Genomic DNA, 60948 nt, shown 5'->3' on the forward strand with positions numbered 1-60948 from the left:
TTACATCTCACAGCACACTTTTCTAAAAATGAAACTAAATGAAGCCACCCTTTTGCATCTAAGGGTAACTCACAAAAGTATTTCATAAATTTGCATTCCTGTTACTGTAAGAGCATTAAGCAACAAGGGACAGCATCAGTACCAGCATTTAATCAGCAAGGACAGCACTTTACAATATCACTCTGTTAAGCGAGAGCCCAGCATGCCAAGGGAATGACATCATCATAGTGCGACGTGACGGACCAGGCAGCTTCTTAGGCCGGCTGGCTGTCCCTTGAAGGACAGGATTGGGTCTTTAATCCTGAGAGAGAGCAGAGAGGAGCTCCAGCCATCGCATGGGGGCCGGTGTCAGTCACGGACATTATCCCACTTCCGCGTGACCTTCTGCCAAGAAAAAGCGTGACCTCAAAGGTATGAAGGATTGAAGGGGGCTGTGAGAGTCCAGTGGATGTTCCTATATAAAACCCTATCATAGCAATAGATTGTGGTGCACAAATGCATTTCACATTAAACTATTACATTTATTGTCAATGAGTGCTTTTTATGCATAAACCAGCTCCAACCCACCACAAACTGGGAGCTTTAAACATGCTGAATACTATGGATGCACCAAAGCAATTTCTTCTCATAAAACTCATGTCTGCCCAGAAGGCACATATACTAGTTCTTGAGGAGAACCCACTGACATAAGCCCCTCCCCCCACACTTTCTCCACTGGCCTCTCTGTGTCACTGTAGTGTCTGGATGGAGAGCCCACCTGCCGAAGGGCTGTGCTGCATTAGATACAGACAGATGGCCATCAGTGCCGCGCCGGGTACAGTCAGATGTGCGTCAGTGCTGCGCCGGGTACAGTCAGATGTGCGTCAGTGCTGCACCGGGTACAGTCAGATGTCCGTCAGTGCTGCGCCGGGTACAGTCAGATGGGCATCAGTGCCGCGCCGGGTACAGTCAGATGTGCGTCAGTGCTGCGCCGGGTACAGACTGGCGGGTGTCAGTGCTGAGCCGGGTACAGTCAGATGTGCGTCAGTGCCGCGCCGGGTACAGACTGGCGGGTGTCAGTGCTGAGCCGGGTACAGTCAGATGTGCGTCAGTGCTGCGCCGGGTACAGACTGGCGGGTGTCAGTGCTGAGCCGGGTACAGTCAGATGTGCGTCAGTGCCGCGCCGGGTACAGACTGGCGGGTGTCAGTGCTGAGCCGGGTACAGTCAGATGTGCGTCAGTGCCGCGCCGGGTACAGACTGGCGGGTGTCAGTGCTGAGCCGGGTACAGTCAGATGTGCGTCAGTGCTGCGCCGGGTACAGACTGGCGGGTGTCAGTGCTGAGCCGGGTACAGTCAGATGTGCGTCAGTGCTGCGCCGGGTACAGACTGGCGGGTGTCAGTGCTGAGCCGGGTACAGTCAGATGTGTGTCAGTGCTGCGCCGGGTACAGACTGGCGGGTGTCAGTGCTGAGCCGGGTACAGTCAGATGTGCGTCAGTGCCGCGCCGGGAACAGTCAGACGTGCGTCAGTGCCGCACCGGGTACAGACAGACGGGCGTCAGTGCCGCGCCGGGTACAGACTGGCGGGCGTCAGTGTCGCGCCGGGTACAGACTGACGGGCATCAGTGCCGCGGCGAGGAGCAAGTGTTTATGTTGTAACTGTGGAATGGAGGCAGCAGCTTGATGCCTGTTACACATTTCCTCTTTGATTTAGGTTAAATCCATTGGCATTTTGAAATAAGGGCTGTTTTTAGCAACTGATTTAAGAGTGGAATACAAGAATTCTTATCAATAATTTATTATGTCTGCAGGCCAACAAAACAAAAACAGAAGAGGAAACAATAGTGGGTCTTATTTACAATAGTTTGAGGCAAATCAATTTGTACCGACTCTCTGTGAGAGAGAGAGATAAATTTGATTCTAAATGGGTCATCATTGGAAAAAAAGTCATAAACTAAACAGGCCCCGCAGAATAGCCTCTCTCACATAAAACTGCACAGAGCATCAATTGAATAATCAATTCTGCTATTGTAGTGAAAATTACAGTTATTCAAAATTACTATTATATGGCTTTTATAGCACTTAGGCAGTGACAAAAATATGCTGCATGTATGCTGTAATTTACTGCAGTAAAAATCTGAATAACAGAACGATTGTAATGACCCCAGCAGTGCCGGACAACCCAGTCGGTTCCTGGACCGTTAATCACTTTTCCCCTCGGAGCAGGGGAACGTGGCTTACTGTTTCCACACCATCTTAACATATTTTATTTAATCAGCCTCTTCCTCTAAACACTGGACAGCCTTTTAAACAGCTTTGGTAAATAGTGTAACTGCCGCTAGCTGACTATATTTACTGTCCCGCTTATTCCAAACATACACTTACGTTATTTATTTCGCCGGCCAATGGCTTTAAGATAAACTTGTAAGTAAGTTAAATTTAGGGTAGTTTGTCCCTTGTGCCCATGTAAGCTGTCACACATGTTTACTGAAAGATCCCCATGTGCAATCACACGTTTACGGAGAGACGTCCATGTCGAACGTCATGTGCTAACAGTATGCCCTTCAGCCTCCCAAAGCGTGGCAAGCGGACAGGGCACCCGTCTCACTCGATAAACTGGTCAGATCCTTCCACTTTGCTATTGGGTCAATGGTGTGTTAAGATGGGCATCGGGGTCTGGGTGTGGTTGGAAAGGGCGAGAGAAACCAAAACTCAAACCACCTGGGGATGAGCTGCAGGGGATGTAAACTTGCATGCTAGTCACCTGACTTGCTACACGTTCAAATTACATATAATTTATTTAGCAAATAAATTTAGCAAACTCCAAACCTCCAAACGTTGAGAAAGCACTTTCTCAATTAGGGATTAAGGGCACAGGGGCCCAACAGTGAAATTACTCTACTGTACATGGGCTCTGAACCCACAACCATCTATTCACTAGCCCAAAGTCCTGTCACACACATTGCTCCCAATAAGTCAAGGACTTTGTTCAAGGGCCCAATGATAATATGGCTACTCTGCTTGTGACGAGATTTGAACCCACAACCTTCCAAACACAGAGCCTAATCCGCTGAGCTACAGACACGTCTGAGGGCATTTCAGGGCATAGCTGGCATGATAATAATCCACATTCACCTTTGCAAGCATTTTGTCTGCTGCATCAGTAGGAAGATGCCATGAACATATTGGTGCTGGCTGTTGTCCAGTCCCGGCTGATTAATAATCCATGGAGATTAGCATGTGAAGTGCCTGCTGAAAGCCCAGTAAATCCACATCCACAGTCCAGTCCGGCCATTATGACTCAAAAAGTGCTATGGGCAATAAGAGAGCGGCAAGAAGCCACCCGGATACCCCAATCACTAGATAAGCCTCATTCCACCCAATCAATGCCAAGCAAGGCATGGGAGGTCAGCCAATCACAGCTCCTATGGCCAACAACAATAATTATCGATACTGATGGTTTTGATAACGACTCAAGAATTTCAGCAGGTTGCTATGGCTTTGGTGGAAGCTTCTAAGCGGGAAGGTGCGTGATTGGGCAGCAGGTGGATGGAGGGGTGGCCTGGCGCGATGTCATAGTGTGACCTTGCAGCTCAGTACGTCTCCAGGTTAAATGATCGCCCAAATTCCTCAGAGAGTTTAATGAGGGCAGAGGGCAGCTGTGGCCTCCTCCTGATGCCCGTTTGTACGTGTCATGCACGCACCACGGCTCTATAATTCATCAAACAATATCCACACTGTGTCCCGAGTACCCTATGGGGCCTGACTGGGATATCTCACTTCCCGAGTCGCTATCAGTGTGTGTGTGTGTGTGTGTGTGTGACTGATCTGCCTCGGCCTGCCATCCCATCCTTCTGAATGTCCAGGGTCACAATAAAGGTTATTAAGCATTGATGTGCGTGTTTATTTACTGTAATTACTGATTAACCTCCCTCCCGCCCAATTTTAATTTTCTCCCCGGGGCTGCCTGCCCTTAGGGACAAATGTGCAATCAGGAGAATTGTGGGTAAAGGGTCCCAGTGTGATGAGAAATAACAGCTTCACCCTGTCACAACAAGTCTGCCGCCCTACTTGTTACCCCTTTCTTTTATATCACAGAAATTAAATGGTGGTGGGGAGGGGGATTGGAGGTGGGGTCTCCTTGGGTTAACCTGCCATCTGCCCCGGCACCACGCTCAGAGTAACTGAAGGTTGTATCACGGGTATAACAGCAGGGGGTGCCAGCCTCAGCCAGCCCTCTCCCAGCCCGACCTCCGCCTGTAACGTCATGACTCTGTCCTTTAGAGACAGGCTTTCAAAGAAAGAACCCTGGGATCAAAGGTGCCACACTGGGCCTGATATAAACACCTGAGACATACAGTGTTTCCCAGTCCGGTTCTTGGTCCACAGATGGTCCACGTTTTTGCTCCCTCCCAGGTCCCTGCCAGACAATCCACATTTTTGCTCCCTACTGGGAGCTGGGAGGGAGCAAAAATGTGGACTGTCTGTTCCCCAGTAACCAGCCATGCAGAATACAGACACCACGCTATGCCGCCCAAGCATTTTATGAAACAAATGACAGATGTCATCTTTTGAGAGTTTAAATCAACAATTCAATGTAATATAAACATATAAATGGCATATCACAGTTTTAATTCAAATCCTCCAAACACACTGGCCAGGCTCTGGTTTGAATAGATGCATGCTCTGTAAACCTTCTTCTCTGCCTTGATACAGATGCTGTGACCTTTTTATGAGTGTGAAAGTCTGCTTTGAGCTGGGATCACATGCCTGTCTTCCTGCAAAACACACTCACAGCTGCATATATTAAACATACCCTGGATAGTCTTCACGTCCTTCCCTGGAAGCCACTTTATTTGTGTTTTTGCATGCATTTCTGTTTTGAATGCCTTTAAAGAGGGAGATTTTTCTGAGAAGAGCAGGAATGCTTTGGCTAAATGTCATCTCTAACAGGAAGTCATCTACCACAGAAGGCCTTGGTGTGGAGCGCAAGTGTCTGTAGACCCTGTTTGGCCCCCCTGGGGAGTGGCATCCCAAAAGGGTCAAGACCGCCCCCTAAGGGTCAAATGCTACAATCTCGCCTGGTATAGAGACCAGGATACACAAATGGATCCTCAGTTTGCCTTTTAGCTTAAATGCATAGGAGAGACACTTATCGCCTACATGCCAGGACAGTACCGAGCACTAGTGATGGCCAAAACAACGCTTCAAGAACCATTTGCTATATATTCTGACCCTGCTAGATAGTGCGCAAGTTGTTTCCTTTTCGGCATACTTTGAGCCCTTTTTTGAACAGAGAGCACCATCTAGTGGGATCAGAAAATACAGCAAATGGTTCATGACGCATCGTTTTAACCATCATTTCTAAACATGCAGGGGACCTTCCTGTAAGATTGAGAGTCCAGCTTCACTGCTCTGGTTGGCCTTCAACTAATCGACTCTGCAAATATCAATGATGTCAGGAAGAAGCACCGGCATCTAGATTTGTCAGGACAGACCAGGCTGCAGCTGAATACCGCCTCAAAAAACCGAGAAGAGGCAAGGATGCCTGTGAAAGAGCAGAAGAGAGTGGCTCTGCCTCGTGCTCTGTGGGGTTCGGGGGTAAAAGCTGCAATTCCGAGAGCTTCTCTGCTTGGACTGTCAGTGTTTGGTCTTTTGGAACATTGGCTTTCCATGAATACATCCCGTCTCCGAGTGTCGGCCGGCTTAAAATAAATAAAACAATGTCTGGGGGCAGATATTAAAATAACATTCGCGCAGCGTGTTCAGAGTGACTCAGGAAGCAAAAATAGAACTGTCCTCAGTGATCTGGGCCTTAGCCATAGTCTGCACATTAGCATATTAGCATGTTAGCATGTTAGCTATCTTTGTGGGCACAAAACTACAGGCAGATTTGTAGATATATATTTGTAAAATACGAATAGAAGAGTATTCTTTTACTATATCATTGCTGTCCAATGAAAAACATGTATCACCAAAAATCCATTATATAAGGAACATGAAAAAAATCAAATGTTTCAGAAACTACTTTTCAGATAAAACTCTAAACATCATAATGAGACACCCTTAGCATCACAAACAGAAACACAACCAACTGTGAGAGGTTTAATATTTTAAATGGAGTTACATGGATTGTTCTATCAGTAACAAGATACAAACATATCTCGCTTTACATTCACAATTAACATTAATGTTAGCTAGCTATCTAAGCTAGTTAATTTGTTCCAATTAGCGACATAAAGTAATCCATATAAACAACCATCATGAATACAAATGTTAACTAGTACAAACATAAATACTAGTTAAATAGATGACTTCACACACATATCTTTTTATTAGTAAATTAGATGTCAAACACTATCAGTACACAGAGGAGAACAGGCGTATTCCATCTGTAGTATAAAGTCACAATTGTGTAAAAGTGGACAAATGCGTTTTTCATTGGATAGTGATGATATGTAAGGCTTTTAAGGAGGCAGGGTTGTCATCGACCACAGAACATCTGAATGGGGGGGGGGGGGGGGCACAAATTGGGGTTCATGGAGTCATATTCTCTTCTCTGTTTGCATTTTAAAAACTATAACTTTCTGTCTCCATTTTTGTACTGTCAAAGCCTGATCACTTCACGGTGCACTTTTTTTACCTCGTGATTCATAATGCACTTTGGCTAATGCTGCAGATGATGTACCATTAAATATAATGTCTAAAAATACAGTTGATTGGTAGATTTCTAATCACAACACTAATCATAACCCATATCTTTTGCCTTCCCCAAAAATCACATTATTGTTCAAATAAAAACAAGCATTACATTACATTAGGGCTTTATTAATAAAGTTTTATTGGTTTGCATTAAATTATATGCAGCTAATTTAAAAAAAAAAAAGACTACCAAAGTCCATCGGGGCTGTGAACTTGTTACCTTCAGCCAGTGTAAAAGACATGTTCTTAAAGTGTAAGCTCAAGCTAAAGAAGTCCTCTTTATGGGCGCTTACTTGATTCCATGCTGCATTAACACTGTCAGTAGATCAGTATCTTATCAGAAATTACTATGAGGCTGAGGGCAGGAATCAAATTCTCAGAATCTGTCAGTGAAATTTCAGTAATTTCTTTGACCCTATAAATAGGAGTCTGTTAAGATTTAATATATGGGATAAATTAGCAACTGCAGTAACATGTATGTGTATAATGACTGCTTGACATTAATTGACACACTTTTATTTATTTTTTTAAAATAAAGATTCGTCAGTGGGTCTTTAGGAAAACTGAAAACAGATCACCTTCCCATTCATTCAAGAGTAATATGCTGTATTTGCAGAAATGTTTCAGTGATTTATGAGTGCCTGGTTTTAATAAAGAAACCTGACTAATTATATTTTAAATGTTAGATCTTTGGAACATTTGTCTTCTTGTTCATTAAAAACATGCGAGCCTGCAGCATGTCCTAAAAAGGCCCTTTGAGCCGGGGCAGGTTTGTTCTTTCCGCAGCCCCACTCGAAAAGTCTTTAGGTCCCCCCACACCCTGTAGTGACTGTTTGTGGCCAACAGGGGACCTAAACCTTGGTGGTCCCACGCAGATTGAGTGGGGGCAAACACCAACGTTGCCCATGAGGAACATAGAGGAACCATGGGATGAAGCTGAAATAAGGTCTGCCATTACCCCCCCACCCCCCCATTGAAATGAAATGATGCTTTATTTACACAAGTACATTAGAATTCTTCTTTTCAAAAATGCCATCTTGCTCTCCTTTGAGGCATTCAGACACGTATATGCAGTGGAGAAAGAGGCTTGGGGTCTGAGCGCATGGTCAGCCATTTATCTGGAGTCCCTAGAGCTCATTGGGGGGCTGGGGGGAGCTTAAGGACCTTGCTCAAGGGCCCAACAGACATGTGACTATTTACAGAGTATGATATATTCAACCTGGCAACCTTGGGATCACAGGCCTAACAGAACACCCCCTCAGACAGCCACCCGTCCCACATTCCCGGCTGAGCTGTACACTCTAAGCTGAGCGACGTCACCCCAGGTTGCCAGCTCTGCTCCCAAGACCTCACTGATGCTTCAACGTTGCCCTATTCAGTGCCATAATGCCCTTTACCCGTGACATGGCACGCAGGGAGAGTGTGTAGAGAATGACTTAAACACACTACTCAGGGCCAATATTTTGTTATGAGAAATGTTAAACGCTCCCGTTAGCACATCTCTCACAGCACACACTTACACCTCGGGTCCAATTCTACTAATCCCAAGATAATATTCCTCCGTAATAATGACTGTGTCACACATATGGGATACATATAGTATGTGCTTCCGTTTCTCATCAATCAAGAGACAGACAGACAGACAGATAGATAGACAGATAGACAGATAGATAGATAGACAGATAGATAGACAGACAGATAGATAGATAGATAGATAGATAGATAGATAGATAGATAGATAGATAGATAGATAGATAGATAGATAGATAGATAGATAGATAGATAGATAGATAGAAAGGGTGGTGGTGTGCACCAACATAAGACGTCGCAGTCACATTTATCTTTTGGTCCTTTCAGGTAACACTACAAAACTGTAGAATCACTCATGGTCACTTTCCCCTTGACTAGTAATGAGAAACGATACTCAGAACATTCCCATATTTCTTCCAGGGCAAAATGGGATCGATTAGGCAATAAATGATTCAACACAGATCAGATGGAAGGTGTCTGGTCGATTGCACAATGGAGATAATGGTGATTAAACATGTGTACAGAAAGGGAGAATAAAAATGTGGTGTAAAAATGAGCTCTTTGCTTTCTGGGGGAGGCGTTTGAAAGCCCAGCCTTGAGGCTTCTCACCTGCTGCCGTGATGAGCTCCACACGCGATACGGAGCGAGAATTAGGGCCCTTAAGGGCTACTTTCTGCACATTTTAACAAAGTGTGGCCTTGTAACGAGCCAATCGGATAGACTGACTTCACGGTAGTCATTAATCACTGTTAATCTCAGTACGGTAGTGAGGGCTGATGGGACAAGGCTTTTACAAGTAGGGGAAGATGAGTACAGACTGAGATTGCCAGTCAGAGAAAAGAGAAATGAATCCTGAGGTGAATTTCAGAAGCAGCAGAGCAACAACATCCACCTCTGACTCTTCTCCAGAAGCAGAACTTGCTGGTAATGTGAGAGAGTTGCATCGTACATACATGTAAAGACCCGTTGGCCGCCTGCGGCTTGCTGGGAAAAGGGCTGCAGTGTTCCCTCTTTTTCTGTATGCCTGCCGGTCCTCAAAGACCCAGATAGCTTTAGGCAGCCTGTGAAAAATTCCAGGTTCATCCAGGGTCACAGGACAGCCTCTGCGGACGGGCGCTGTCAGAAGATCGCCCTGCTACAGATGCGAGGAATCGCTGGATTTGCCGGGAGGAAGTGATGCGCGCACATCAGTTTCCGCGGAAACAAAGTCAGGGGAAGGTGCTTTGTTATGGCTGTAGACTCTGCAAGATGGAGAGGAAGAGAAATGTACAGGGGGATCATTTCTACCTAAAGTCAAGTGGAATTAGCATATTTTCAATGAGTACAACTTAATACCATATCATGTTGAATTAAAAAAAAAAAAAGTAAAATATATATAATCATATCAAGGTATCTCAGTCAAGAAGTCATAAAGTTAACCCTTTGATGTCTTATAGGATAACATTGGGTAAATTTAGAATGAGACTCCTGCTCTTTCAACACAGACGATGCTGGTCTGACCTTCTTGCAGTGTCTGGTTTGTGTGCAGCTGCCGGCCTCAGCAGACTTCAGGGAGGGGGGATGCTGGGCTCTGAGACAGGGCAGCCTTAACAAGCAGCGTTGACAGAGGGGGTCTCGGCGCTGTCAGGGGCCCGGCAGCACATCAGAGGGCGCTGGCAGAGCCGGACGGTGAGCTGTCAGAGGTCGGCAGCTCCTGTCCTCCAGAACTGCGTCCCCGCAGCATCCAGGACGAACACTGTTGCTTGATTTGCTAGAAACATCAAGTGAAGTGTCCTACCACCCAAAGACTTACTTAATTAGCGCTGAGGTAGCCTGAATCACAGGACTCCCGAGGGGCTTGGGGGGGGGGGGGGGGGTGGATTTCCTGACCTGTGGTGGCAGACGGAGACCTCAAGATACAGGTCATTTAAACAAGCCCCCTTTCCTGCTGACCGGAGGTGTCACCATGCACATCTTCTGCAGAGATAAATCACATCATCCTGCGTTTGTAGTCCATGAACCTGACCTTCTGTAAGCGTCAGCAATGTTAGCGGTAAACTCTTGAGTGTACTCAAGGTGTAGCAGCTGAGGTAGCATAAGCTAGTCTTCCAGTGGCGACATCAGTAACCAAGCACTGTTAAAAACATTGCAAAGTGATGGATTGAAAGGCAGAATTCAGGTGGAACTGTTGCCCGGCTATCAAGCAGCTTTACCCTGCAAACCCTGTCAATCCACCCTGTCAATGTTAGGATTTATCGGCCTGCTCCCGAATTTGTTCCATCTTGTCACACCTGCTCCTAATTAATAATCAGGTAATTAACCCTGCTCTGTGATCTCAGCCTTACTAAACAGAGCGATGAGCATCTGCTCAGACATCATCAATGCTCCTACAGCAGTGTTTCTCAACCTGGTCTTCAGGGACCTCCAGATGATCCATGATGTTGCTCCCTCCCAGCTCCCTGCCAGACACATCGTCACACATCGAAACAAACCCGATGTCAAGAGCAAAAATAGAGACAAAAACGATACGAACAAACCTCTCACTCATGATGTTCCAGATTGAGTACTCCCAATTATTAAGTATAACACTCATTTTATAAATTTGAGGGATTTGCTGGGTCAGAAAGGTGTTAAATGTGTAAATGTACCATCAACTGGCTTTAAGTGTAAGTCGGTTGTGTGGGGTTTCATTGATTGTTTTCTAAAATTTTAGGATCTATCTGAGGAAGAACATTTAGGACCATGTGGGGAAGGTCTTTCAAGAGCCCAAGAATCATCAACTGACTGTAGGCCCACCATCCGGAAGAGGACGGAAGGGTGTGTTGATGGAGCTGTGAGATGGAATGTGATTGGAGGAGACCTGATAAGGAAGGGATGTATAGAGGAAGACAACAATGGTGTTTAAATAGGAGCACGAGGTCTTCTTAAATTTTGAACACAAAGAAAGGGAAGGATGTCCTTTAAAATATATAAAAATAAAAAAAGCAAATTAACTCCTTAAGCACAGCTAACTAAAAACCACACATGTTAAACCCACTGGGATTCCCCCCCTGCACAACTCCGCCCATCGGACCCTCCAAATAACCCTAACAGATACTTAAGCTGCGTTAGCAGCTGGCTTTCATTGACTCAGCTGGCCTAGGGCTGGCGATCGTTCGTCATGGCAACACGGGAGCGCATCCAAATCACAGCCTGAGCTATTACTGTCTCATGCACAAACGTGTGTATTACACTCTATGTGTGTGTGTGTGTGTGGATACGCACATATACACAAGTTTGGATAATATATGAGCAATTTCCAAATTTGGTTTACTGTTCACACTGCTAATTAGAAACTGCAATTTTATTTATCCACATATTGTTTGACTGTTCCTAGTCAAGGTCACGGGGCTCAAATTGAATGTTTTTTATTAATAGCATGAAATTAAATAAAATAAGAATGGACAGATGCTGATTACACATGTATTCGATGCTTAGTAACTCTGCACTTTTGAACAGGTGGGGAAAATGTTCCTAATCAGAATAAGATTGGCTTAAAATTAGCCTCTTCCTGGGCCCCGTTGAAGTGTGGGTACATTTAGGAAGCAAAAAGCCCAGGCTGAGGAGGGCTCATTGGTCAGGGAGTGTTGTGGGGGGGGTCTGAAAATGAAGATTAAAGGCCATTCTGAAGTTAAAAAAGGAAATTGCATGTATTATGTTTGTATATAAAATACATAGACTAGGTGATGGTGGCAGAAGTTATCAAGGGCTTTGGCTATTTGACCACTGTGCTTAGTGGGTTTAATGACCAAGGAGTTGAGGTTCTGTCTTTACAACCAGAATGTGGGCAGACGAGCCCCTCAGAAATGGGAGTTATGTGAAGGAGGCGCTGTGGAGACCAGGGGCTCGGCGCAGCATGAAGGGGAACCGGCTAACACTGGCTCTGATTGGCCATGAAGGGGAACCGGCTAACATCGGCTCTGATTGGCCATGAAGGGGAACCGGCTAACATCGGCCCCGATTGGCCATGAAGAGGAACCGGCTAACACTGGCTCTGATTGGCCATGAAGGGGAACCGGCTAACACTGGCTCTGATTGGCCATGAAGGGGAACCGGCTAACATCGGCTCTGATTGGCCATGAAGGGGAACTGGCTAAAACCGGCCCCGATTGGCCATGAAGAGGAACCGGCTAACACCGGCTCTGATTGGCCATGAAGGGGAACCGGCTAACATCGGCTCTGATTGGCCAGAGCAGGCCTGATGTAGCCTGGTGTGAGGGTTTGTTTCCGTTCTTGGAATGGATGTGATTAAACACAAGGATCCTCACAAGGCAGGCTTGAGATGCCGGTAGAAAAGAATAATTAAGATCGGTAAAATGAGACTTGAAATGGTGCACATTAGCTAGCATTTACAGGGCTGAGTGGCTTCAGGTGAATTAAACTCTCTCAGTGGGGAAAAAAGAAATCCATCCATCTCCATTGAGGATTGTCTAAAATGTGCTGGACTGACATCCAGCCCCCCCATCTTGTACCCTGATCACCTCCGGGACACACAGTGTAATGTTTCAATAGGGAATTCACCTCTAATGAGGACTAATCAGATTTTTTTTCCCATTAATTTTAAATGTTTGGTGACCTCAGAAAAACTTCAATCATTTTATGTGTATTGTTAAAGTTTTGGATTGATTGGAAAGGCCCTGTGCATTGGGCAAATGACAGAAGGCATTTTCCTAAGGAGGTATAGTATTTAAGCAGCACATTTTTAACCCCGCTGGGTTTCAGTCCTGAACACACACATTTAACCACATGAAAAGGTCCTGAGGTAAAGAACGCGGCGCCTTTGTGCGTAAGGCCGCCTGCGCGCGGTGACACGCTCCAGCGGCGGCAAACAGCCGGAGCCCAGAACCGGCCCGGAGAAGCCGAGTTTAAGTCAACTTCAAAGGGGAATTCCCCGCACCCCTGGGCCACCGCCAACCCCCCGCGCTGCTGCTCAGACGCGCCCCTCTTTAAGGAACCACACGTGCTCCCAGACCGCTCTCTGGTTTCGATCAAGGTGAGCAGTCACGAAGGCCCAGACTTACTTTCCACAAGCTGGGGGATCTTGGCGTGGGGGGGTGGTGTCGTCCCTCTGTCATACGCATGAGAGACTCAGCCTGCCTTATGCTTACAGTGCTCTTCCTGAGGCTTGGGCTCTCCCCCGTTCACTCTTTAACAGGATAAACACTGGGGGGGGGGGGGGGGGGGGGGGGGACATTTGCTTCTTTCCTGTGAGTCATTATCAGTATTTGAGTGGCTCTGCTGTGTTTTTCTCCTCCAGACCAGTTCTGAGTGCATTTGTTTTTGCTCTTTCCACAGTTAATCTGTAAATTAGACATTTAAGACTCTGGGATAGAGTGACGGGTGGTTCCCAGGTGGGGGGATGATCCACAATGTGGCTCATAAAGAGGGGCTTTTTCTACAGAAACAAAAGCAGCAACAAGGGGTCAAAAACATAGCAGGTAGCCAACAAAAACTAAGGCAGGAAACGACCATAGTAACAACACAGCAAACACAGGGCAACAACAGGCACAAAAACATGAACCAACTGAGGAACAAGCGCAAGGACAGACACATATATATATATATATATATATACAGACGAGGCACAGGTGTGGGCCAATTAAAATCAACCACACACTAAAGACTAGGGGCAATAAGAAGCAGGTGTGGGTCAATTCATAAAGACTCAAGCGCTAGGAAAGGGGTGACCAGTGACACCTGCTGGCCGGGCAGGGAAATGACAGGGCAGGATTCTGACAACCATTTGAGGTGACAGTATTCAATCCATTTATCAATTGCCCCCCCACCCACCCACACCCACCTACACCCACCTACACCCCAATAAGTCTGACCATGTCCCGGTGTCCCGGTGTCTGTGAATCTGCTGGTTGGCCCAGATGCCCAAAGCCAAGTCAACTTTTTTTTCACTCTCCCCTCGTTTTTCTGCTTTGTCGCTTTTCCGCTTCACCTCACTCCAGCCCAGTCCCAGTAACCCTGAAAAAGGGGGTCCCCCCTTTCCTGCACCGCGTCCCCACGCCACACGTTCCTGTCCTCCGCTCTGACCAAGCCGATCCTCACAGCGGCATCCAGCCGTGGTGCGAAGGCCGCGTCGAGCCCCCCCGCGTCCCCAAGACGGCAGAACCCCACAAATGGAAGCTCCATCTGCCACTCCCCTCATCCGCTCAGCCTCCGCTGTCGTTTTCTGACCGTTGCCATGGTAGCGGTGCCTCACAGTGCCTGTCACTCATGATGCAATTAGTCCCTTTTTTTCCCCCTGAAAATGATTTTCACCTAGTAACACCAATAGAGGAAATAACTGAAGTACATTTGTAGCGGGCATCTATGCAGCTCTTGGCTGTCTATCGGACCAATTTATCTCTGGGCTGCATGCAGGCTCACTGGGTCCTGTCAGATTTCTTCTCAGTGGGAAACATTCTTACATCAGGGTGGAAGCGGACGCGCTGACATAGCACTTCCACAAGAGCGGCGTCAGCGAGCCCAGGGCCTGTGGCTCTGTCAAGCAGGCGGCCGCTGGACGGCTTTCAGAGCGGGTCCCTGCCGCTGGGCCCTCGCTCCCCGCTGCTCTCGCTCGCCAGTGAAGCTGAGAGGCCCACAGGCAGGGTGCTTTTCCTGCAGAGAAGAACCTCGCTGTCCAGCTGAGGGGGGCGAGGGGTCGAGCCGGAGAGTGGAGGATGTAAAACTGTCACTGATTGGCCACCCTGCACGCTCCAAAGTTTATACGGTGCTGCTAATGTTGCTAACATAAGAGAACGGGAGGTTTATGGGCTACAAAGGTAATGGGAACCGAGGGGGCATGATTTACTCCCATACGGAGTCACATATGAATGATATTAGGCGGGGGCTGCATATTTATGACTCTACATGTCACGTTTGTGTAGAGTAAGTCAGCCCAATTTAGATGAGCTCCCCGACAAAGACCTTGTGTGAGAGGCTCCTTTTGATTGGTCGAGCTGATGCATGATGGCATTTTATGGGAATGGAGCGAAGAGGTCGTTGGTCATCTGAGAGTGGGAGTGGGACGGGAACATAAATTAAACTGATTTCAAAGACCCTCTTTATGCAAACGCAAAAGTGGTGGTTTTTTTTTTTCTTTATGTGAAACAGATAGGCATTATGGCAAATTAAAGGCAGATCTCTGAATAACATAATTATGCTTGCACAGTGGACGTCATTCCTTGGCGAAAACTGTTTTTTTTTATTATCAGAGGGACGTATGAATCAAAAATGGCCCCTTTGATGCGGTGTTCAAGGTCTTTATCATGGAGAAGCCCTCATTGCGACTGCCACCAATGTGACACTGTCACCAAGGACACGGCACGTGCTTAGGGTCTGTTTCAGGGGAATTAAACAGAATGCAGCCTTTGTGAGCACATTTACACCCCCACACCCCACCCCAGTCCGTCCCTCACAGCCCACTCCAGTCTAGCTCTCTGCCACTGGAATCCATCCCAAAGTCATGCCTGTAAAACCTAACTGTAAGGGAGACGACACTGCAAACCCCCCCCCCCCCCCCCCAATTTCTCTGCGCTTTCATACGGTAATGCTGCAGCTGCTGAGAGCAGCTTTGAAGGCTAAGCGAGGCAAAAGTGGAACCTTCTGGAAAGGCGGATAGCTGGGCAAGGCCGCCACACACGGGCGATATAAAACGTTTCGGGGGCGAGGGGGTCATGTTGGTTTGGCTGCTTTTAGCAGGCGTGCACTAATCTGGAGAATGTTCCAGAAGGAAAGCCACCACTACCTAGGATTCATTCACTGCAAATAAAAAATTCAGTATTAATATCTTTTTAAATATTAATACCGATATTAATCAGCCTCTTTTTTATCTTAATAGTAAAATATGTACTGTTATATATATATATGTATTTTATACTGCGGTCCCAACCACGGTGTCCAGTGCTTCCTGGGAGAGGGTGGATGTGATTTTTCTCTTTCTTTGTCTCATGTGAATCGCATGGTAATTGTAACAAAATTAGCAAAATCAAAACCTTCGAATCACGTAAACGTTCAAACAGGAGACGCCGATGTAACAATTAAAATAATTAAAGTGAGAAAGTGGGATTTTATGCATTTTGTAATTAAATATGGACTGAGGCGGTTTCGGCTGATTGGCGCGATTAGCGGCTCAGACGTGTGCTCTTCGCCGATTCCTCGACGACCACCCCCCCCCCCCCCCCCCCACTGACACAAGCCTTCTCCCAGCAGAATTACCCACCTCTCATCAACATGCTCCAAACAGTTAGATAGAGAGGCCCTCTGGGACCCCTTTTAATTAGAAACTCAGGACAGGAAGCCCCCTTCTCCTCCCTATTTACGTAGCAGATTAGTTATTTATAGACGGGGCCTCGGCACTGGAAAGCCCCACCCTCCATGCTTAGCTCACGGCCGTGTTCCTCGATGCCCTCGTGCCTCCCCAACGTGGCCAGTGACACGTGCTTGTTCAGCGAGACGCTGGCATTTCTGTGCAGAGTCCAGTGAGCAGCCTCTCCAGGTCTGGGACTCCGCTCCCCTCCCTTTCCGTCAGCATTGAGCACTGCGCTGTGAGAAGCTCTCCGAGGGGTGTGGCCGGGGGCTTGGAGCAGACCGCGAGAAGCATGCAGTGAAACGGGTTGGTCTGAGCATCATCAATGACTGAACGGAAGCTGACCATGCCACCCGCCTTCGGACTCCTCCATACCTCACTGGACCGCGCTGCATCCCACTGGACACCTTAATACCCCGTTGGACCCTGCCTGTACCTATATATCACCTGTAAGCCAGCCAGTGAAGCTGTAAGCCAGCCAGTGAGGCTGTAAGCCAGCCAGTGAGGAGTCAGTGCATCTGCTGTAGCGCCTTTCTGTTTGATGATTTGTGTTCCAGTGGTCGTTACCCTAGTTCTGAGGGTCTAAAGTATCTTGGCCATCTATCCAACAACTTCCAGCAACCGCTTGTCCCACTGAGGTCACGGGGGCACAGCGTCAGGTACACAAGTCTATTTTTGTTCACGTCAACAGCCTGCCTGGACTCATGCGAACGACCCTGGAACTAACAAGGAAGGATGCTCACCCTTGTCGTATTCAATGGCTCTAGCCAGACTAGGCTTATAGTACTCATATAGATCATTTTCTTTAAATGTCGATGTGTTTTCACCATATTGTTTCAGTTTGAAACATTCCTCCCTTCATTTAAACAGAAAAATCCCTGGCTCCCAAGCTTTCCTCTCCTGCACCAGTGAACAGGAAATGAAAGTCACATGTTGTCATTTGTCTTTCTGAAGTCCCCAGTCTACCGGTGAAGGAGATCTTCAATGAACAGACACAGGATCATTTCTCTTGTGACTTAGCAACGCAATTTATTTGAGGTTGGCTCACAGTGTCTTCGTGAACAGAGGATGTGTCTGTGACAATAAACTGTCCTTCAAAGGATCTTATCGCCACAGAGATGTTTACTTCATCTTCCTTGACAGACAGATGGTGCAGACCAAAGCAGGCTTGATTCATCACAGTAATTATTGACTAATTTTTCTTTCTTGTTATAGACAGATTCTCCTTTCTTTATATTAGTGTGATGCTGGAACTTTTCCTGACCCAACAAGCTCACCTGAGCAATAACATATTAATTCTCAGAATAGAAGCTGAAGAATGACAGATCAACGTAAACATTGATTCTTCAAGAACAAACTTATTAAATCTAGTCAAGTGAGCTTTATTATCATACCATCCATATACAGGTATACAGTGGCATGACATAATGCAGCATACAAGCAGTGAGTCACAACAGCAACAACAGCAATAATAATAATGGACACTTTATTGTTGTACTGTCCATATAAAGGCATACAGTGGCATGAAATAATGTTCCTCCATGATCCCAGTGCAACATATAAGCAACCAGTGACAAGGGCTTATAATGCAAAAACATGGGGGCTCGACACAAGGCTTTATATTCATACATACATAAGGATTTATAAACATACGAAAGGGTTTATGTACATAGTATAGAGAACAAAGTCAGCATAATGAGGCAATATAAATGTAGTGACTAACAGTAAATGGTTAAATAATAATAATAAAGTGACCCGTGTTGGGGGGGGGGGCTCTTTCTCTGTGAGCCACTCAACCCTCTGCATGAATGGTTTGGCGTGCACTTCACTATGTGAAACGTGCATGAAACAGCCCTGTTAGGAGCAAGAAAATGCATGATCTGCCATTTCAGAGTCAGTAGAGAGTGGAGGAAGAGGACGATCGTCAATGGACGTCACGTTAAGAGGCTTTTAGCATATAGGAGGCACAGGTCATGTTTGTAAACTGGCTACATTCATAATCATGCAATTAAGGAAATACAATCACTGCAATTACCAGGTTTACATGTTAGTGTTTTTGTAAAGTGCGTATATGGCGTGTGTGTGCGTGTGTGTGTGTGTGTGTGTGTGTGTGCGTGCGTGCGTGTGTGTGTGTGTGTGTGTGTGTATACACTGCTGCACAAAAAAAGTGGGTCATACCCAAAATTTCTAAATATTGCTCTTTTATTAGCCTCAATCAGCAAATAGCCGGAAGAGATTTTACGTTTTGTTTTGAATTGTTTTTTTTTATCAAACATTTGAATCTCTTCATGGTTTCATTATTGCGTGCAAGAAGACCATGTGAATTTCCCAGTTTCCTGCCTTTTCCACAGCAGTTCACTGCAGCGGCGAGCCTTAGCCACCAAACGGAGCCACAGGTCTCAGGAGTGCATTCTGTTTTTCTTGCGAATTATCTGACCAATGATCTGTTGTTAAGACCATTGAAAGTTTGATATTTTGCAGTTTTGGGTTTGACCCATCTTTTTGGTCCAGGAGTGTATATAAATAAATATATAACATGTTGCATGAAGTATGTGAAGAAGTATGTATTTGATGCATCAGTGTATTTTACTCTTACCGTGTCGTCTTACCTACCCTGAACAGCTGCAAGAAGCAGCTCACTGAAGGTGTGTTTGTCACACGTTTGCACCTGTTGCACTCGAAGGAATAAAAAAAAAATGCATTAAGATCCAGATCTTCCTTCAGTCTCTTATTAATATCCAAAGCAGCTCTGATCTCTACACTGCTATAGACACAGTACTTTGAAATATGCTTCACTGAAATGAGAGAAGATCCATATTCAGTAACAAGTGTGATGTCCTTAAAGCATGGTGAGATGTCACTGTGGACCCAATCTGGACCTGTGGCTCTCTCTCTGACTCCTCATGCTCTCCTGAGATTTCTTTCTAATATTCAAAAACATGCAACTGTGACTCCTATCTATGTTATTTGTGTAACTTTCAGATGAAATCACAATATCTTTTTAATGATATCCATCTATCCATTCTTCTGTCATCCATTTATCCATTACCATGTATACAGTTTTAATATCAGCTCTATAACGAATCATTTTCCATGACGATTGGCTATTCCTGTTTCACAGGCTGTTGGAAATGACTTAATGATCCAGCTGCTAACAGCTGTCTGTGCAGTATGGTGAGAGCAAACAGGAAAGGCAGCATAGTCAGAGATGAAGTAGAACGACGCTCTGAGGAAACACTGCGGTTCATGGGACACATTCAGCTTCGAGCTGACCTCCCCATCTCCGCCCACCCCCCCAGACTGGGAAGAACCCCCCCCAACTCCATTAATCAGGGCTACCGGCACTTGGGAGATAAACGTCTCAGCTGTGAACGAGCATCCTCCGTGCATCCTATTCCCAACACGCTCGAAGCTGCAGGTCTTCAGCTGAAGCCCGATTAGCGGTAATGACCTGGGCCCGCCGAGCCGTCCTCCCCACCACCGATAGCTTGGGCTGGCGTATGCCGGGGGGGCGCGGTTTATTACCTCTATCCCTCCGTCTCCCCCCCCCCCCATTCCCGGCGCGTAGAAGTTAAGCCCCGCTGTGTGAACTACGGAGACGGGACCGACGTTTCAGCCGGAGGATTTCCTTAAGCTAATATGGAAGCTAATTATGGAAGCCTTTGCTGAAGGATTTGAAGCATAATAGAAAAATAAATCAAGGGCAAAGTGGACCTTCCCAGTTAAAGCTACTGGTTTCCAGGGTCTGGCTGACTCACAATGTAAATCACAGGCTCACATTAATCCAGCGTCCAGGAAATATGGTGTTAAACTTAATAGTGTGGCGGGAATGAACACTCACGTGTGATCTTTTCTCAGCATGTCGTGTGGTTTTTCCACCACTAACTGTCCAGGAAGCTAAAACCCAACAGAGAGCAGGAGGCTCTGGAGGCCTGCAAACCTCACTCAGCAACACCGTGCAACAGCTGAAGGGGCACAAAGTGCTGAAGTACAAACGTGTGTCCAATTGGGGATTGACCTTTATCATCCTCATCATCACCATCATCAGCCTAACCTCATGCCGTACCTGCTCCTGGCAGCCAGTGGGTTTTATGATGATGATGATGATCATCATCATCATCATCATCATAATGGTTAATGCTCCTCCACACAGACATGTATCAGAGGTGAACAGCATTTCCACCCATACCTGAGACATCCATTTCTGTAAATAAATGTAAATATAAAGGTCAGCAGTGATGCCCCTCCCCCCACATGAAAATGTCCACTGGAATGTCCCCGAGACACACAGCAGAGGCTCACACACAGGCTGGGGGGGGGGGGGGGATGGGGGGCCTATAAGGACAATACATCCCCTTCCCTCCTCACTGAATAGTGGAACACAGGTGGGACCCCCCTGCCCCCCAGGCACCCCTGCTAGACTGGCATGCGGCCCCTCCAGATGGCACCATGGCTCGGGGTGGGGGCCACGTCTAGCCCTTGTCAGCTGGCCAATCATCTCGTCGACCCCCTCATTGGCAGGCAGGCCGGTGGGGTGACTGGGACAGTAATGTCAGAGTGACTCCACACTGACGCCTGGGACACATTCATAGGCAGGAACTCCAACGGGCACCGGAATCAGAACCAGAAGCACCACATCGCGCCCGCAGCATCAACAAGTCCGAGTCTCTTTAACACAGCGTAGGAGAGGCAACGCCAGACATGTGGTGTCTGCTTCTGCCCCAAAGGCAGAGATCAAGCTAAAGGAACTCAAAGAAACTCAGATGCAGCCCCTTCCCGGCCTAGGGCTTCACGCCACATGGGGGCGCTATAGAGGTGCCTTTCCCACATTCTGCTCCCGTCACTGATACACACCATTCACTTTCCCCAGATGTTTTTCCAGCCTCGTAAAATTCTAGATATCCATCCATTCATAAACACATTTCCGGTACTGGGGTTATTCTATACATTTATAGTAATCTCTTAAAATTAACAAGCCAAGTATATATATTATTTCTGCAAGTCTGCATAAGATTAAAAGTCCATTTTAATTAAATATGTTGCCACCCTGAATTCCATTGTTAGTGTTTTATTAATCCTTATTTCAAATTTGGAGCAGACAATATCAGAGTAAGTAAAAAATGGAATCATGTAATCAAATAAAATCTAAAGTGTGTCCAAAAGAGATAGATGGACAACAGGAGCGTCCATCTGGAAGAGGAGAGTGCCTGCTGCTTAAGTGGGACAGCTGCCAGACGGGTTCTGCCAAGGCAGAGAAAGGGGGAGGTAGAGACCCGGGAGGAAAGATGGATGGGGGGTAAGGGGGACAGACTGGTCGGTGGAGGGGTGGATGGACAGATGGGGAGATGGACAGATGGAAGGATAGATGGATAGGTGGATGGATGGACAGGTGAATGGACAGATGGTGGTTGGATGGAAGGGTGGATCAACTGATGGGAGGAAAGATGGACGGGTAGGTGGATGGATGGAAAGCTGGATGGAGAGATGAGAAGAATGAATGGATGGACAGGTGGATGGACAGATGAGAGGATAGATGGATGGGTGGATGGACATATGGGAGGATAGATGGAAGATGGATGAATGAATGGGTGGAAGAATGGATGGACAGACAAACAGTTGAATGGACCGGAGAACTGAAGATTGGACAAATGAGCAGAAGGGAGGGCAAGCGGATGGACAGACAGACATATGGGCAGATGGACGGATGGACAGATAGATAGTTAGTTGGCCTTTGGACTGTGGTGTACACTGGAATACCGCAAGGATACTGCACTCCATGCCCTGGAATTACATGGGGTAATGGAGTTCATGTTTCAGTCCGGAGTTCCAGAGATCTTTCCTGTCTTCCTACTCTCCAAACTTACAGATTTTCTGGCATCTTCATAAGAGACGTAAACCTTCATATCATATCTAAACAGACATTAACTATTTATTTACTGCATTTTTATGCAGTATTTGGCAATGCACTGGGGGGGCACTCAGTGCTTCTGAGTGTAGCTGTGACTGCGACTCCCTGATGAACGTATACTCTGCTTTTTGCGGCCATGGGAGAAGCCTACCCTCCATTTTATGTCACGTTCGATGTTTGGTGCATGTGTGGTTCGTATGCGTTCATTTCCAGCGTTCATTTCATTTTCATACGCAGGATAATGTTTACTCCAGACACACAGGCCTCAGGGCCACAGCCTTACTGAGCGCGCTCCAGCTCCCCACAGCGTATTTGGAAGGCTTTAAAAAAAACTTTGCATCTCATTGTTTGAAGCCCTTAGGAAGCCCAGAGATAAAGTAAATGTTGGAACTGGAGTTACCCACACCCCCACCCCCACTCCTCCCCGACCCTTAATTTAGATTCTGGAAACTTCCCTGTGCAATTAAGCTGTGGGAAGAAGCTCAAAGACAAGAGTGTCTAGAAGGCAGGTCTGCTGAGTTGAAACTGGGTACTGATCCAGAGAACGGAGAGTGTGAAGTCTTGCCTTATTTGTCATCGTTTAGTTAGCTACACTGTACGATTAACAATCAGAAAACTCACAGGGAACAAATCATGGCCCCCGTGAACTCATGTGACTTCTCTCTCTTGTGGTGACACAGGCTCTCCGCGTCCTTAACGTTTACGGTCCTCATGTGCTGAGCACATGGAACTCAACTGAGGTCACATCCTGCGAAATGTCCCCCACAATCGCGTGGACGAAGCCGTCGGCACATGCAGACCCTCGAGCCGCTGAAGGCCCCGTCACAGTGCTGGCTTCATCCTGCGTTTGTAGAGGTTGTGCTTTTCGTTGAGGGTTTACTGCCATCTTCTACAACTTCTAGGATTTGTCTGAGCTTCATCTGGTGGAGTCTGTGGTAACCTTTCAGGTGAATGTGGTTCCTCTGTTGGGTTGGTTTGGGATTGGGGATGCACTGAAACATGAGTCCCAAAAAGCACAAAAAGCTGTGTGTGTGTGTCTGGGGGGGGGGGGGGGGGGGATCCAGATATATACAATATATTGTGGAGACCAAAGGTCCCCACAATGTGATAAAAAAGACCTGTTATTTTGATGTTGTGCAGACATTTTTTTCAGTCTCCACAAGGGGAAATTCAATTTTACAAGAATTTGTGACTGCAACCAAAAAACTAAAAAAGCCAAAAGACTTATATTTCGTTAGGTTACTTATGGTTAAGGTTATGGCTGGGTTGGGGTTAAGGTTGTCATTATTGGGATTAGGGTTTTGCCCATAGAAATGAATGGAGAGTCCCCACAAAGTTATGAGTATAGGTCTGTGTATGTGTGTGTGTGTGTGTGTGTGTGTGTGTGCACGCACGTGTGTGTGCCCTTCTGTCCCATCCAGGATGTATCTCTGAGGATCACTGCAGTCCCAATTGGTTACTAAAAACAGGGAAATAATTTCAATGGCTCCAGACCCATGAAATATTAATAATAATCAGGGTGACCGTTTTTCGATTAGTTTCATATTTAAAAATAAAAAGAGGTCACTGCCTGAGGCATCTGTGTAACAGGCTGCTGTGTGAGTTACCGATACTCTTCCAGGAAACGGAAATTAACGGCACACGTGACTTTAAACCAGTGCCTTGTGTCATACGGTCATCAAATTAACAGTCATCTGTCAGGCATATGAGATTAACATATGTCCCATGGTGTGATATGCTATAGCCAAGCCAATAAAGATAATTAATGGAGCCACAAACATAAAAGTAAAATTTTTATCAAAGCCCACTGGGAAAAAATGGCAGGGGGGGTCTGGATGTTAGTGGGTCTCAGCCCACATCTGTAATCTGCAGTCAGGGGTGGGCTTGTTTTTTCAAGGGCCTGACCCAAAAAGTCATTTCAGTCCCCCACTGCCATTAGGTAGCAGAGCCAGAAGATCATAGCTAGCTGAACATGTCCCTTCAGCGTCCCCTATATAAGGAATGTGCCTTTTTCATATTTAGTGTAGGGACTGTTTGTATCCAACAGGGGGCCTCTCCGAGCGTATGTCTGAGAGATACCCAAACGGCAAGCAGCTTGTGGTTCAAGCTTTGCCCGTTGGTGCCACAGTACGTGAATAAGGCAAAAGGCATCACAGGATGTCTGTAAAAATGCATTACGTCACCTGGCTGAAAAGAGGGTTCCCAGGGGCCACCATTAAGGGACAGGACATGTAGAAATGTGACCCCGATCTCCAAGGGCAACCGTTGTGGGGAGTTTCCAAGTGGAACTATCATATCTGGAGGACTTTGATCTTCTAACAATGTCTATCGGTTATTATTAATATTAACACGACTTTATTTATGCAAGTCGGCACCTGCACACCCTAAGTGACCCAGATGGTTGACGCTTGCAATTGCTGCCACAAAGCGGGTCTTCACATATAAGCCTCTTCGCAGGGACGACACGGACCTCTTTCCCGGTGACAGCCACAGGTCACCTGTCGTACTGGGTGTGTGGTGACCTGTAAACACCAGAGAGGGGATTTTGAGCGAGGATAATTTTAGACAGCAACGTCACCCACAGCAATTCAAAACAACAGTGGCACGCAGACTTAGGTCATTATTTTTCTGGACAAGTCTGCTCACTGGAGCTGAGGTGCCGGGGCAGAGGAGGTCATATCCTACTCCGGACGCCGGTTCGAATCCCTTGAGATGCACAGTCACCAGCACATAATAGATAATAAAACATCACATGACACGCAATGGCTGAAATTTGCACAACCTGCATTAATGACTAATACGGACAGTTAAAACTAACTCAAAACAGAATATTTACCATAGACATTTCAATTGTAACCCTTCATTAACCGTTCCAGTGAAACCAATCCTCTTAATCATATTTTACCTCAGATCTAATTACGTTTGGGTCTTAAAGGATCAAGCAAGTTTGGTAATAACTTCCTACGGTAATAAAAAACCCTCCTTTTCTTTATTGGTTTTGAAATGATATTGACTCATTCTCATAACGGCCGTCCCAGGGGGTCGGAATCTGAGTATCTACCAGCTTCTCTGAAATAAATGTGTGTGTTTTTTTATCCGCCCAGTATAACCTGTTTCTGGCTCTGCAACAGGACTGGAAGGAGGATTTAGTCTGTGATGAAAGTGGACAGCTAGCGGACGAATCAGTTCATAAAAAAATAAAGAAACTGATCTGCTTCTCCATGGACCTGAACATACACGTTTACTGGCCCCAACATATGGAATCGGTCTCATTTCCACTGGCCAGGACTCATCAAATAATTCATAGTTCAGATGTTTATACACCTTTCCCATATTTGCCATGTGAGGGTGTAAAATGTACCATTGAGGGGGAAGCTGATCGCGAGCTACAGTGTTTTTTTTTTTCCTTTTTGCTGGCGTGAGAGACAGCCCAGACGGGACGGTCACCTGACCAGGCTGAGGACCTCAGGCGTCAGCCAAACGCCGCAAAGCAGATGTTCACGCCCATTGACCCTCCCTCCTGGCTTTTATGTGGTCATAGTGAGTTCCCCCAGCTAGATACCCCTGTTTCGCTGCTAGATACCCTAATTCTGCTGCTAGAATCCCCCATTTGGGCACCTGATACCCCCATTTGGGTACCTGATACCCCTATTTGGTTTCTAAATGCCTCCATTTGGCTGCTTGATACCCCTGTTTGGTTTCTAGATACCCCCCTTCGGCTTCTAGATGCCCCCATCTGGCTGCTTGTTATGGCCATTCATCTTCTAGATGCCCTCCCATTTGCTGCTAGATGCCCACATCCAGCTAATTGGTAAACTCAGGCAAACAATCGTACTCACAAGCAATCTGACTGGGACCCAATTTATGGCTGTATGCCCTTAAATGGCTTTCTGTACGAACATCAAACCACATCCATCCCGCTATAATCCGCCCTGGCTTCAGAGAATGGAAGCCCCGTCGCTAAGCAACAGGATGCCATGGCGAGGGCTTTTGGACCAGCAGAGGTGTGCATTATCCTCAGGGTCTCCCACAGCCAAGGTCACGATTCATTCCGAGAAGAGTCAGAGAGAGAGCTGACAGTGTTGGTCCAGCAGGGGAAAGTTCTACATAAAGAGCAGATTAATCACATCTGTGTCCATTCAGTCATCTCCTGCCACGTGATTCTGATTATACACAAGTGCCTGAGACCTTTGTCTGCTTGACGAACTCGGTAATGAAAGAAGTGACTTTAAACAAAAAACATCTGTCGAAGGATCAAAAATAAGCAGACAATGAACTTGCAGAATTAAATTAAATCTGACTGGATCAATGGCCTGTTAAGACACATTGTTTTTAACCTGTTTGCTTAGAACCATAGTTTTACATTACTGGAAGAAGTAGACACCATAGAGAACTGTCACATTAGTTCTCATTTCCTCACTGGATCTGTTTCCACTGGATCTCATTCCACTGGATCTGTATTTCCTGGACAGTTTAAATAACCTCTGTGACCTTGTATTGAATGATCAGCTGTATGATAGACAACTGGAAGAATTATTTGTCATTAACACACCTCTCATAGCTCACAGATCACCCACGTCCTACTCTGACTAAATTAAGCAACCATTTTAGCGTTGGATTCATAACCCCCTCTCCCTGAGAAAGCCCCCCCCTCCCCCTCAGCTGGCCGTCAAATGGCTCCCCAAGGCCCGTATATGCAGTCAGGGGCTCTTCCTCAAGATGGCTGCCAGTTCCCTCCTTGTTTGTTTCACAGCGGTTAGCATGGAGCCACTAGCTATAAACCGCACATATCTGGGGTTAAGTTAATCTGCAGCTAGCATTAGGCTTTCACATTCAGACCCAGGATTCACGATGCGTTGCGTTTGTCATCATTGGGGGTCATTATCACCCGGACACTGAAAATGCGTTACATGCTAAATGTGAACATTAGAACACATCTGTGATATGTTTTATTATAATGCTAAAAACAATCTTTACATTTCTTACACTACCTGCTATCAAACCTGGTGTGACCGTGTTTCAAGTTGTGGCTTTTTCTCCTTTGAATTCAGATTCAAAAGACGGCTTTGATGATACAATTAAAGCACAATGTACGATGTAATTCAGGGACAATCGCCTAAATTGTTCCAGTTCAGGGTGACGCTTCTGCAGTGAACACACACTGCCCCTCCAACATGGTCCAGTGTTGGTAACAGCAACAGGAAGAGAGGCTGAATTTGACCAGTGACGGCTCTGTGAAGCTCACCACACCACCCCCCCCCCCCCCCCCATCTTGCCACCTATCCGGTGGCTACTCAGTCCTGCACATTCTGCTGCCTGAGCCGGTCCAATTACTGGCTAATTATCTGTACTAAATATACACTCGGTATCACATCCACAAAACACAGCGCCAGAGCCCCGTCCTTCTGGATGGCACCGCGAAAACATCCCTTTTAGACATGAAACACAATCATGGAGGTATCACAGCAATGCCCCGATTTAATTGCCTCATTAGCCACAGCAGCACCAAAGTCGGCACATGGGGCCCCGTCGAACTGAGCTGGACACCCAGAAAAACAAAATAGCGGCCGGCGAGCTAACTCTTAGCATGCTAACGGCTCGTGCTGAACACACGTCACCCCTGGATACTGGATACCTTGGAGACATGATCTGGGAAGGTGTCAGAAGGTGTTGCAAACTACAGCGGACCCTTATTTTCCTGCTATTAGAAACCGAGCAGAAGAAACTCATAAAGAAAGCTAGCAGTAGAAGGTTATCTTTGGCCTTGAGCTCTGACCCCCAGTCCAGCACGCTGAGGAAGAACATTGGCAAATTGCTGGAAGACAATTTCAAGGGTGACCTACGGGAGAACTATGGGAGAACGGGCAGGCGGGGGGGGGGGGGGGGGGGAAACCGCTTCTCATTTCGCGTCTGGCTAGGCTGCTTCGCCACCTCCGCCAGACAGCCGTTTCCGAGTGACCCCAGGGTTCTGGGTCAAAGCGAAACTGAAGTCCAGGACGATGATCAGAGCCACAGCACGGCTCCAGGAAATGTCAGAGCGTTGGCTGTTTGGGACAGTCGGTGGAGCATCAAGTCAAGGTAGCAGAGATTGGCTAAGCCACATGAGCATGGGGTCAGCCAATGAGATCGCCTGCATAACTAAACACCAGGCCCTACAGCCAGTCGCTGCCATGTGGCAAGCAGACATGCAATCAGAGCAAAGTCCCACACTTCAGATATGCGGCTAAGTCCAAGGGCAGCATGGTCAGCCATTTGCAGTTGCATCACTTCCTGTGCATACTGCTCCATGGATCCCGATTCAGCACATCACATATGTGCCTCATGTTCAGTCTCGCATCCAATGCTTTAATTGCCAATGGCACCTGCAGTCCGTACCTGTCTCGGGTTCTGCTGCGCTCGCGCCACTGATGCAGAGTGCCGTTAGCAATTAGCTTCATCTTCATTTACGATAATAGATGACGAAAGAGGGAAAACAGCACACGCAGCATTCGTCCCCGAATTATCTCAAATGGCTTAGAACAATTAGCAAATTGGGTAATTAGGCCCTGGAAAGAGGCCGCCCCGTATAAAGGCGTGAGCATCGTGATTAACGGGCCAGGGCATGTCAGTGCCCGGTATGAATCATAGCAGCTGGTAGCCGTTGTGTCGCTCTGCCGGATGTTTCTGCTAATTAACGCTCGGGGCTCTGACGTCGTCTCCTTCCATCTTAATGAGCGGGGAAAGCTTGAAACACGGCAAGGCAGCTGGATGGCCGAATCACCACTGACTTCAGAAGGCCCTCGAAAAGGAGCACCACCCTACACCCCCCGCCTTCCTGAGCGTAGCGCCCCCACATGCAACACAAGGGACTGAATACCTCAGGGTTCATGTGAAACCGCTATCGATTTTAGGCTAATAGGCGCAGGACCGGCAGGTGGTGCCTGGGAAAGGGGAGGCAACTTGACCTACGGCCTGTATCACAAAGCTGAAGTTTTGGGTGAGCAAGAGTCAGATTTAAGGTAGTCTGAGCTAAATATAAGTGAACGAAGATAAAGTCAGGTTAAACTGGGCTACCTTAAATCTGACAAGTTATCTGGCTAAGCAAAAAATCCGGCTTCATAATACAGGCCCCTGGGCTCTTAACCCGAACTGCTGAAGTGGGAGAAAATACAGCTTGCTTTGGAATTAGCAAAACTCCCACAAGTCTTCCATTGTCTTCCTTACTTTTAACTTCATTTAGCAAGATACTTTTATCCAAATAGATAGTATAAGTGCGTCAAATAGCAAATAACACATACACTGATATGTGTGAGCACACTGTTAAAATTGAATAGGGCTACAATGTAATGAAACGCCTGTTATTATCTAATGAGTCACAGCCATGAGAGAATGACAGGGGTCAACAGGATTCGGCACCAAGCTCCCTATCAGCTTGATGCTGCTATGCCTCTTATCAAGAAACACAGTCAGACAGACAGTTTAATATATAAACAACTATAAGAGGCAACTTTAACCCCTACAAAAAGCCATTCTTCTATTTGCTGTTTCCTGTATTTAGATAAATGAGATTTGGACATATATTCATTAAATGAACCTCTTTTCAAAGAATCAGTGCAAATACATTTCATGGATATTATTTCATTAGAGTAAATATTTAAAATTATTTTAATCTTTTTAATAGAGCATTTGGGCAGCTGGGCAGCCGCTCGTTGTGGGCAGCAGGGCAGACACTGCCCCTTGTGGTAGGAGGTCCTTCTTGCACTAGTCAGAAGGTCAAAATGTCCTGCCCCAGAGTGAATGTACCACTATATTAAAAGCCACCACATTTTGAATTGGTGTAGATGTGACGTAACACACAGTGGGACCTGGTCACACTTTCATCTAATCATCCACTGAAGCTGAGCAGAGAGAAATCAGATGTAGAGAGAAATTATGGGCAAAGAGAAATTATGTCTAGAGTGAAATCATGGGCAGAGAGAAATAACGTTTAGAGAAAAATCATGGGCAGAGAGAAATTAAGTTTAGAGAGAAATCATGGGCAGAGAGAAATTAAGTTTAGAGAGAAATCATGGGCAAAGAGAAATTAATTTTAGAGAGAAATCATGGGCAGAGAGAAATTAAGTTTAGAGAGAAATCATGGGCAGAGAGAAATTAAGTTTAGAGAGAAATCGTGGGCAAAGAGAAATTAATTTTAGAGAGAAATCATGGGCAGAGAGAAATTAAGTTTAGAGAGAAATCATGGGCAGAGAGAAATTAAGTTTAGAGAGAAATCATGGGCAGAGAGAAGTTAGGTTTCATGCTGGTTACTCTTGCTTGGTGATTGGTTAAAAAAAGAACTCCACTGAGGCCCCTCCCCATCGAACATAGGATGCACCAACATGTGGAAGCAGGACACTGAGCGGTGATTAAACGACCCAGAGGAAGCGTGAGAAAGGTTTACGCCATAAACAGGCGCCTGTGACATTTCCTGTTTTGACGGCCCTGATTCTGCCCCGCCGGGGCTCCTCTATACACACGAACTCACGGCGAGATCCCTCACGGTCACTCACTGACGGCGGAATGCCGTCCCTCGTGACGGAGGCTCAGGAACACAGTGCCATCTTCAAGTCTGGGTACATGTGATGTATACTAGAGGTGCATGTCATAGGGATGTCTGACACCTTTAAGACATCTTATGGAACTGAAACACGATCTTATCTTGAGATTGCTGTGACGCACCCTCGTGTCAGTCATTACACACTTATCTTTACGCGCTTTTAAACGTGATGAATGCAACGCAGAGGTGGCCGTGGCACCAGCACTGTGACTCACACAGCGGAGAGCTCGTGATCTGATGTAACCCAGGAAAGGGCTGTACGGCAACATGACGGATGAGGGCCACAGTTTCAGGAAGGTAAACTCAGCAGGCAACATTCAAACCTGAAAACCTGCGCCAGGACCTTTTTAGGTAATAACACATAAATGTCTGGCGTCTGAAGTCATATCACCTTCATCCTTAATAGTGATTTTACAGCAACAACCATAACTAATGGTCTAATTTAACTAAATAATTTAAGACTCTAATGGTGTTCAATAAATAATAATAATAACATACACTGAACACTGCTGATGGTTGCGATCAAAGGCTGCACCCTCTCCTCCACATTTTTTTTGCCCACACCGTGTGTCCAGTGGGAAGCTCTGCCTCTCCACTGTCACTTCCTCTCATTTTTACAGGCACAGCAGAAGTCACACGATGGAAATGAACTCTCCGGATGCCGGAGGACTGTGTGCGGCAGCCTACCCCCCACCCCCACCCCCCCGCAGGCCTCCCAGCGACGTGCTCTCATGATAACGGGACTGCCGCGGATCACGTCTGCACACGCCGGGCCGCCTCCGAGGCTGCTGGTCGGCCGGACGCACTGACACGCCCTGCTGAGGACAACCAATACTTTACCCAGAGTTTGTGCTGGAGCCAGATGCCAGGAAGGCAAACCTAGCTTTCCCAAATGCTGAAAACGAAAGTGTTTTTGTCAGGGAATCAGAAGTCGATCTCACGGTGGTCCGATCGCCTTCACGCATTCCACCCTGACCACTATCCATGGTCGCTTTTATGGAGCATACAAGAGCTCGTGTTGGTAACTGAGCACAATGAAAAAACCCCATGCAGAATCAGACCCACCTGAACTACAGTGATCTGGATGTGAATTACAGAAGAAAACCCCTCATTCCTTAAATCAAACAAATTCACTCTATTTAGCATGCTTGAGTTGAGTGACCGTAACAGGGTAGATGCGCACCTCTCTTCTGAGAGACAGCTCGCATTATCCTTTAAATATGCACTTGTAGGTCATAATTAACTTTAACACCCTTATCAGGGTTCAAAATGTAAAAAAAAGTATCTAAGGGTAGAATGAGTCTCAGAGGGTGAGAATGACGGGTACCAGATGGACCAAATCCATGCCTGGGTCCTGCCGCCCCCCCTGGGGCAGGCCTCTGTGCCATTTATCAGTCCCCCCCCCCCATTCCTCCCTATTGGCGGCGTGCTTCCAAATCCAGCCACGCGGCTCGACAGAATCACGGCCACGTGAACCGCGGAAGCGTAAGGACTCGTAAGGAACACAGAGCCCGGTGTCGCGGACATGAGGGGGCGGCCTGCAAGCCGGAGATAAGCTGTTTATTTGGACTTCATGAAGTGCCGCAGAGACACAGATACTGCTGCCGTTCTCCTGACAGCCTCCGGACGAGCTTCAGGAGCCTGACTGTCTTAGGGAGGAATCTGGCCATCGCCGCCAAAACGATAAATTGTCTGCATGATTGTGAAAGGCTTCAAATGGCTATAAATTAAATTCTTTTTAACGAAGTCCCATTTCTCATTTACTATGCCTGATGTTTGTAAATAGTTAAACATGTACAAATAAGATAAGCATTGTTTTATTTAGTAACCTGAAATACTTGAATGCCTATTAAAATAAATTCCCTCTAAAACAATTTCAGGAACGTATGTTTGATCCCACACAGGCAAACGCAGATAAACCGAGCAGGGAATCGAGTGCAATGTCAGCCAGCTTCTACAGTATCACTCCAAAGTGGGTCCACAAGCCACCAAACTGATTATTTATTTAAAAACTCCGCAGGATATGTGGGCCTCCCCACCCCTATCTCAAGGTCGGTGCCGTAGCCCACTAGAGAGGCGTGTTAAACGCACCCGCGATAGCTGAGACAAAGAACGGCATCCTGGGAAGGCTGCTGAACACGCTGTGAGGATGTACCTGCAGAGAGGCCTGCTTTCACACTTCCTGTAGAAACACACTTCTCTCATTGGTCCTGGCTGTGTGTCCCTTCATCGCAGAAATAAAGTCTGTGGCTTGACACATCCAAGCCCCCCCCCAGCACATGGCTGCACTTCTATTAAACTTGAATGTTATTTTCCCCAGATCCGATCACACAAGAACATATATCTGCTGGAAAAATATAGTGACCAGATGGCCTGTTTTGGCTACCCTTCTCCATGGCTGGAACTGCAGGAATGTTGGTGATGTTCTTAATGCTATTAATAATGCATGCAAATAATATGAATATGTAATTCATTATTTTTGTTTTATTTCTACCACGTCGATCTGCCCTGCGACAGACAGTCGTGCGTAACACACGCCGAACTTGTCAGATTGCAGTGAAACTCAAATAGAGAAACTAAAGACTTGTAGCTGAGGCTGTATATGGACGAGAATACATCACGTAATTTTAAATCTCTGGGGAAATGAGAATGAAATTAGACTTTGGGAAAAGTAATAAATGAATTGTAGCTAAGCTGATTATATCTGCAGTTAATGTATCAAAGTAGATGCCTTTTTTTGTGTTGGACCAACCCCAAGCTGTCAGAATATGGTGGCAATCTCTAGATCACGTTCAGAAGCACAGGATCTGCCCATCAAAGCTGAAGTTGGATCTTCGTTTTTCGGAGTCGCTACTGATTTCAGTGAAGCAGTGTGTGACTACAATGGGGCAGACCCTCCGTCACGGTGGGACATCCTGTGGGAAAGGGCCGGTTTACATTCAACGCTCACAACGCTTATACTTACGTATGTTGTTGCTACACAAACAGTGTGGCTTCTCATACTCGATCACGTAATTAATGTCAACCTGAAGGATTAAAAGTGAAGTCCGCAAGAGGGTAGAGTGAGAATAGAATCGTCTTGGTCGGCTCCTTCTTTACGGCCTTTCTTGTTTGTATGAGGTTCTGGTATAAAATGTTCTGCACTCACTGTTTTCCTACTGAGTTGCTGATCCTGTGATCAGTGTGGCATTCTTTACACTCTAGCCACTGCTCCAAACCGTATTGGTACTTCGCTCTGCCACATATCACTATATTACCTCATGTTGAATGTCGTAACGTATGTTGTTAGATATCTTGTAGCGGTTAGTATTTTGTAATTTGTATTACGGCTGCATGATATTGGAAAAACTTCAAATCTTGTGATGTGATTTTAGCGATAATATTGTAATATTTCTACGAGTGATTTAAACAGCAAGGATGAAAATGATTTTGACTGACGCGGAGAACGCATGCAGAGCTCATGCAAAAGCAGCGGCGGTATACTTTCAACCAGTTTATAAACACATACTAGATAATCTTGAAAAATAACAATCTTTGAAATTGCAAGTTTTTTTCCTATAATATAAATGCTGTACCAAATTTATCGCACCAAATTTATTGAATTTTATCACGAAAATTTCTAAATACCGGAACTGTATTGAGAAATAATGTTATGAAAATACCTTATATGTACAGGGTGAAGGTATGCGAAAGCTTGATTTCAACCCAGCTGCAATGTGATAACTGCATGTTCGTAACATGCAATGTTGATATTAATATCGCACCAGCCCTACTTAGTAATTCTGTACTGTATTAATTGTCTGTAGTCTGAGAAGATAATCAAGTACACTTTATACATATAACTATTTCTTAGGTTATGGTGCTTCGCCACGTAAGCGTAGCGGTAATTCCAAGCTTAGGTGCACAAATGACGCATGGAATGAAGGCACAATGAGCGTAGCGGCCATGATGTGTGTGAATGTGTTGTGGGTGTGGAGTGTAAAGTGGCCCTAAGATGGACCTGGGAAATGAGTTAGTTGACAGAGACTTTGTCAAGCAGATAGCAGTGGGCGGGATTAGCACCCGTTAGCCAATGAGGCATGAGAACAAAGTGTAATTCGGTGTCAGGCTGGTGTGCATCACATGGTGACCCTGTGAAGCAACAACTGCCACGAAACCACCGAAAGACCAGCCAGCTGGACCATGACATCTGTGGCTAAGTGCTGGTTTCATGCTGCCTGACACACTGGTGCTCTCTGGAAGCCCGTCACGGACATATCAAAATCCCTGCTTGGCTTGCCCGGATTTTATTTTTAGAATATTTTCGTAACCATTTCGCTTGCATGGAGAATCATTCCACATTCCCAGATTGACTTTTCGCTAAAGACAATCAGCCGTAGCGTTCCATGAATTCTTCATGCGATCCGCGCTTAACTTTAAGATGGAGATTAACCACGTCCCGGTCCCTCGCGACCTCCAGCGCTCCATGCTGTTTGGAATTTTCTCCGTTCGCCCTTCTTTCGCTTTGATTAATAATTTAGGGCCGGCATTTCGGCAGCCGCCCGGCAGAGCGGATCGCCGGCCAATTTGTACATTTCCACTAATGAGAGAGGCCACCCCCTCTCCGAAGCACTCGCTGAATATATTCCTTTTGTTGTGTTAATCATCACTGTGCGAGAGAGACCAGGGCAGAGCCATCAGACACCAAGGAAGAGGGTAAACAAAAAGCCTATCCTGTCCAGCCTTCAATATTCAACAGGCCGTCTGGTCCAGGGCTGCACATCAGTGGGATGTTTGGCAGACACTGGACTGGGCTCACGTCACGCTTTCCCAAACAACCAGGGTTTTCACCTGAGGGAGGTCAGTCTGGGGGGTTCAGGTTTGTCCCAGAAGGGGAGCTTCATGTAGCTAACTGACAATCGCTACCCATAGTGATGTCTGTGGTTAAGTGGGTGAGAAACACTGGCAGTGATACCTGGTGTCTCTCAGGTCTCTCAGTCTACAGCGGTCTTAGACAGACAGTATAAATGCCAACTGTATATGTCTATAGTCATCTCTCAGAGACCTCCCCTGTACACATCTATAGTCACCTCTCAGAGACCTCCCCTGTACATGTAAGTCATCTCTCAGAGACCTCCCCTGTACACATCTATAGTCACCTCTCAGAGACCTCCCCTGTACATGTAAGTCATCTCTCAGAGACCTCCCCTGTACACATCTATAGTCATCTCTCAGAGACCTACATCCCTTGTACACGTCTATGGTCACCTCTCAGAGACCTCCCCTGTACATGTAAGTCATCTCTCAGAGACCTCCCCTGTGCACATCTATAGTCATCTCTCAGAGACCTCCCCTGTACACATCTATAGTCATCTCTCAGAGACCTACATCCCTTGTACACGTCTATGGTCACCTCTCAGAGACCTCCCCTGTACATGTAAGTCATCTCTCAGAGACATCCCCTGTACACATCTATAGTCATCTCTCAGAGACCTATATCCCTTGTACACGTCTATGGTCACCTCTCAGAGACCTCCCCTGTACATATAAGTCATCTCTCAGAGACCTCCCCTGTGCACGTCTATAGTCATCTTGTGTCCAGTTCAGAATATGGCCACAAGACCCACCCCCATGATAATCCTGGAATGCATGAAATCAAAACAACAACAGTGAAACAAAATTTCTTAAACATGAATTCACTTTAGAATTTCATTATTTTTCATTATTTCACCCCAATCTAATTAACAATAATGATAATCAATGAAACATAATTTGTAGGAAGCATTTTACATGCAAATGATCACTAAATGCTTTATAGTTAATTTGCCTCAAGTTAGAATGGATGATATAATTTAAAAAGAGAGAGAGAGAAAGAGAGAGAGAAAGAGAAAAAAAAACAAAATTAATGAGAAAATACCCAGAAGGTGGTAGAGTAACTCCTTTGTAAACAAACGTTTAAGTAAGTTGTGAAAAATCTCAGTCTTCTGCAGAGTAAACAGATCTGCAAGACACAGGAATTGGAGGATAGAACAGAGAGATTCTATTGGCTGCCTGGGGGTAATAGTTGCTGAAAAACCGAAGGACACACAAAGCAGACTTTTTTGCTATCCAACTTAAACGAGCTGAACTTGTAGCTATAAGAAGCAGACCTTCCTGTGACAGCAAACCTGCTTCACACCCTTAATAAAATGAGCAGCAGGGTTTGCCCCCCCCCCCCAAATCAGACTTTCAGAGAGATGTCTCATTCAGCACTAGATGACCACGGTGCTCACATGGTCTGGCCCCTTCCTGTCACCATTTCCTATAGTCACCATTTCAAGGTGACCCAAACTGATCCACAGGGCCCCGTCACTTTGTTTTAAAATAATGACCGGCCGTGTCCCTATGACTGTAACCTGCAGTCATCCTGGGGGACCCCGGGCTGCAGACAGCGTCTCAGCCTGACGGACACGGTTCCGGTGGAGCAGGATCCTCAGTCCCAGACCAATAAGGCTGAAGCGTGTCACACAATTATTTCCAACCAGAAAGCCATTTCTGTGGCGGGCCGTGTTGATGCGATCAAGGTCTGTCAAATTTCAGGACAACGGCTCAGTTCGATGGTGATGAATCGCAGCTGCCCGCAGCCTGAGTGACGTACATGCAGAGACCTCTGAAGGTCAGCGGGAGCCATAATTCAGCTCGGAAATAAGATTCTCCCAGAAACTATAAAGGATAAGGTCAGAGCTTTACCCACAAAACAATTATCTGAGTTATATATATACCGGTATATATCTATATACAGACACACACTATAAATATATGAGAAATTCTCATAGAAATATGAGAAATCAACACACACACCATATATATATATATATATATATATATATATATATATATATATATATAGTGTGTGTGTGTGTTGATTTCCCAGCCTGACTCTTGGCTGGTCTGAGGTTCTGAGGGTCAAAGGTCAAAATGAAGGAATCTGACTGGTCCATTTCACACCATATTCACTTCTAAAGCGCAAATGGCCACGCAGCACAGAAATACATAATACCCACAGCTGGCAAATGTCTGGGAGTCCAGCCTGTGCACTTAAAGATGTTGTGAATTAGCGGGGAGTTTATAAAGATATGACAGACATAATACATCCATTCTGCTCCTCTGTAAATATTTATCAACAGAGTGTCCCGGACCGGCATCACATCTTAAATCTTTGACTAAAAATAAATACAGACAGAGATTTTTGTAAAGTCTGCCCCTGAGCTGTTGTTGTTACTCTCATAAGCGCAGGATTAAGACCTTCATTTCATTTCCCCAACATGCCCCCCAACCCTGTCCCTGTCTTGGAATTCCACTGCTTTCTGCAGTGGCTCTCAGATGGCCGACGGACATTTTTGGTGCATGGAGGGCGGGGGGGGGGGGACCAGAGAGGCCCCCTGACATTCGGCTGCAGTGTAGGACTCTAATCCACAGTCAGTCACAAACTTCCCCCCCCCAGTCATTTCATAAGGAATCCACCACTGGAGAACGATCATATATATTTATATAATTGCTGCATTGTACTCAGATCCATCAGCACACAATTGAGACCACTTATTGTATAGCACTTAAATATTAAACACAAATTAGTGTTTAGGTTTCATGGACTCTTCAAAGGTCCCCCCACACACACACACCCCCACCGCCATAACCCAGAGATAAATAAATTCCAAAAGGCTGCTTCGTGGTTAAATAAAGCCTGCAGTTTGAAGAGCCTTTAATAAACAGTTACGCTAAAGACACGTCTTTCAACCAACCGGTTATATACTCTGTGACTGTGACTATAACCAACTAGTTGATTGAAACAAAATCTTGGTCTGGATTTGACCTTCTCAACCTGAACTTTCCACCAGTGACTGGCTGGATATAAAGTTTTAAAACTGTACTATTAACATTTTTGAAACACGTTTTTTACGCAGTAGTGTTGTTCTCTTTCAGTTCTTGGGTTGGGGGGTTTGAATCTGGACCTAAAAAACAACAATAATCTTCATTGCTGTCATCATCTTCAGCATCAAACTCTGTTGCTTATGCCTCAAAAATGGCTCATGTAGGATAAAAGAACGGAGAAAGAGCCGGAACAGAGTGGACGCCTGGGCGACCCAACACCGCCACACGGCAGAATGACAACCAGCAGCCCCTTGGCAGTGACCTCAACACTGTCATTGCTGCTCGCCGAGTGAAGCTCGTCTCCCCGTGACCCTCACCAGGTTAAGCAGCGAGAAGATGGATAGATGGATGAAGTTCATTCCACCACAGCTCTTTGTGCCTCCATCCAATACATACATTGAGTTACATCACTGACTTTATACTAATGCCATTGGTATAAATAGCACATGTGACTGAGTGCTCATTGGACCAGGAAAATGGGCTGGAATGAAACATGCACACTTGGACCTCACAGAAGTGGGACCTTATATTCATTCTCTGTGGGTTTACACACTGCAGCAATTATCTAGCGAAGGGTCACTTCCTACTACAAATAGATAAACCGTCTAAAGAACTGAGTAATATTGAGACACGGCAGAGGAGATGAAGAACAGTTCATGTTCTTGCACTTCTTCTCCAGCTAGACGACTTTTATTTGCCCCGACTTCTTCCCTATTTCAGCTGATCTGGCTTTAACGCCACATGCCATGTGACTCACTCCCGCACATCAAAGCGCCTTCTCTGACTTTCATGTTTCCGTGTATGAAGCGAGTTCCCTCGGACGGCGTGGAAGGGGTTCACGTTTCTGTGACTGCAGGCAGATTCCCGCTCTCCCCGGAATCACTTCGACTGAGTTTCATTAAAACCTGTAAACACAGACTGACTTAATAAATATGAATATCCAATGTCAAAGCCAGCCGGGGTGGTTTAAGTTTTACGATCCTTTTCAGGTGTCCTTAGAATATTAGTGAAAACACAAGTGGGGGTTGTTTTTTAAAAAAAATACTTCCACCCATTGGAATGTGCTGTCTGACCTCAGTTAAACTCAGCCAGACTTCCGGATGTATTTAACCCCTGCCGCTCATTCTGCTCATTTTCAGTATGTATAACAGGGGTTTCCGACTCCGGTCCACTTTACCTCTGCGCAATGAAATTTGGGATATGTTGGATTGCGAAGGATCCATCGGGTGCATCCTTCGCAGACCGGGAAAAGGACATATTTCTAGGAGCCATCGGATTGGATAGCCTTGCGGCGCCACTGTGATGCATCAGGCCTTTGTACGCAGCCTTCGAAGGATGCAGCCCCTGAATTCGGACACAGCCCATGTCACATGACCTCCCTCACGCCTTCCATCTGAGACCATCTCTCTCCTGACCAGGCATCCAATCGAACTTTCTTCTTCTTCCCAGAGCGTGTGCCAACTCAGAGGGGCTGGTTACGCCCCCTCCCTCAGGCTGGATGGTAAGATAAAGAGAGAGGCAGGTGTGTGGCCTCTTCAGTGCACGCACAGGAAACATGCACAGCTCACAGCCCGAATATAATCCCTAAAACTATACCAACTTTGCATTGCCTGCGTGATGCATGCATTTTCATTGCCATAAAACCGCAGATTTCATCCTTGACTGTTAATAGGATGATGTTGCATATTTTTAAACTTATTCAGCAACTACCTGGCAATTCCCCCCTGTCTGGGGAAAAGAAAAAATATATTTATATATATATATATATATATATATATATATATATATATATATATATATATATATATATATTTAATGCAGGACACAGTGCTGTTAAGAATATAAGATTTTGGCTTTTGGAAACACCACCATAGCCTTTGGTTATGTTTAGATTAAAGGGTTTATGTCAAACAAGACAGATTTATGCACATTTAATTTGATTAGCTATCGGTTACACTCCTATGATTTTTTTTAAAGCTCACTGATGTGGAAACTCTTTGCTCATTAACGTCTAACTCAGTGATTAAGTCTAATTCCCATGCTGTGGCAGTGTCATTTGGTCTGAGTGCCTCATGCCTGAACTGTACACTCAGGTCTCAGTTACTTCCGAATGGATCAATCTATTTAAATTACATTTGGTTATATGGTTCACGAATCCAAGTCTGAGATAAAACGGAGCAGATTTAACTAAGTGCTGGTGATATTAATTAAAATAATGAGCGCCAGATTTTTTAAAGGTCGATTCAGTTATTCTGAGTAACGTGTGATGTTCTCAGAGCTGCAACAAAATCCTTATAAAAGTCTAAAAATGTGTTTGGGCCAGTTATGTGTGCATTTATTTATTTGTTTTGTCGTTGGTCATTTGCTGTGTCAAAATGCACTTATTATTGCGTGGGTGTGTATATATTATATGTGTAATACACGTGATTTCAGTTCAGATATTCAGCCTTTCGCTTAATATTCAGCCCTTTAGTTCGCTTGTTCGAGGTTCACCTAGGGAGCGTCACTAAAGTACTAACAGCCGGTAAGCAGATCAAAGCAGACTGGAACCTGCGCCGGAGAAATAAATCACACACGATCCCCGGTCGCTTTCGGACGTCTGATGACTGCGAGTCACAGCAGCTGTGGTTATGGTTTATAGCTATGATGGGGGGGCAGCAATTGCTGGCTGCTTAGCTGCGGTAATGCTTGGGGATATACCACTCAAACTGACTGTAAAGCTTTCATCTCTGTATAAATCACAAAAGGAAACGAAGCCTCAAATTCTTCATCACATAAAGATTATAACCACGTAGAAACCGTCTCTTTAATAAAGTCTGTTTAGGTAACGTGAGATGCAGACTGACATCAGTCTCCTTGTGTAAGAGACTGTGCACAAATAGTCTGTCCCTGGTCTGAATTGCCCTGAATTACATTCACTCAAGAGCATTAAGACAATAAGTGGCATCACAGTTTCCTTTAGTATCACGTTTGTAAGTCTTTTACACATAATCTGCCAAGGAATTTCTTCTCAGTTCACTTAATGCCACTTCACAGCATTGATTCTGTATATGAGAATTTGTATAGTGATTATGCTTTAATTTGCTTAGACAAAGCAGTAGGCAGACTTTTGTCTTGGTCTTAACATTGAACTGGAATCTTGATGAATCACAAACAGCCCTGTACAGCAGAACACATCCATGTGGAACAAAGTATCTGTGCAGAAAAATTTCTCCAGGGCCTGGGCTAATGTTTCCACCTGTGGTAAATGCCTGCTGAGTGCAGGACAAAGTTTCAGCCCAATGTTATCTTACATAAAAGGCCGCTTGAAATTCCCCAGACTGACCTTTTTAAATGGTTCCCAGACTCAAAAACAGCTTACAGGATTGGGATACTAGATGACTTACAAAAAAGGCAGAATACAGATGTGTGTGTGTGTGTGTGTGTGTGTGTGTTTGTGTGGCTGCACATGCATCTATAATCTTTACACCAACTGGAAGGCTGCATCATCTCAGAGTTAACAAGCCGGTTTTCACGTTACTGTGGATAAACACCGTTAAACCGCAGGCGGTACCGGTGGGTGACCTCTGTACTGTAAACGGAGAAGACAGAGTGGGAAGATAACAGAACAGCAGAGTCAGGTCATGCAGGAGCCGGGAGCTGAGATGTTAAGCGAGCCTTTGAAAGTCTGAAGTGACGCCGACATCTGGAGAGCAACCAGACACCAGAGTTTGGTGAAAATGAGACTCCCAACCTAAAGCAGAATGCAGAAGGAGTGAGACCTGCTCAGTTCTCTCATTTGTGTTGGAGATGGGTGGGGTGGGGTGGGGGGGGGGGTGTAATACAAGCTTCACCCTGGGCGGTTCCATGGCCCCCAAACTGCTGAGGTGGCACATTCCAGCCAAGACGCAGTGCATTGTGGGAATCCGTGCCACCCTGCTTCAGGTGCACACTGCCTTCAGGGGTTAAAGCACATAGCCGATAAACATTTTTTGTAAAACCTAAAAGAGGGACACCGTTATTGATCCGACATTCAAAAAATGTTTTATAAAACACTTTATAAGAAATGTTCTTCTGGATACTGAATGTAATGTAAGTGAGTGTATTACTTAAAGGATTCTTGAGAAATTACAGTACAGAAACAGCGAGCACACATCTGCTTCAGCTCACTCTTCGGTTCTCTGCTGCTCTAACCCCGGCTTCTAAGGTGAGAGAACCGTCCAGAAAGACAGGAAGAAACTGCCAGAAAGGCATGAAAGGGCAGAATGTCTTCAGTAAACAGCCCCGTTAGCTGAGGGCTGCTGGACGGTCTGGTGCTGAGAGCCTCTTTCCGCCCTGGGCCCCCCCCGGACAGGCTTTTATCCTGAGGCCCTGGGGAATGAGCCTCCCCTCAATCCCGCCTCTCTCCCCCAAGCTGTCAGCCCACCGCCCCCCCAGGAAGCTGCACTGTAATCTTCCAGTGAGACGGGGGGAACACAATGACCAGGGATTTCTATGTTTTGTTTTTTATTATTTCGTTTTAATATTTTCCCTCCTTAATGTAAACACGCACTCTCACACACAATAGCCCAGTTTGATGACAGCACCAGGTGATCACCACTGTTATGGCGCCTTTCCAGTTGGGGGTCGCCCATACTGGCCCCTGAAAGGCTGTCCCTGTTTGCTCTGCCAAAAATGCACTTCCCAGACCGGCCCGCGTCTCTCCCTGCAGCACCGAGAGCCGGAATGTAAATCTCTCACACGGTCCTGAAAGGAACTTTCTGCGCTGGAGATTGTATATCAACCCCAAGCGCAGCTTTTTCCACCTGGCGTCTGAGTGCGATTGTGCGGGCGAATACCGTGCTCCCTCCTCATTAAATAAGTCACCGCGCCTGGGGATTATTAAACATTACTTTTGGCGTGTGAAACTGTTTGATGGAACAGAGCACGATCTGTTGTGCCATCTCTGATTAAATTATGTCCGTTTCAGTTTGACTGCGATTCCTGTTTTATGAGTTAAACAGTAAGCACATTATGAATCTGTATTTTTTTTTATTGAGGATTTTCAGGCCATCGAGGTCAGAACAGATTCATAGCAATGATGGCCACTGGGGGAAAAGGCCTCCCAGCGGGGGGGGGGGCCTCGGGGCGTGGGGGTGCTTACGGGGAAGTGATTCTGCAGGCCACTGTGCCACCCTGTACCCGCAGTGTCTCATCTTGCCACGTTCTGTTCCACCGCTGAACCGGCTCTCATGTGTAGAGCATCTCTTGAAGTCCGCCTCGTTCTGTAGAAATGAGTTGGCTGTCTCGCTGAGCGTATGGGATGAGTCACAGGCTGCAACCGCCTTGTGGCGCCTGCCGGCGTGGTCACCTGGCCCTACGGCGATCCCCCGGCAAGCCCTCCGAAGATGCAGAATCAAGAAGGCTTCCCCTCTGACTCGAACGTGCAGCTCAGGGAATGTGAATGACTCACGTCTGACAATAAAACAGCCATTTAAACTGACATCAATAGCCAAGGAGCTGCATTTTAAGTGTGAATAGTACAGTAAAGTGAGAGTTGTGTGACTCAGCGGCCATTATCACCCTGCTACTCAATAGATATTTACCATGTAATGAATTGCTCTTACATTTTTGTTCCCTGTATGTGTTTTTAAAAATGAAATGAGAGCCAAGTGGATGATATTCTCCCTAACGGGGGCTGTTAGCCGCTTACTGCATGGCTAAAGCTTGTGCCCCCCCCCCCCGCGTTTTTGCTGTCCGCACCTGAGCTTGGTCTCTGGAGGCTGGAAGTGTTGGGTATTTTTTTGAAGCAATTCTGGTTAAATGTTTTTCTCAAGGACATGAGGAAGGGGCCCCCACTGGGAGATGGACTGAGGGCTCCAGCACTGCTGCCCCCGGTGCCGTCTGCCATCTTAAACAGCGAAGCCTCCAATTAGGGGAAGGAAGGGGCCATTAGCGATAATGGGGGGCGACAGGTACAGAAGGGGCCGTCCACCAGCCTGGTGAGAACCTGGTTAGATGCTCCCCATGGAACCAGGACTCCAGGCTGCTCTCCTGCAGACCGGGCTGGGCCGTCCCTCACAGTGGGACCTCCTTCACCATGCAGGATGAAGGATGAGCTTTAGGATTTCAGACTTGTCCCTCTAGGTTGGCCCTCGTCCCTTTCGCTGGGCATTTCAGCTGCTCCCGGACCTCAGTGGCTCAGTCTACATGCAGACGGATGGATGGGGGGGCGGAGGGGGGGGGTCGGCACTGCAGCGTCTCGAGAGCTTGGCAGTAAAGCTGAAGTGCTTCACAGGGGCCTCAGTGTCTGACTTCTTGGTCCGTTCCCAGCCCAGAGGCTGCCGCCGCCAAGATAGCACTCGAACCCGGGCTCAGTCGTGCCATTAAATAAAACATAACGGAGAGAAAAATGGCCTTAATTGTCACCGTGCGGAGCTGGGCCAGAGGGTCCTCTGCTCAGACAAGCTGACATATTTATGCCTCATCCGTCACTCGAAGCCCAGCCACTGCAGCCAGCAGGGGGCGCTGTCTCTCCCAGACTCATATACCTGGCTGACGCACACGCTACCTCTGTTTACCTGACACTCTGGCCGTGCTTCACATCTCCTTTGAGGGGGGGGCTTGAGTTGCTGGGCTGACGCCCAGAACCTTGTCAATAGTGTGCACGTGTACATGTACGTGTATATTCTGGTGATGCCGATAGGGTCACTGATCCCTGTGTGGGGGTGCATGGGGTGGGGGGGGGACGATCCTGGGACCCGTGCCAAGGGTCTGTGGCCTGTTGGTGAAGCAGCCGGGGGTCTCTGTGTGGGAAGCCTCAGCTTGGCAATGAATAGCACTGACCTGAGCTGCTGTATGTGTTTAACAAATGAATGCTGTAATAAACACGAGTATAAATAATAGAAATGAATGATGTCCTGATTAGCATGAAAAGGGGTGACATGAGGCACAGCACTCTTTCCTCACACCGCCAGGTTTTGGGTTCGAATCCCATCTCTGCTCAGTGTGTGTTGGGGTTGCATGTTCTCCTCATGTGAGTTGCCTCCTGCAGTCCAAAGACATGCAATTAGACTAATCAGAGTCTCTAAACTGCCTGTACTGTTTGGTTGTGTGTGTGTGTGTGTGTGTGTGTGTGTGTGTGTGTGTGAGACCTGTGATAGACCCTATCCAGGATGTACCCCAGCATTGTGCCCTATGGATGGATGGATGGATAATAAAAAATGAAGCTGAATAATAGAACAGAAGTAAACATCAGTTTTTGTCAGTGACAAGCAGAACTAGACCGTATTTAACATGGAATCAGTCCCCTTCTTTTGTCTCAACCTCCCCGCCCTGAAATATAATTATTCTAAACCATTTAGTGATTTGTCCCATTTTTTTTGCATACGTCCCATATTTCTTTGGGGGGGGGTTGAACCCCCCCTAAAGGTCAGATCTTAGAATGGCCTGAGCCCTCAGTTACTGATACTCAGAGTGTGTGCGTGCTGAGCGAGACGTGCATCTGTAAGGCAGCCTGAAGTCCAGTCCGTTACGGATGACTTTTTAATACGGCCCCCTTGCTCTAAGCTCAGCGCTACACGATTCTCACAGCAGATGTTTCCATTCCGGCAAATGGACTCCTTTCATATTTATTTAAATAATGATGAATAATTATCGTAATGATAAAGTGATTTCCCTGTGTGGTTTTGTCACTGCTAAAATTAGCATATAATTTCCATTTATTGTAGTGGTGCCAAGCGCATAAGCTATCAATTATAGTCATTGTCAGGAAGGTTTCTTTTTTTTTAATTCATTAAGTTTTAATATAAACCAATGTCATTTCTACGCTCGATGTGACTGTTCCATAAAGCATTTTAAGCCCAAAAATGTTTTATTTGTATCACCAAGCTCCTGGCGACGCCCCTTTCTGAGATTCGGGACACGCCCACTTTAATTCAAGCTCTCTGTGTCAGACCAGAAGCACCAGCACATTATTCAAGGAGCAGGGCACCCAAAGAAATGACCTTATGATGGTGTAACCCCCGGCTGTGTTTAAACAACTTTGTATCCTCTAGCACCATAATCGGTGGTACCGTCACCATGGTAACCATCAAGCAGTCAGCTCACGTGTCTGTATTTATGTTTTGGCTAACAGGGTGATGTGGCATCTCCCAGAATCCATTGCAAAGCATGAGGTTAAAGGTTAACACCATGAAAACACAACTCTCTGTAACAACCCCCGACTGTTGCCATAAACTGTTACGACCCGCTTTGACATGGTTTATAGAATGTGTATGTCAACCGTATGGAGGAATTATCAGGTGTTACATTTTTCTGCTGAATTTGGCTTTGCCCTGTTTCATAGATGTAGTGTTTCTGAGAGTCTACAGGATTACAGAGGTGGTGAGAGACACCACAGTGCCATCGGAACATCAGGGGGCGCAGAAAGGCTTCAGTCACATTTCCTCCAAGGACTGCTAAGCATTAGTTAGTCCCTAAACACATCCGCACTAATCTCAAATTAGCCCAATCCAACTGACGCAAAGGAAGGTGGAACGGGCCCCAGGCAGGGGACGTACACTGAGTGGCAGGTGATCCAAAACAATGACAAGTGACAAATAAAACAAACCCAAAAAAAAAACAAAAGCTAGAGTTCACGGGAAGAACGAGGGAAGAGCCATGGGACTGAGCAGCTTATTGACGCTCGAAGGCTTAGAGGGATTTCAGAACAGCCTGTTTATACCGTCCCAGAGAGTAGAGCACGTTTTTCAACAGAGATGGATACCTTAAGTACAACTAATAAGATTGGCAAGAATTGGGCAAAGGTAACATTCCAAAAGCCCCTGTTTTTCCTGTTTAACCTTCTTTAATTAGGGAATTAATATGCACTTGGCAGAGACACAGTGTCTCCGAGCCCCTTGGATACACACAATGGCGTTTATGTGGAAAGTGAGCAAAGCTGTAGATTAGTTCTTAGGTAATTGATTTGTGGTGAAAGTTTTTCAAGTTCAGGTCCCACATAAGTGGCTACAAACAGGAACCGTGGACAAGCAGAGAATTCTGCCTATGGAAACATGACCCTTATCTGTAAAACAGTCAAACAAGCATTAAATGTCCAAAAGACACAAGATACCTAGAGCAGCTGGTGAGTCGGCCTTAAAGACAGGGCTCAGAGGTTGCTGCTCTAGGTTGCAGATGGCGATTTGCTTGTGTTATTCTTCCAGGTGTGGGATAAAACGGCACCTTGTATGGACACAAGCCACAGTGATGGTCTGACCAGCTGCCTTGCGGAAGCTGTTCATCTTCTTTGGCTCCTCCACCCAGTCCCAGGGGACCCCACACAGCCTGCATTCTTGCTCTGACCCTGTACACCTGTATTCAGTGTTTCTGATTGCTTGATTGTTTGGCCCAGGTGAGCTGGGGGCTGGACTATCTGGGGGTCCCTGGGGACTGGGATGAGTCTTACATGCATGAGGAGCCGTCCCCAGACTGTAAACCCCCCCCCGTCACCCTGACATATGCGCTCTAGATGTGCTGTTTTTCAGGCTCATGGGAGCTTTACTTAGACAAAAAGTCCTGAGGGCAGAAGAAAAAAAATTATTTGTTCAGAGAGATAACCAATCAGATTGTCGAGGAAGTGGGACCAAGGCATCTGCTTGGTTGAATCTATCTCCTCTACTATCTGATTGGTTATCTCTCTAAACCTTCTGCCATCAGAACATTTTTGTGTAAATAAAACTCCCATGAGCTTAATTCAGCCTAGGGCTCCAGCAAAAACCTCTGATGTTCTGTGTGAAAACTGAACTATGTACCACATTAAAGATGTGGTGAAAATGCAAGGTGACGTTGTACGACCACAAAAAGCAGCACTGAAAGTCACGTTTACGCTGGATGAGCTGTGGCTCTGTTTATGCTGTGAGTTACAGGATATTTTGCTTTAAATGGTATGTTAATATATCAAATCTCCAGCCTTCTCTGTGGGCTTTACAGGAAATCAACATGTCTGCCTGCACTCTTGCGGATGACTAATACCTTCATATTAACTCGCCGGGTGAAGTTTTACCTGATGTTGGCGTAAACGTAACACTGCTGCTATCTCTGATGTGTCAGTGTCCAGCCTCGTTCACTAACACCCGAAACGGCACTTCGGGTCCAGACCGGTCAGGAAAACCGCTACTTCCGAGTTGGCTGGCGCGTCGCCAGGGAAATAGCTACTTAAATATTAATAAAACCAACTTGATTTCAAAAATTTGACTTACCCAGATGGCTAAGATCCTCTACTGACAGTGTCAAAAAAAACAGCCTTCCAAATCTCAAAGCATGTGTGTGTGTGTGTGTGTGTGTGTGTGTGTGTGCGCGATGGGGTTGAAGGCGAGGCCGTGCCAGTTCTCAGTCATTAAGGGATTACTGTGTGAAATTAGGTCAGAGCCACCGGCGGCTCCCGCCTCAGCTGCTCGCTGACATCTGGAATGGATTTCTGAAGGACCGTGATGAACGCGCCTCTCCTGCAGGCCCGGAACCTTCCACGGCGTCACTGGGTCATGCTGTCCCTCGGGTTCTGCCGGTCAGGTGTCTGATATCGCTGGGGCTCCCCCCTCCCCTTTGTGTCTGTTTTGTTTACGGTATGACATCATATCCAACAGGGAATCCTTTGTTTCTAAGGTCTTGAAACAAACCTCACGGTTTTCGTCCTGGAATGCTGGGCCAGCATCAGTGTGATGTCCTGCCGCTCGCAGCCATTGCTTTCTTCGCTTATTTTTCATAGCACCAATGATTCATGGGAAGATCTGGATCAGGAGCCATCATGCTCACATTAGCACATAAAGTGCAGACTGGAGAGACTACTGTCGGGAAAGCCTGTGATGGACGCTGATATTTAAGCTTAAATGTATAATTAAGACACACACTCCGCTCTTTGCACATTACCCATAAAAAACAAGGGCTTCCTGCTGAATAAATCAGCAAAAATAAGTAAGTGTAAATTAACAGGGAATTAGTTCTCGGTCACTTCAAACTGTCCACTAAAATATTATGCAGTGGAAGACGCCTTTAAGGTTTCTTTGTTTATTTTATAATAAATTTTACGGATCTTCTATAGTGCATTAAAATGATTTCTACTTTGCTGAGTAGTATGTTCGATGGATTCACTTTCTCATGTTTTAATGTAGGTATCACAGAGGAGACGGGAGATCATTTTTGCTTGAAGCTGTGTGCTGCCTTCCATCCACTGCGCTGGATCCTGGGACGAGCACGCGTACCGCTATGGTGGATGTGACACTCCGAGTTCTGCGTGACCTGTGCTTACAGGACACATGCTTACTGAGTGCGACACTGTCTGCATGGTTAATCACACGCGCACACGTCAGTGGGCCATGGTGTCTGCAGACCACCGCAGCAAGACCGTCCCAGGATAGCGGGGCAGTTTCCATTAAGGTTTCAGTCTAGCAACAGTGCCCCTCATGGTGATGGACAGAGCTGGTGGTCCATCCTGGCACTGCAACTCACGGAGGGGCACTCTGGGGTAGTAGGTTTGACCCTGCAGATGGTCGGACCTGCATGGCGGCAGGGAGATGCTGCCAGACCACCCCACCACCCCCCCCCCCCCAGGTCCCCCCGAGGAGTTTAACTTTAACTGCAGTTTTACTGAGTATCTTCTCAATTTGAGGCTGACAGAAGACCAGCAAATTTCCCTTACAGTACAAATAAGACTGAATGAAACAACTTAAACCTGATGAACTAGATCTTCTGTGAATTACCCTCTAAATATGGCATGCAGTGTAGCACATTTAAATATATACTTATACAGTATGTACCATGTACCACTGAAGCATACTTTTATACTAAGCTAACAGCTAAATCACCAGCAATATACAGCAGTAGCATGACCAGCAACAGCAGCGCAATTTTTAAAAACTGTCAGCAGAGTGTAGTTCATGTGGTTCTCCACCGGGGGCAGCATTGACACAGCATAAGAGTCATGCCTCTACATTAAACAGCACACAGACAGAGACCCGAGGCGGCCACAGGAAGGAGAGTGGCACAGATGACTTCCAGCCCCTCGCGGACTTCCTCCGAGCCGGAGTGGCGTTACATGCATCTGCATTCCTGACGTCCTTCTGTGTAAAGACGGATGAACGGGGTCCCATGTGACTCTGTGTTTGACCCCGGCGGGGGAGGAGGCTGGAGATCACAAGCCAGCGGCAGAAGAGGGCTCCCCGTGCGCTGGTGAAACTTCACGTACGTGTCACAGGCGAGACGCTCTCCAGCAAGAAGGCCCTCATTAGTCAGTGCTGCTCCAGCATGATGTATAATTTATAGTTTTAATTATCCCGCCGTCAGTGGAAGCCATCATCTCGCCAAGCCGCTGTCAGGCCCGAAACAGCTCATTGGCTTCATGGAGACGTATCGCTGGGAGTTCATCCCGTTTTTGTTATGAACAGCAGATGGGGAGGGGGGATGCTTTAGAGAAGCCCCCCTAGCATGAATGAAAGCAAACACCTGGCTCTTTCGTACTCCTGTACCACGGCAGTGATTTTGACCCTGGTGACCTTTGACCTCCTGCCCACTGCTGGGAGGCGGTGGGGGGGGGGACCAAAGATCCATGTGGGAGGGTGGATAGAAGTTTTTTTGTTTTTTTTTGGGGGGGGGGGGAACCACAGAACCCCACACGATTTAACTGCACCCGTGGTTAATTAAGCATATGATGAACACATTTGGACTTCAGGACACCCTTATGTTGGAAATCTGGGGGTTTTTTACTACGGGATGAGCTCAGCGTGAGTGAACGCTGCTGCCCTGCCGGGACCTCCACACATTTACGGTGCGCATCTACACCTCCGAGTGGCACATCTGCTCCCGTCGGAGCAGCAGAAAACATCTGCACACACGCTCTCCTCTGACCTTGCAAAACTGTGACCTTCAAAATGATCTTCCAGGGATTTCATCTGTTTTACTATTCATTTGGATAAAACCCTTATACAGTCCACAAATAGCCAGGAATCTTCTGCTTTACATATTACCAGTGTATCTACCTAAATAACTGTCTTGAAGCAAATTAAACTGAATATTTGGAATCTGTATCACAGTACAAATATACCATAAATACTCTACTTATTTTCTGTTTGTAAGCAGAATCCTGCTCTGATCCAGGCCCTCAACAGTTGTGCCACCTGCTGACATATTAAAACTGAATATGTCATCAGATTTCTCTCAAATAGTGTTATTTATGCGAGCCGTTAAAATTGCCCTAACTATTCCTATTAATCGTTATTGTTCAGTATAAATCCAACATCCTGTTTACCTCAGAATGGATAGTTACTTCCCATGTGCTTGCAGACTCGTCGACACGCTCTGTTATTTACACTATTAAAATATATATGTTCTTCTTTTTGAATTAAAATGTGTCTGTTTTTGGCAAACAAGATGAACAGGCAGCAAACAGATAAATACGAAAAATCTAAAAAAAAAAAATATATAAAAAAACCCAAACTGCAACCCCAGAATCGGACACAGCGTAGGTCGCTGGATCACCTACATACTCCGACAGCGCAGGACGGCAACAAAAAAGACTGAAGTGGCCCAAACCGGGCTGGTGACACGGTGTGACAGCCACTGGAAGGACGACTAGGTCCATGGGTTTCACGCCAAACCAGGTCTGTTTTGAAACAGGTCTTGCTTAGAAACGGGACCGTACTTGGAAACCGGGCCCCGCTTAAAGACGGGCCTCTCTTAGTATCCGGAATGGCGGGTAAAACAAACTGGGCTCTGGGTGGGTTTTTTTGTACTAGTTTGAATACAGACGTGTTTTTTTTAATGAGCGTGATCAAAGTAAGACAGTTTCCACACAAAACACAGGATATGTAGTGAGTGAAAGTGGCCATAGGGTATCTACAGTAGACTCTTCTCTTATTTACACACACACTCAGGGACGCGGGAAAAAGCCCCCCCCCCCAGTCCTAAGGTCGCAGGCCAGTGTGTCTTTTACCAAATTTCAGACAAACGGCAAAACCTGAAATCCAAACCGCTACCCTGCCAGCCAGCAGCTTCTGTCCTAGACGCGACATACGGAGCCCGACTGTCATCAAGTTAATTCAATATTCATTTGTCCCATTTCAATTAGAACACTAATTCTGCAATTTGTTCATGTCACACGGGGTCATTTCAAACAGTGGGAACTGCCACATGTAAAAATGCAGAGATCTGGGCCTATTCTGAACACCACGAAGGTGCTATCAGACAATGTGAAGAAAAGTGGCTTTGTCGTTTGTTGCTGTTTTGTAATATGATACACCTGAACCGAAACGTGTTTGAAAACACCCTGTTAGGTGAGCAGTAGTTCTGGGGGCACTCTGAGACCTGTGGTTTAGTTAAGAATGCAAACAGACGGCTATATGAGTTAATGACGGACAAGCTATGCGTCTCATACTCAGGATGTGAGTAAATCCGTCCATCCTTCCAATTTCAACAACTGCTTGTCCCCCAGTTGTTTTTATCCTAAAAATGGAATTCCAGATTAGTGATGGGCTTCAGTGTTTCAGGCGTCCGAAAAGAAATAAATGACTCAAAGGCGTCTCGAACAAAGACAGCGGTATTGATCGCCGATTTATGTAAAATGTAAAGGGCAGGTGTGTTCAAACCAAATGACCCCCACATACGTTGTTTAGCTTTGGGGCTACGAGGTGTGGGTGCTTATTAAGCTGGCCAAACAATTACTGCAATCTCAACACGGTTAATGGTGCTGCATTATGAGAAATACAGGAGAGGTACAACGATAGAATGACAGAATTCTCACAGAAGCAAAAAGCATTCATTTAAACCAAATCTGCAAGTAATCCTTCATTATCGCACTGTGGTAATTTTGTGGCAATTTTATTTCGTAGAACATTAAAGGTTTTCTTTTTTTTACTTTGAGAAATTGAGAAATTCATTGTGTACATCGATCCTTTGAAGGCCTTTATAAAGAGCAAACAAGGTCTATTCTCCATTACCTCTCAATCACAATTGTTTCCTAAATTCGAAAGATAGATACTCTCCAGTCATATATAAATTTACAAACAAATTTAAACAAACTTGGGATGGTTTTCGGTAAATTAAATAAAAGTGGAGAAAAAAATGCAACCCAGAATTCATCAGTATTAGCGTGAAGGGTCATTTTTACATATGGTGGAAGTGAGCAAATATTGTGTGAGATGCATACACACACAATTGTAATTATACTATGTAATAAATATATATACAGTACTGGGCTAAAGTCTTAAGCAGTCAAAGGAAATGTTTTACGCTATTCATCTTGGTAGTAAGTGTATATTTGCTCAGCACAAAAAAACTCAATTTAACATTTGAACACATGCAGATTAAAAGTAACAAAATAAAATGCAGCAGGATTTTCTTCTCTTCTCCAAAAGTTATTGATTCTTATCGGCAGGCTAAAAGTAGACCAATTTGGTCCCCAAACCTCTCCTCAGGGGCACCCCGATGATTCCACGTATTTGCTAAATTTCACCACCAGCTCACTTAATTAATTAACTGAATTAGTGTAAAAAGTCAATGAGGTATTGATTAGGCATACGGGGTGTGCTGCGGGCCGAGTGAAAATATACATGGGTGTGTCAGACGATCAGAAGTGAATGCATGAGTGACTATTGAAGAAGTTTATATAGAAAGAATATTATAATTTTACATCAACAAGAAGATCATTTAAACATGTTTTCTTTGACTTTTGCACAGCGATGTGTGTGTATGTATATACACACACATATAATGTATGCATGTATGTATGTGTGTATGTATGTATGCATAAGGGGAAACATCTGTTAACACTAGTATTACATCACATAGCTCCTCAGTCAGTTTGTTCAGGTGCTGTGCCCCTATGCTAAAGGTCAAAGGTCAAACACAGAAGGTCAGGTCCTTCTCACTCATACTGCCGTAGTGTTATTAATAAAGCCGGTTTGGGAATGGCGGCCATTAAACCCCCAGACACACCAGACGATCTTCCCTGTTTTTAAGGCCCCAGTGCTCAGATACATTTATTAATTTCAGCCAAAGACACAGTGGACAAAAATATGACTCGTTTGCTCATTAGGCTCCCGGTCAGCAGATAATGATCACCTGAAAAAGCCAGGCTGTCCCTGCCTGTGGACCTCAATGAATCCACAGAGAGCGGGACGGGGAATCCAGTGCTCTTCTGACTCATGCCCTCAGCCTGTTTCATTTTTTTTTTGTATAAACTGGACCGGCTGCTGGTGGCCGCGGCCCTAACGGAGGCATGCTGGGATTGGGGGGGGGACGGTGTCCAGCTCCGAAATGATCCGGGTGACAGTGCCAGATTACCACTCTCTCTGACCGCTTTTTAAGCATGAAAAAACTGCACTTCTTTCAGGAGCACCCGAGTTAAAAAAAAACAGAGAGGCACTAAGGCCTTCCCACTGCAGAAGAAATGGGACACAAAACACTTTCAGAAGCTGCTTCTCTTAATGGAGACACAACACATCTGACAGGCCAGTCTTGTAACTTTAGAAAAAGGTCATTTCTGACACCTTTTGGAGGACTTTCCCTCCTACAGTTTTGTTACCGTCCCATCAAAAGCATAATATTTGCACAAACAATGATAGCAAACAGGCATGTACATAATATTGCATTGTGGGTGAGATGCACTGCTTGACCTTTCGGCTGAACATCCCTGCTCCCAAACTCCAAATGACTTTTTCTGCCCTGTTACATTTTCACTGCGATTTCCCCCAAACTCCCAGTATGAGGCAGGAATCCTATGATGGGAGCCCCTCCCGTACACACAAGCTTGTCGCCCGTATAGATTTTTGTCGTGGGCGTGAATTCCTTGCGATTGACTACGGGTGAGCCTTTCTCCTCCATAGCCCCACTCGCACCCCCCCAGTGGCGCACCCCCCATTTACCGCGGCCCTGGGTTACCCGGACACAAAGAAACCCCCCCCCCATTTGTCAAAAAAGCCCCTCACGTCTGCCTAAAAGAATGACAAAAGGATGAATGATGATTTGCATAAATTAACTTTATTTGCACCCTTTTTTTTAGGCCACAAGCCAGATGCACTGCAGTGAAAATATAATTTTTCTGTGAAGCAGCTTGTCCACCAGAAAACACGACCATATCCACCACCTCCCCCCCAAAAAAAGGCATTTTTGTGCCAATTAAATTCATATTTAACAGTAAGGAAATTAACCATCATTTTTACTCAGTACTTAAGCACTTGTCATATGAACATTTTTCTCTAAAAAGCATAAGACACTTGGAAACACCTACACATCCCTCTGTTTACTGTATTATCCCTCATTGTCACACTTCACACAGAAAAATGTGTGTTTTACCGCCGATCCGGCGGGCTAAGCAAGCGGACACACACAGCCAGCCGGAACAGTGTTTCCAAAAACAAACGAGATAACGGCGGATTTAACCTAATAACACGGCGTGTTTGTGAGAAGCGGCGCATGGTACTGGCGTTTGAGGGGACCGGGACACAGTTTACATCTCCTGAATATTCCCCAACAAACACCGGCTAACCCTAATTAATCACGGTGCAGTCACACAAGGACAAATTAAATTTAGAGAAGTAAAAGAGATAGAGGCCACAGTGAGCGACAGAAGTAAAAACATGCAGGAAACACGCAGGAAAAAAAGGAGTCGGGAGAAACGCAGCCCGAGATGTCATATGCAAATTGGGGCCAGGACCCCCCTAGTGGCAGAACAAAATTGGCACTGTTTTCCTGAGGTCGGATGCATTTAAATCGGTCCGGGATTCTTGGTTGGTTGCGAAAAACTGCCTTTGTTGACCTATCAGGCACCTGGGACTGTCTGGTTGCCAGGAGCAGGAGCGGCGTCGCTCCTCCAATCAGCTCTCAGCTGCCCTGCATGGGGGTGGCTGATTGGCTGCCAGAAAAGAGAGCGGGGCTGTTGCATGGCTGCAACTCAGAGGAGCGCACATCAGTCCTGCCTAACTCCAGGAGAAAATAAGGGGGGGAACGACCCACCCAAAAGGAAACTCAAAAGAGGGCAAAACAGACGCGGTTGTGTATGTCTACCTGGGGTGAATTTATGAAAAAGAGTAACACTACAGGGAGATGCTGGCATCATTATCCTGTTTGTGCCAATGGAGGCCGAGTTTGCGAAGCGTCTCCACTGCAGCACGGGGAAAAACAAAGGAAGCGGGAAGACGCGTGGACGGCGCCATGGAAACGAGGGCATGCCTTACTGTATGCTGGCTTCACCTTACGCTTTGTTCGCTCCTGCTGGGGGTGACCATTCTGCCCTGAGATACCCCATGGTGGCAATAACGAGGCCTGAAGCTGCCCGGTGCCGTCCCTCCGTCTTTCTGGTGTTTTCCGCAAGAAGCCCAGATCAGGCTGGAGGCTTCACCAGGCACTCGGGGCAAAGCGCGAGATAGACAGCTTCTGCTGTGAGATTTTGGTAGCAAAACTAAGATGACTGTGAGCAGGTGGCTGTACTGTGGCACCTAATCAGCCATATCGCATTCCTCTGCTCCTCTTTAGCCATGATGTAAGATAGGGGCATAGTAATGGCCTTCAGTTTTGAATAGCTACCAAATCTGTATTTTTACATTAATGATCCGATTATTAAAACTGACTGGAAATACCATTACAAGAAAATCAGACTCTACTGATTAAATTCGATGTCCCTTCAAGAACAAGTGCTGGACATGGAACACTGAAAAAGTCAGCAAGAAATTAAATGGAAATATTTCTAAAACATCCCAGTGTGGAGGATTTCATATGTAACTTATTCACATAATGAAATGACCACTAAACCAAATGACCCTCAGAGCACTCCATTTTAAAAGATTTTTATTATTATTATTATTACTATTGTTGTTGTTGTCGTTGTTGCTTAAAACAAATATTCTTCTGAAAATCATTGCTTATCAGCAGCGTTTTTTGTAAATAGTTCCCCGAAAACAAAAAGGTTATACTGAGACCACAGTGTTCTAGATGGCCTGCAATCCGATTGGTAGATTTTCTAAAATAGACCTCTTGCCTAAAATAATTTAACATTTTTAATAAGATAATTAAATGAATGCTAATTTTAATTAATGTGGAATTGACAAATGTGATTTGAAATTCACAAAGACTTTCATAAAAAATAAACATCTACCATCTTCTAAATACGGCGTTGAAAATCGGTCATATTTCTACAAGACATCTTATTATAGTGGGGCCTATTGGTAATATTTTGCACCATTTGTACTCATTGCGTACTTTCATTACCTAAAAAGGCTGCGATCAGCAATGACCCTGTTGCACAGACTGATGCAATCATCTGACGAGACGGGCAAACTTAGAGGAAAAAAGGGGATGCCATTCATATATGCACTGATATTTAGGCGACGCCGCTCCTCCTGTTGTGCGTTCAGCACAACAATGTGCGCATTTGGTATGTGTGTCGTTAATCCACTGCCCGATCAACTTAATAATAACAAAATGATTAGTGTTTCCAGGTTCACAGACACTGAGAGCCCGTTGCCCGCCACAGACAGACTGTCCTGTTCATCCTTGGGAGACGCGCCTGTCGCCTGCTCTGTTTGTAGGCGGAGCTAAGAAGTGGCCTGGCTCAACTTCCGATTTCATTGGCTATCAATGACATCATTGCAGAGAGGACATGCGACGTCACACAGACTGGCGTCATCCTTGAAACTTCAACTAATTTATACAAAGGAGAAAAAGAAGTTGGCGGGGCCACTCTGAAAAACATGTCTCGCGCTTTATATCGCCAGTCTAGTAAGGCAGGGCTTGCATATAGACCCCTGCTTCTCCGGCAATGTGAAAATATATACATATACGAGACGAATAACACGGACGCTGTCCAGCTTCAGCCGTGCTGAAGAGGGTTACCCGCTCAATAAACTGTAGAAATCATAATATACCTGGGACACAGCGAGATCACCCCTACATTTTACGACGGTCGTACACGAGCATTAAAATACAGAAGTAATAAGTCTTGCAGGGGAAAGCTCATCAGTCGCTGAATAGAGCTCATTGTTTATACGCGAAGGTTACAATACATTTGCATTGTGAAATAAAAAATAAATAAATGACAATGTTCGGGTAAATGAGTTATCGCTTTCTCATGCATATTTAAAAATCTAAACATACCTCAATTATCCGTCTTATGGGAGTGCCATAAAGTTATTTACCAAAAAAATAATAATCCACAGTTCATTCTTTCTTCTTTTTCAATTTTGTAATTCCAAAATTGTGAGGAAGTTCCCAAACTCCCAAAGCCATGCTTTCCAAACAACGTGTGCTGAGTCCAAGAAACTTGTTTTTCCTCCGTCGTACGAAGTTGACCTAAAAATAAACCAAGTTACGGTAAATAGAAATGCGATTCCATTAAAGGATTATCGATAAGTGATTCTGCTGCTGGGCCACATTTAAAACATTACATTACAGAATCTGCAACGGATCTAAATTATACATATATTAAAAATAACTATGCTTTTAACACAGAAACGGGAAACGGGGAGCAAATGTTTATGGGGGTGTGCAATTTATTGTGGACTAAAGTACATGCCCAGTCACGTTCACTTTTGAGTGTGTATATGTGTGTTGTTGTTTTTTTTTTTCAAATCCATGAAATCCAGCCCCTCCTTATCAACATTCGTTGTTGTTGATATTATTATTGTAATTATTATTATTAGACATATTGTTATTGTTGCACAATACGTTGTAATTAAGGTTATGAGCTAATGCCATTTTTTAATTATTCATGTTTTAAAAGTAAAATAACAACGAAAACGTTGTAAGCAGTAGTTTTTAAAACATAGGTTTACCTTTTCAATATGTATGAAGTCCAAACGTACGACTCAAAGTATGAACTTCTAATTAACTGCAAACGAAAATACTTCAGTTCTTCGAATCTTAACGACTGGTGTAAACAAATGCCGCCTCTAAGGCACAGAACACACACTTAAATGTACCATATCAGGATAAGAAAAACATTGATACAGCTCTTATAAAATCTTCGTTTTATTCTACCTGTTGCTGGTCCTCTTTGCTAAACAGACTGTGATTTGTTGTTCTGATTTCCTTTTCTTATCTGTTATTTTGGGGTGTATCGCTTTAACCATGATGTCCCCCATGCCAGTGGTTCAGTGAGAACAAAATGTTACTAGTTAAACTACGCCAGGTGGAAAACTCGAGCGATAAAATACTGATACATATTTTAATTTCTACACAGTCTTTTGTTGAATTTGGATAAAAATATTCCCAATATCTTTTGGTAAAAGATCGTGCACGTTGTTTCGCTTGCATATCCATCTCTCTTGAATATTTTAAGCCAGCGAACTTTTTCTAAGTATTTGAGATGGCGTAGAAAATAAAATCTTACCATCCAGACGCTCCGCACGCTTGCATGATGCCGGACAGGAGCGGGGTTGCTGTCCGTCCGCTGTACCCCGAGGCTCCCCGGTGAACAAAGGAGTGCTCCTCTCTTCTTTGTGCTCAACTTTGTGTGCAGACGCACCAACTTGGGAACTTTTTTTTCTTCCCCTCACCACCGCCCCCCCACCCCCAACTACCACACGGTCTCGCACTTTTCAGAGCACAAAGTCGAAAGAAATGAGCCCAAACTTGTAGTCTGATGGATATCTGCAAGGCCCCACAATGGCAGTGTTTTTTGCTATATCTTTGTTTACCGGCATATTTGAGTGGCTGTAAGGTCCCTTTGTCTACACGTGTGGGGCGGGGGGGGGGGGGGGGGGGGGTATGGGGCGCGCGATCACAGAACCCACAGTCCCGCCCTCTAACTTAACCCAGCGGCGGCAGCAGGTATATGGGGAAGTGCGGGCGTGTTTATCTGCGCTTATCTCTCTGTTTGCAGGTCTTTAAAAATTAGCACCGTTTAAGCTGTGTCTTTGTAATGGGACAAAGTGTAGTAAAACGCCAGATATCAGGGTATAACGTCAAATTGTATGAAACCACAAACGTGTAGTAAACGAACACAAAATTTGAAAAAAAAGAGTAAGTTTTATCTATTCTAATCGGGATGATTATCCAGATCGATTTCCCCCTGTCTTGAAAAATGAACCACAGAGTCCCAAGTTAACTAACTACGCCCCTCGCCC

General features: G+C 45.7%; 1 long non-coding RNA gene across 1 annotated transcript; it reads right to left on the reverse strand.

Annotated features, from left to right (window-relative positions):
* Positions 1-17892: 17892 nt before the first annotated feature.
* Positions 17893-60552, reverse strand: LOC111852122 (uncharacterized). The gene is made up of 3 exons (XR_002840163.2): positions 60213-60552; positions 58979-59173; positions 17893-24956 (listed from the first exon to the last, which is right to left on the reverse strand). It is a non-coding gene; the product is annotated as an uncharacterized lncRNA (long non-coding RNA).
* Between the last annotated feature and the right edge of the window lie 396 nt (positions 60553-60948).

The sequence above is a fragment of the Paramormyrops kingsleyae genome, chromosome 23, assembly GCF_048594095.1.
Source record: "Paramormyrops kingsleyae isolate MSU_618 chromosome 23, PKINGS_0.4, whole genome shotgun sequence".
NCBI classification, from domain to species: domain Eukaryota; kingdom Metazoa; phylum Chordata; class Actinopteri; order Osteoglossiformes; family Mormyridae; genus Paramormyrops; species Paramormyrops kingsleyae.